Source organism: Trachurus trachurus (assembly GCF_905171665.1).
Source record: "Trachurus trachurus genome assembly, chromosome: 14".
Lineage (NCBI taxonomy): Eukaryota > Metazoa > Chordata > Actinopteri > Carangiformes > Carangidae > Trachurus > Trachurus trachurus.
In genome coordinates, this window is record NC_139903.1 from 28086997 (window position 1) to 28159085 (window position 72089).

A 72089-nucleotide genomic window follows, 5' to 3' on the forward strand; every position below is an offset into this window, starting at 1 on the left:
CAAGTGTGAAAATTACAAAATAGGCATAATATTAGTGCAATTATAGTACATATTTTTCTCAAGAAATCTTAGGTTGTTCATAATGTTTTGTAAAAGTAAAACATGTTAATAATGCATTTGTAGGCTTACTTCTTTGCACTAAAAAAAATTGGAAAAAACGTAAGAGTTGTTGTTATTTATAGGTTATTATGCTGTTATTTCACTGGTCCGCCCACTTCAGATCAAATTGCGCTGTATGTGGCCCGTGAACTAAAATGAGTTTGACACCCCTGACCTTGCAATATTCTTACTGACAAAGCTTGCATCTTGTTTTCCACTTATTCAGCTCACCTATAGACTGTCATACTGCGTTTTGACAATTCACCCCCCACTTCATAGGCTGTTACTGAGGGAAACTGGGGAATGTGGTCTGTGTGTTAACAGGCTGCACTTTGTTGCTCACCTCTTCCACCCCACAGCACACACACACCGTCAGACTGGAAGCTGCTGGTTTTCCTATCTCAGCTCCCAGCTGCTCCCCACCTATAGTCTAAGGCCACAGAGTAAAAAGCCTCCCACACCGTGTCAACTATAAATTACTGTCCGTGTGAGTGATGCTTTCGGTAGCTATGGAAACCCAATATAATGGACACCCCTCCCTCTCTCCCTCGCTCCCCCTCTCTCTCTCCTAGTGTCTGCCTACGTCTCTCTCCCTCTCTCCATCGACACCAAAGCTCTTTAAGCTACTTTGCGCATGTACGGCCAGTCACACCGAGCATTGCATCGACTCCAAGATGGCGAAAGCACGTCTGGCTTGCCTCCTGACTCTCCTCTCAACTCACTGTAAGTACAAAAATCATTTTTAACCGGCTGCTGCTTGCCTGCTCTTTCCCTGAGGTCCGTGGCTATCAAATATTTCTCTCTTTTTTCTACTTCTGTATCGGTCGAGGTTTTACACCAACGTGTGGTGGAAATGAGACTGAGGCTGTGAAGTAGCTCTGTGTGGACGCAACTCACGGTAAACTCCAGACGGACTGACAGTCCGGTCCTCCCGACGTGAAGTAAATACTCTCATTACTTCTCTTAATGAAGTGAAAAACATAGTCGCCATTTTTGACACAAATTGTTGCCAGCGTGACTGGCGGGTCGAGCGATGGATTCAAACAGCGACCGCGGACCAGATTCGTGGCTCCGCTGATGTTTTTAACGATATAATGTTGTTGTATGGAAAACAAACTGCCTCAAATGACCACAGCAAGTTATATTTTCCGCTCCTGCTTCAGTTCAGTCAGCGGCACATTTGTGAATCCACTGGTGAAGCCACCACGTTTTTTGGGGGGGCTCACTTTGGGAAAAAGTTTCAGCCTGTCTAGTTGAGCAAGAGAAACTCTACTTTGTCAGGGTGTATTAAATATAAATAACGGCAGTTTTCAAGCCGCTGCCGTTAACTATTTAACGCGGGTTTGGAGGCGCGGTGGTGGCAGAGATGTTGGAAGTAGTGATGCGAGATAACGGTTTTTTTTTCCTGCGGTGGAACAGAGCAGGCTGCCCGCGGGAGGAGCCAGCAGCCAGGCCAGCGAGAGCGTCCTCTGTCCCCTCCTCCCTCTCCTCCTCCTCCTCCTCCTCCCGCCGCCGCCGCCGCTGCTGCTGCTGCTGCTGGACCCTTTCAAACCGAGCTGATAAACAGAAAACAGCCATTGGAAAATCGATTCGCCTCAGTGCCCCCTCCACTCCACACATACACACACAGATATAGCTACACGCGCGCGTGCACACACAGCACCGCGTGGAAGGACTCGATGTGGTTTCAGGCGGTGGGAGCACACCTGTAAGAGCCAGGCTGTGAAAAACTTAAACATTTATTCACGGGGTGGAAATCCCTCCGCGCACTGTTAATGTCGAGTCAATTTCGTTTACATTTGGCGGAAGGGCAAAGATAAATCAGACTGCGACAATTTGTTTTTATTATAGCCTACTAGTACCTGTTATTAAACCAGTAGAAAACCACACCGCATACTGTAGAGGCTATGTGATGTATTGGTACTTTTATTTTGATAAACATTCTTCAACTGCTCCCAAACTTTATTTAAATATCATCTATTATTAGCTATAAAATGTCAAGTTATAATTTACACACATGAAATTTAGTATTGCTTCAGGTTAAAAAGTAGGTTAATGATATAATGAAGCGATGGTTGCTTAGTATTTTTGTTGTAATGGTCTGAGCCCCAGCTTTATTTCATGAAGTCATTAAAAAAAAACTTGATTTAGTGATTCAAGATTCAAGTTATCTCCACCACAAAGTAGCCTACTTTATAGGCCTGGTAGTTTTTCTGGTTGCATGAATAAGTGAGTTTTGGGTGTAGCAGCTTGACATGATTAGAGGTGGACTGTGTTTTTCTCTCGTTCCCCCTTGGACATAGATTAAGCAAAGGTGTGAGAGGAAAGACATGCAGATCAAAAGGAAGCACATGCATAAGAACCTCGTGTGATCTCTCAGATGTGTGAATTGGCCTTTTTTCTCTCTCTTTGCTTTAATTAGGAATAGCAGTGGAGCTTGTTTGAAATCTGTTGCTGTCTCTCTCAGGATTGTGTTCAGTTTTTTTTTTTTTGCTTTCCCCTTCTGAACGATACATTTCAAAGTCAGTAGCCTATACTCTTTATGATGTCCCCCTGAGTGAATTTGTAGCAGGGCACGATAGAAGCACAATTGACATTTTCAGGAGGGGGCAGTGAAATGGCAAAGATTTAAGAATTTCTTTTGTCTTGGCTGGACAGGGCTTAGCCATGTGGCCGACTGGCTCCCAGCCAGCGCTACCGCCGTCTTTAGAAACAGGACAGATCTGGCCTGACTGAAGCTGGCCACAAGCTGTGTCATGAATTACTAATTTGTGCTGATAGGCTGTGGTTACTAATAGGCACTGACTGTAATTTGAATGTTTCTTGTATTTTGGAATAGGTCTGCTCCCGATTTAGCGTTTGAAGTTTCATGGAGCGGTGTGAGAGGCTCAGAGAGGAGTGAGTGAGTGTGTGAGTGAGTTCTCATTCTGCAGGTCACACTCTTGTGTTATTTCTGTCCGTGAAAGGTGCTTGTTATTTTCAATTCATGGCATTCTTCGGGTGGCTATCATCTTAATGGCCGCGGAGCTCCAGCCATTCCAAGTGAAGGGCTAAACCCAGCGCGACTCAACTTAGCCGCAGATATCAGCCCAGTCATCTGTCAGCAAGGCCAAAGACGAGAGCCATTGTTATTTTAAGTGCACATGCTTACAGCGGGGGCCTTCCAATCTGATCTAATGGAATGCATTGACATTTTTCATTGTTGGCCTCACCTGAGCCATTTCACTTAAAAATATTCCAAAGAAAGCAGTACGGTATACCGTTTTTGTAAGAGGACATCTGCCAGAAGCCTCCTGCCAAGAGCACGGCGAAGATATGCGAGAGCTTGGAAGATGCTCAAAGTGGATTAGTGCTGAGAAAATATAAACGTTGAGATCACGGCTTTGACATTTATAAGAAACACCTGCAGACATCTGCGCATTCCGAGACCTTATTACTGGATTTTTTTTTTTCTTTTTTCAATCACAATTAATCAGCTGTCACGCTTCCTGACATTTTCATGACTTTGACGTCGTCATTGTTTCCTGTCATGGACGTCTAATCCAATTGGAGGCCCCCCGCTTCATCTGAATGGATAAGATAAGGAAGAGATCCGTCCACTGGCTTGTTGTTGAGCCTCCCCTTCTGCTGGTCCCCCCCTAACTCACACATAGTTGCCATGCTCATGCGGAGAGGCCATATTTGTCTAAACTCAAGCCGAGCATCGGGCCCTTTTTCACGTGGTCGGTCGGTGGAGTCAACCCGAGATGACTGCTGGTAATGGCTCCCCCTCGGAAGGTACTGCATGTCGTGGTGGGATGTTTCCCTCTACCCACCCAGTGCTTTGCGAGCAAATGTTTGAAGCACTCTCTGAATGGCATGTACAGCCCCCACGGGCAAATCACATACAGTCTGACTGTGGAGACAGTAAACGGCGGAATGAAACAAGGACAGATGAACACAGGAAGGAGTCTCTCGCCGCTCAGAATTTGTTGTCTAACATGTCAGGACTTCTTCACCCCTCGGTGAGAGGTGTTAGTGGCCAAACACATATCATGGCTGTCATTCTCAGCTCAAATGTGACGGCAGGAAGGAATCCATGCAGCGCTCGCTCATGTTTTGCGGCCTAACGGGGAGTTGTGTAATTACCGGTATACTCCCTATGAAATCAGAATTTTGTAATCATCTTTAAATCCACGTGGATGTCTGTGCGACAACAGTCCCTCCAATGGGATAAAGTCAAAAGCGGCACATGCCCTCCCCTCCACCCCCCCACCCTCGCTGTGGAATGATCCCAAACAGCTGAGCAGGAGTGGGTGGTGGTGTTTTCAGTGGCGTTGCAGCAGGCGTCACCAGAAATATCCGCCCGCGTCCCTCCCCAAAAAAACCTGAGCGAGCACGTCGGCAAATGCGGCATTCCAGATAGAAAACACATGGAGGGAGAATCCTTCTCATCGTATGCGCCTGTGACTCATAACCACCTGTTTTCCTCAAAGATAAAAGGGACCCCTGTTGATGAGTTGGCTGAAGTCAGAGGCGAAAGGGAGGGAGGGGGCGAGGGGAGTAGTGAAGAAAGCTGCAGCAGTGTTGCTATAGTTTAAAAAAAGCTGGGTGTGACGACACATCTCCCCAGACAGAAATCCATTTCAACTCGACACACAGAAGGATTCAGCGCCGGCTTTTTAAAAAAGAATTTCATGGCAGGAACCCACGACGGTGGCTGAGGTTGAAAGGCAAACACTAATATATTCACATTCCAGAAATGGTAACGGCATGTGCGTGCTTCAAATGTCAATAAGAGAGCCATGTGCAGGAGCCGTGAACTGGAGCCGCCATCCAGGCAGTAGGCCTACAGTACACGCCAGCTACAAACTATGTAGGAAAACACCATCATGGCTCTTGTGAGGCCGTGGTTCAACATTTAGACCAGTAGCCAGAGGTCTGGATGGGAGGCTGCACATGAAAATGGGTTAATTGTCATCCTGTTTAAGATACTGTACTTTTGGAAATGATGGCTCCGTCCTCACCAATTGTGGGGCTAAAGTGGTTGTTTGCTTTGACGAGATATTATTATTGTGTGTTTAGACTCCTCTAGATCAACAGGATAAGTCCTAAGAGCCCTCAGTGCAGGGTGCCGTAGCTCAGGGCAGCACATGAATCGTTTCCTGTTTGATGATCTTTATCTGTGGCGGTCACATGGTGCCCAGAGGGAGAGAGAGAGACAGAGAGAGAGAGAACCATAACGCTTTTTTTTCTCCCCCCCTCTCTCTCTCTCCCTGCTTGTGTGTTCACTGGATACTGACGGAGTGGAGCGATAGGTCAAAAGAGACCGCCATCGATCAAACATCGGGATGCTGTCAGCTTAGCAAAATAATTAGGGGGGGTTTCATTAACGGCATGGCACACAGGCAAGGGACTACATGTGGCTGAGCCGCTGTCGGTCAGAGAGGAAAAAGCCGGAGGCTGCGCTCCCACTGAGAGTCATAACCAGATAATCGCTCTGGATTCATCTTTTGTTTACCAGGCTGAAACAAAGGGGCAATTACCGTCTAAAAATAGCCACAAGGCAGAGTCATCGGACAACCTCAGGTGTCTGATCATAGCTCAGTCCGAAGCACGCCCCCCGACCCCGACCCATCCAAAACATACTATGACAACGATTGGGAGCGAAACTTATATAAAGCAGATTAAGTTTGTTCTTTTGAGATTTTTTTTTTTTTTTGGTATCAAATGTGAATTAATATGACAACACCATCACAGTGCAGCCTGTCAGGTCACATAGGGATTTCCTGGACTAATAAATGGCAGGAACCAGACCCAAAGTAAAGCCCTGATATCAAACTAAAATATTAAAATCAACTCCAAATGTGTCTAAAAGCTTCTCAGCGTGGGGACAGCAGCAGACAGGCTTTTAAGTTTCAGTGATGGAGCAGAAATAAAAGCAGCGAGACTGTACAGTAAAGTTCTCACAGGGTAAAAACAACAACATTAAAGATGATTGTTGAAGAGGGTTAGTGACTGTACGATCCGTCTGATCTGTTCTTCTGCAATGAGATGTGGAGTTTGTTGTTTTCCTCTTTAATCTTCGTCTATTCTAAATCTCAGTGCGTGGATTATATTGAAGAAGCAGCGAAGTGGAATTCGACTCATCTGATGACACATCGGCATGATAATAAGAAGATATTAGGGCGAGCTGCACAGCGGTGTTTGTATATGCGTTGCCTAGGAGACAAGACCCCAGATCCAGCACATACGGTGACCATATAGTATAGCCTCTCAAACAGGTAGAGGAAAATAAAGTAAATGCCTTTTGGCTGATGTCAGTATAGATTGTTTTTGGGTTTTTTTTCAGTGTCCTGGTCTGATGATGTTTATGAAAATAGTCATTTCATTTCAGTCAGGAGATAAGAGAACAGCTCACACAGCCTGGATGAGAGCAGATCTTATCTAGACTGGGTGTGAGTGAGTGATCAACAGTGATGCTGCAAATAAGATACAGCTATTATTACCACAAGAACGCCCTCTGTTAATCAGGAGCAGTTGTGCTCGGAGCTGATTTCAGTTTCTTACATCTGGTAGCATGTCATTATGAGGGGGTTTCCACACCTCCTCCTGCCCCCTCCGGGCTCCTGCCAGCCGTGCTACTGTGGAGATAGTAGAGATGTCAGACACAATAAAAAGCACGGAACAGCTGATTTGTTGAAACTAGGGATGCACAGAAATGAAACCGAAAATGAGAGGCCGAAAACCGAAACACCGAAAGAAATGATTATGCTAATTTTTAATACAATTGTGTTTATGGCTTCGACTGTGTACTTACCTCACTATAATTTACATAATTTATAATTTAAATTACAAAATTATGAAAATATTTATTAAGCACTGACATTCCATCAATGCAAAATATAAAATTCTAAATAAAATGTTTTACTTGACTCCAGTCATGAATAACCTATAGGTCTAGAACTGACTGGCCTATTCCTGGCTGCTGAAAGATGTAAAATTAAATGTGTATGTATAAATATATACAAATAATAATTCCTTTAAAGGGACAACGAGGAGTTTTGGAAAAGCGAAGCGTTTTCACACTACATTTATGAGCCTCCGCGCACACCGTGAAATTCTTTGACCGGCGCAAGACAGACTCATGTTTTCATTCATCAAGAATTAAAGTCAGAGGTTCGAAGACGATCACATACCGTCGTAGTTCCGACCATAAACGGCGATTCGGCGGCGTTATTCTCATGACTCGCCATGAAACCGAAAGTAAAGAAAGCTGGTCGGCTCGACCAGCATTTCCGCCACCACTAATAATAACAAAATAACGATAGAGACAAAACGATATATTTATCGAAAATGGGCCCATTAACAAGTGTGGGTAGCGGAGATTCATCCACATTAACGTGAGACCAAATTTAACCAAATAGAAACTCCTCGTTGTCCCTTTAAAAACTAAAGTTTAGGAGCTCATGCTTATTGTTTGGGGGTAAATCCAGACTTCTCTAAGGACGAGGACACTAAATGTGATGTGGGTGCAGCAGAGATGTGACGGGTGGACAGGGCTCGGTCAGTGAGCAAGACCTGGACCTTGATGTTCCCGACTTAAAAAATGAATAAAATGAGGAAATTATTCATTACATGCTGGAGAGCCTGGCGTTTTTTAGACTGCGGAAGGGCCGAGGGCTGCTGAGTATAACTTCTAAAACTACATCTCTAACATGCTTTCAATTGGAAAAAGCCTGATCATTTTCTTTCGAGGTTAAAAGTCCACATCAAAGCCTGGGCCCAGTCTTGGTTTCCATACTTGGCACTAGGAGGGTTTGCAGAGAAGGGATTTCAGAGAGCTCGGGGTAAGACGTGACACAGAAATCTTGGTGCTCATCCAGACGAGTTATTAGTGATGATTAACTCCTCTCTCTCTCTATGTGTGTGTGTAGGAGAGACAGAGCAGCGCTGATGCAGCATGTTTCTTGTTGTTCACATATTGTATGTGTGGGTATAGCTTCAGCACATCACAGGTTTGAATCAAATTAGTTTGGAGATGTGAGTTTGAGCCTGATGTCAGTCAGATGTCACTTTGACTGTTTGTGAGACGACACATCACAGAACAGGAGGCTTTTCCTGTTTCAACTAAAAATATATTTTGTCTTCCCTTGTTCCTTTTATCTGCACAAAAACAAAGCGTTAAAAACAACAATTCTCAGTTGGAGGCTGTTTGGTGGAATATTTCATTGCTACAGCTACAGTTAAATTCCTAGAAAATGTACTTTGACACCTCACCCCGTAGTAAAATGACAAATTGTACAGATTCATCAAACGTGTTAATTAATGAGCCTCAGAGGTGTTGGTATAACCTCATTAGCTTTGACAGTGGTTTCCTGTCTTAATGTTAAAATAATCTGCTGGCATGTGGCTTCATTCGATCTTCTCACCTAACTTATGGAGGACCAGTCACAGAAAATGGAATTCCATAGAGGACTTGGATAAAATAAATTAACTGCAATGATATAACAGTATAATTAACTTTTCATCTGTGAATAAAATAATATAAATGAACTTCTGATCCATTAACACATACCTTAGATTAAATAAAAATAGATGAATGAAAAAAATAGAACACCCATTTAATTCGTTATCATTTAATTGAATAGTCATTTTTTAATATGAAATTGCTGGTTTTCCTGTGACTAACATAAACTAACGAACCATCCATTAACAGCCCAGACCATCATACATGTTGTGTCTATGACCAACAGCTCTGCTGCTGTAGAGACCAGTACCATGAGGCGCTCAGTGTCTATTCATTCAGCTGACTGGACAGATAGAGTCGGCAGATTGTAACCAGACTGCGGCCATATGGTGTGGGGCCTGTCCCTCATGGGCTATTTAGTGGTAAATATGTTGAGATTGAACAGGAATTGGTAGCTCTTTTGGCAGAAAGTCATCCAAACGGCATTGATCCCATCTCAGTGGTATTGATCTCTTAGAAGAGCGGCTTTCCGCCAAAAATAACGAGGTAAAAGTCCAAATAACAAGATGATCATGAAGAGCTACAGCTGAGAGCTCTTCATCTATGTGAGGGTCTACCGTTACACAGAGTTGTCGGATGGAACGGGAATAAATCCTTAAAGAGAGCTGACATTGTTGATAACTGGGAGGCATTAATGGAATTTCCTGATTCTGTCAGAAAAGATCAGGAGTACCTGCACTGTCCGTGCTTTTTAGGCTCTGCTGGTGATCCAGACCAGAGCACAAGCTCCACACACACACACACACACACACAGCTCTGTTGCCACATGTGTGTGAGGGCATACTCCGGATAAGTGAGTGCCTCAGATATTTGTCAGGATGCCAGACATAGGCGACGAGTTTGTAACATGGTGGCTGGCCCCTGTCTGAGCTCCAATTGGGGGCTTTGCATGTGCGCCTGCTCGATTTACAGTACGTGTCATAGAGAGCAACAGAGGGGAAGGAAGGAGGAAGCAATTTGGGTGGATTTCACCGTGACTCAGTGGTTTGTCCAGGCTCCTGCCATCGTTTTAACATAGGTCACTCTAAATGGCCAGGCCAGATCCTCAAAGATGATCACTGACTGCAAGTATTAAGTTGAGGCTGTCCTATAATTTTAGCCACAGACCCTCCGAGGAGAGCTAAATGAACTGTTGACATTACCAAGGCTGTCAGGCACAGTATTTAGATATACAGTATACACAAATACTGACCTGGACTAAATGATGGAAAACAAGAAAGAGGGCAGTAAAGTGAGTCAAAACAGGATGAGCCTGTGAATATTCCACAGCCCAACTGTGTTCAGGGATTTCCTGATTTTATTTTTCCGTTCAGGTTGTAATTGTACTTAATTGTCAGTTTGTCAAAATTAAACCTAACATCCTCTAAGAGAGCAGAGTAATGCCCAAAATGACCCATGTTATCTACTCCACCATTTCCTTTCACAAGACTGGTCCCATTCCACAGTCAGATTAACATATTTCTACAATGGTCACAATCATACCTTAAAAGGTAACCTTAAAAGAACCCGCAGTTTTCAAATGGCTTTATTATGAGGGATTTTCCAGGACATAAATGGCTGTCATTGTAATGAGCCATGAACACTGTTGGAGAGACATTATAATGAAATCCACAGTCAGGCTGCTTTTATTTTATCCCGTGACTTTTCAAAGTGAAGTCACATAAAAGCTCAAATCAGAATTATTTAAAGAACACCTTATTGGAGTCACACTCAATGTGTAAAGCTTCAGTTTCACACTGATCATTTTGAAATGTCTCTACCAGTTTAGCATGACTGCTGTTGATGAACAGAAAAAAAGAAGAAAATCGAGAGAGCAGAGACACCATCTTTCATTCCTGTTTACAAACTAAACCTGATGCCTACATTACCCACAAACCAGTTTGTTCCATTTAAGAGTGGACCTGAGAGATAGTATCAAAGATGCTGGACAATCTTGGCTGAAACTTAAAGGGGAACTATGCAAGTCTGGTGCTTTTCCGCTGTTTTGCTAACCCTCCACCTGGCCATGTGCATTTGTTTATAATGAAGCCGTCTAAAAATCAATACCTGGAGCAGTGCAGAAGTTGTATAACATATACGATGTTACAACGTGTATGTTTGTGTGGTCTTAACTGTCATAAACAAAAGATTGGCAGGGCAGCGGCCAGGTACTACACTGATGTTGTAAGGTTGGTTTTCAGCCGTGAGACGCCAGGTGAAGACAGAGAGCCTCCATTCTCACTGTAACAAATCACAAGTCATGTTAACTATCACAATTACTCCGGACCTTTTTAAATAAGGTAAAAAAAATGTAGCATAGCCACGAGAGAAATCCTGCATAGTGTCTCTTTAAAGGGGAACTATGTAGGTCCGGATGCTTTTTCTCTGTTTTGGTCTCTTTTTTCTCTACGGAGCTACCTACCTACCTACCTACTCACCCCCTACACTTTCGGAGTGCATATTTTCACTGTTAACTCACCACTAACCCTCCTCCCTCCTCCCTCCCCCCTCGGCCACATGCATTTCTTTTTCTGGCGAGACCAGATCTGGGACAGCGGGTCAGAGGCTCTGATCTTGTACGGTTGGTGTTTGACCAAGAGATGCTATAGGTAGAAGACAGAGAGCCTCCATTCTCCCTGTAACAAGTCATTTAACCATCACAATTACTGTGAAGCTGTTAGATTAAGGTAAAAACAAATCTTGCATAGTTCCTTTAAATGAACCTGTTGGAGATGTCTTGCCTTTATACATCAGAAAAACACTTTGCTAAGAGGAAATTGCACCTTCTTCAGGTGTGTGGCTTACTACTTCTTGATTAGTTTGAGTCTGCTGCTTGTCCTCTGGCCCGAGTCTAAAAACAGAGTTATTCTCTTGGACTCAGAGAATACAGAGAGCGCAGATGTGCAGTTCCTAAAATATTCAACATACAAAAGCAAAGAGTCAACAAATAATTTATAGAGAAAATAAAAAACAACAGCAGAAAACACAAGAACAAAAGCCATTTAGTAGGCGGAGTTTATGGTGCACGCACACACACATAGGCCTGGAAATGCGTGTGTGCTTTGGGAGAGGTGAACAAGAAGAAAAACATACAACAGACTAGCAACCCCTACATCCCCACCCTACAGCTGAACCGGCAGCTCCCTCGCAGCCGTTCATTCTGGCACAGTCTGGTCTGAGCTAGAACAATGATCTTATGGTTTTATGAGCTTTCTCCTCCTCACACTTTCAGAGGGACCCTGTATCTCTGAGCAGCCTCCGTCCACCCGCCGCTCAGTGTAACCAACCCCCCACCCCTCCGTCCTCCCCCTCTCTTCCAGAACCACTCATGCAGAACTGAGCGACTGTACAGTTTTATCTCTGATCATCAGCGCTCAAGATCATCAGTGTTCACATCTGTGGGCGGCTTCCTTTGGGGCGATTGTTATAGCGTGGTGATGTTGTGCAGTGAGAAGCTTAGCTCGGCGGTCAGGGATGAGCTCTGCTGTGATGTGCTGGTATTCTAGTTGGAGTCACATCTGAGTCAGATCCAAGTATAACAGTTATTACCAACAGGACAAACCCTTTCAGTGCTGACACTAGGGCTGTCGATCTGCCCCCCAAATCAGATTCCAATTTCTAACGCTTCTTATGATAAATATTCAAATTATATTCAAATTTTTAATGTTTTTCTTTTTTTAGCTCATCATACCAGCTTAATATTACGTCCCACATCCTCTAAAGGGCATTCCAACCAAATCTGTTATGTAACATTTGCAACACACTTAAAGCAGAAGTAAGCGATCCGGTTGTTTTGGCTAATGCTGCGTTCCAGGCAGGCTTTTGAAATCGTAAGTTACAGCTTCAAGTCACGACTTACGACTTTGTAGCGTTCCAGGCAACCCACTCGTGTTTTTCCGACCTGTTGCCTGTGAAAGTGCACTATAACGGCCACTCGTGTTTTTCCGACCCGTGAACTCGTACCAGATCGAACTGGTACGACTTCACAGGTCGGAAAAACACGAGTTACGGGTTGCCTTGAACGCACCATAACGTCTTGTCAGCAGATGGAGTTAGCAACCCCCGTCCTCGTCATGGATCTATTGGTCCTCGTCCCTACGTCACCACATTCACTCGCATCCCTTGGCTGCACACACAGCTCTTCATGCCGTTCTCTCTCCTCATTGGATAAAACTTGTAGGATACGAGAAAAGTTTTCTCCTCGGCTCAGAGCAGAGCAGAGTGACTGAGAGACCTGTGTTTCGGTCCAAACACTCTATGTAAGTGATTTCTGTCGGATGTTATAACTATTTAAGACTTATATTAACACAAAAATATTGCTTACTTAAATGTCCGTTCCCACCTTCAAATGTTCTAATTTTTAGAATAATTTGAATTCTGTCCGAATAGCGAAGTTGGTTCTGACAGCCCATAGCAGACTGAACCTGGTGTGTGTTAATCAGTGGTTTTCTGGGTGGACCAGTTCTAGGTTCTAGCTTGACTCCACTGTTTAGTGTTCAGTCCTGGATATTCCTGGGGCAAAAGCTGACCAGTGAAGGCAGCGTAAGAGATAGAATACCCAGCCTGCACAGGGCGTTAATGTACATCAGTGAACGACTCCGATACTGGACAGATGTTAAACTTTGGTTCTAAATTTAAAAAAATCAGGTTAATGTCAAAAACCAACATTGGCGACTAGACATAATGACATTAAGCAAATGATGGGCTTTATCCGTGGACAGAATGTATTATATTATATGTATTTTTAATGTATCCAGATGGCGTCGGCGTAACACATTTGATGGCGCTTAACAGGATTTAAAAATAACAAACTGTCAACGTCTGACATCACATTCAACCACGTATCAAGAATGTCTGACAAACTGGTGTCCATCAGTTATCAGTGATTTACACTACATGCAGCTTTTAGTAAAGCACATGAAAACATTCCTGCAGTCAAAGCAAACATGTTTACATCCCCCGGTGTCGGTGTGGTGGTGTAATGAACGTGATATTGAACGGTGGAGCACATGCACGCCGGGGCACACAGACGGCCACCGGGCAGCTATGTGTGACGTAAGCAGAGCCAGCAGGTGACCGCGGCTGCCAGCTGTCTGCTATTCTTACCACGAAAGCTCTTTGGATCTCAGCCATTGTTTCCCCGGGACGAGGAGGTTCGCGCTGGAACTCAGCTACACACCTTTACTTCCTGTGCGGCCGTTACTCGTGGCGACCCAGGTTATGTAACAGCCTGGGAAACAAAATGGGTGGCAAACGTCGGTGCCGTCTAAGACCTTTGTCCGGTATTTCCCACGGAAACCCATCAAGGATTCCTGCCCTAAGCAGGTGATGGCAGGGTGGCTTCAGGAGGGAGGGTGGGGGTTGGTGGGGTGGTGGGGGTCTCCTGCTGCTCAGATGGTTTCCCTGCTCCCAGCTGTTGTTGAAGTGACATTCCTGGTTCCACGGTTCAGCCTGCCTGTGCAAACTATTTGAGTCTAGAGTGCCTTTATGCACATTTGTTGTCTGGGGAGGCTGCTTGTTGGCAAATTCCAATTTGAAAACTGCATACTTGGATGTCTCAATATTTGTTTTGGGTATTTCTTTTTTTTTCAAACGGCTGGTTCATCATGTTCATACACAACTGTCTCTTAAATGAGTATAGAGTCATGATTTATTCCCATTTATGTATTTGTTTTCAGTGTGTCTCCACCCTTTTTAATGAGGTTACTGGGTTTATTTTAGAGATTGAAATAAACAAAAACCTTCTTATTAACTGTGTGAAGTCATACAGTTTGCCATTTCAGCTCTTTCCAATACAAACTCATATAAGTTTGCACAGAAACCAGAAAAAGCTTCTAAACAAACGCACAGGAGAAAGTTATGTGTCGTAGTAAACGATGATGTCCTGGTAGCAGCACTTTCTCCATTTAAAGTCCTGTGTTGAAAAGACGGGGGCATCAAGTGACCTCCAACCCCCCCCCCAGGCCCCTCCACCCCTGCAGCCTGTCAAAGCTCAGGTCACCTGTGACCAGTCGTCCCCCACATACCCGACCTCACCCACTCCTCCTCATGTACTCCACAGTTAGTGCTTAGTAAGGAACAATGAGACAGTCAGAATTGCTTTCCACAGCATTATACAACACGCAGGCCAGTTGCCATAGTTTGTGAGGGGCTCGTTTAAAGGAAATCTTTGTCAAAGAGTAAATCTTTTTGCTGCGGCCGTGTTTGACCCTGCACTCTCTGCAGGACCACACACCCACTCGATCAGCTAGACTTCTCTGAAACTCTCCTGTAGATTGTGTTTCCTAAAACAGCATGCGTTTGTTCGCCGAGCGCTGTACTTAAACTACAGACTCCTACTGATCTCTGTGCAGCCTCCAGCTCGTGGAAAACAGTTAACTGGAATGGCATGTGGATGTCAACAGATTTGTTATGAGTCATCAGTTCATAATAATAATGATTAGAACTTGTTTTTATATAGCGCCTTTCAAAATACCCAAGGCGCTTGGTAAACAAAAAGCTGTGTGAAGCGATGTGAAATCCGGAGACTTCTGAAGTTGCTGTCTCCATCAGTGATCAGACACACATCGTGTGTGTCAATATTCAGCTAACTGACCCCTCCCGCCCCAACATGCACAGTATGGGTTTTTGTTCTATAAAACAAAGGCTACTTATTAGCAGGGAACAGCAATAGACGTGGTGCTGGTTTCCGTCCTGGGCCTGCTGTTTGACAGCTGATAGCATCTCCACGTCCACGCTGCTGGAAGCTTCTATCATCAGCACTTTATGAGCTTCCCACTGAGTGGTGCAAACCGGAAGCCACACAGTCCAGGTCCTCAGTGCTTTTGGCCTACACTCTTTTGTGTGTTTAATGCGCGGTTGCATTTGTCTGTTGGCATTCATATTTAGTTGTTTTGTGTAATTTATAAGAAATTATCGATTCGATGCACTGAAATATCGCAATATTTCATTTCACAATACTGTACCAATATTCAAAGCACTATTTACATTGGAGCTGGAATAATTTATCGATTAATCACACAATAATCGATCATTAAAGCAGAAGTAAGCGGAATGTTTGTGTTAATATAAGTCTTAAATAGTTATATCTTCCAACAGCAATCACTTATATAGAGTGTTTGGTCTGAAACACGGGTCTGTCAGTCACTCTGCTCTACTGTAAGCCGAGGAGAAAACTTTCCTTGTATCCTACAACCTTTATCCAATGAGGAGAGAGAACGGCATAAAGGGGCGGTCCTCTCTGTGTGTGCAGCCAAGGGATGCGCGTGAATGTGGTGACGTGGGGACGAGGGCGGGGATTGCTAACTCCATCGGCTGACAGGAAGTTAGCCAAAACCACCGGATCGCTTACTTCTGCTTTAAATTAACTATTTTGATAATCGAATAATCTGTTTGGAACGTTTTTTAAAGAAAAAAGGTCCAAATTCTCTGATTTCAGCTTCTTAAATGTGAATATTTCTGGTTTCTTTGTTCCTTTATGACAATAAACTGAGTCTCTCTTTGGTTTTGGAAACACTGATTTTTTTAACATTTTACTGACCAAACGAATTTGTTCCTAAATCCAATTTACACAGTTTTTACGAAGATTGTGGCAAATTATAATTATACCGTTGCCTGTGTTGTGATACATACCGTATAGCCAGATTCTTGCCCGAGTGATTTCATCACAATAAAGCCAGTGCAGACTCAGAGGCATTATGGCATACTGTAGCTGGGGTTGTTTAATGTGCAGTTGTGTGAGGAGGTCATGCATAGTCATGGATGTATGAGATCTGGATGGCGTCCAGCCAGTTCTAACAGAGTGGCATACGCGCCAAAAACAAGTCTGTGGCTTCCGGGTTACTTCCACGTCACGCGGCCAACTGTGCCGTAGTGTCACTACCATCATGTATCAGCTGCACGTTCATGAATGCTACGCCACAGACTTCATGGAGAGTCATGAGGCTTCTATAAGACTTGAAACATGGAGTTGTAGAAATGGCAACACCAACAAACATGAAGATAATGTTAAAACTAAGATGGTTCTAACCCTGTTCATATTGTGGTTAATTCATGGTGAGAGTTCAGTTAAGAAAATGAGTTCAGTTCAAAGCTCCAGTGCTTCAAATCATTGGATTCCACACAATGCATCATAATCTGGTGGGAATTAAGTTTCTGTCATGTGCATTTTTAATAAGAAATGAATGTTGCATGTGACAGATTAGAACTTGTCAGATAAAATTATCCTGAAGGCTTTATGAGGCCTTTACTTTTTATATTTAAAACTATATTCACACAGCATGTCAGTGAAAAAATACAAATCATGTATTCATTTATGTAGTCACTGTTAAACACTTAATGGTATTTAATATTAAATCAAATTGCCATGAATTAGTGAAAGTGAAATTTTATTTTATTTCAGCCAAACTCAGCCACATGTAGTTTGTCACAGACACACTAACTGGACTGAAGGACACTCACTGTGATGTGTGTTTATCATGGAGCATCCTCACACACATCACAGAGAGCAGAATGACACGTTAAAGGACTTACCATAGTAAGTCCATAAATGCATAGTTATGAAAATTCACCAAGTGTCATATCAGTGAATCCAGACATTATAATAATAAGTACCAAGATACCTCTTGGAGTCAAAACAAAAAATTCCTGAAGTAAAATGTCTCTGTTGTGGGTCTTTTCTGAGCCTTGGGAAACTTTTACAAAGATTAAAACTCCTTGGCTCAAAACAGCACAAACACTAACAATACAAAGATTAACAGCTGGAGGTGTCTGTCACTTTCACAGGCGTCTCTTTCACTGCTGTGCTCGGTGGGGAAAGTTCTTTTTAGGCCACTGGGGATTTTTCATTGCAATACTGCGAGTGGCCACGGGGAGAGAATTCCACTGCGAGGCAGAGCAGAGACATCAATGATTTAAATCAGTGTGCTGCCAGTCAATAGAAGCAGCACAACACAGTACACTAACAGAGCAGTGTGTTGATGTGCATTGGGCCAGCAGAAAAAAAAAATGTTTTAGACTAACAAAAAAAAACCACCCACTGAAACAATCCAATATCTGTTTGAGGGTGTATTATATTCAGATGTGGCTCGTTTGCCGCAGTTGTTCTGAAACAGGGAGCGTTTAACCCCAAAGATCGGTTTGTTTTGTTGTGAACACAGCAATCATGCTCGGATGGTGAATAAAACAAACAGGCTGAGACCGCCAAGAGGGGGCGGTCTTCCATCAACATATGTACGTAATCAGATAAACAAGCTATAGCCACCCACGCTGCTGATGTTCCATGGTTTTCCTCAGGTTAACTTTCTGACCAATGAGAGGACAGCTGGTTGGGATTGTCACCTTGATAACACAAACTATCCAAAGGAAAAATGCAACAATCATATGGTTTTAGCCCCTGACTCAGAACAAAGCAAATGAGCCACAGATCTGAATACATACCATAGAAAACATTTAAAGGGATAGTTCATGTTTTTTTTATGTGGGGTTGTATGAGGTACAAATTGGCACTAAGTATAATATTTCATTCAGAAATTTATTTAATAGGATAAACCCCTTGAGAGGAATCCTCTCGTTTTCGAGGGGGTCCTAATATACATTACAAACCAAAAAGAGACAAGACACAATCAACAATCTACAAACATACAGCAACAAAGACAACAGACATCAACACAGACATAAAAGAAATGAGTACAAAAAATGGACACAACCTCTCAATGGCCGCAAATGGCCATAGCAATAGCCTAAATAAACTAAGAGAAATGTAAAATAATATCATAATGTTCAAATTAAAAATTACAGTGGGAAAAAAAAAAAAGAAAAGAAGAGAAAAAAAAGATATAAATCATCTGAAGCATGTGCAATTTAAAGGGACAACGAGGAGTTTTGGAAAAGCGAAGCGTTTTCACACTACATTTATGAGCCTCCGCGCGCACCGTACATTTCTTTGACCGGGCGCAAGACGGACTCATGTTTTCATTCATCAATAATTAAAGTCAGAGGTTCAAAGAGGTTCACATACAACCGTAGTTCCGACCATAAACGGCGATGCGGCTGCGTTATTCTCATGATTCGCAACGAAGGAAACGCTGGTCGGCTCGACCAGCACTTCCGCCACCACTAATAATAACAAAATAACGATAGAGACAGAACGATATATTTATCGAAAATGGGCCCATTAACAAGTGTGGGTAGCGGAGATTCATCCACATTAACGTGAGACTTTTTTATAACCGAATAGAAACTCCTCGTTGTCCCTTTAACTCAAAATAAGAAGACACAGAATATTTAAACCTATGAAAAGAGGTCAATGAGCGTAAATTTAAAGGAAGATTATTCCAGTCTATATCTGGAGTAGAAAGTTCTCTAGAACTTCTCATAGGTGGCTAAAACACAATGATTCTACTGCAGATATTATACTTAGTGGCCATTTGTACCTCATACAACCCCACTTCAAAAAAAACTGAACTATCCCTTTAAGCACTATTTTCAGTACAACCCAAACTGACATAACCTGAACTATCCCTTCAAAACACATGGAGCTTCTGCCCTATGTGTGCAGGGGGAAGCGTACACCAAACCTAAAAGTTAGCAGAGCAGTGTGTGAGGTGAACGTCCCTAAAGGCTGCGCGCGGTGAAAAGCAGCCTATCAGCGGAGCTCTTTTCAGCTCTGCGGCCCGGCATCCTTGGAGCATGCAGGAAGTGAGGCAGATTAAACATTTTGGACCTGTTGAGTCAACACGTCTGTGCTGTGTGCTGTTGTGTTATTGTTCGGTTGTCAGTTAAGCCTTAGCTCATCGTGGTCAGCTACGCTCACCGTCCACGCACTCAACAATGAGCGCTTATCTCTGCAGGCTGTGGCAGCGTGGCTCAGCTGCACCCCCCAACCCCCCAACCCCCACCCCACCCCATATCTCTCTGTCAGTGCCCCGGCCAAACAGGGCATTATTAGGTAAAGGAAGTGCTGGCTGGTCAAAAAAACACCCACGTCGGTGTCCCAGCAACCAGATTAGCCCCATATCTGAAGATGTGACCATATCCATATCTTTACATGATGTAGAGGCATTATTGGTTAATCCTTTGTGGCATGCTAATGGGAAGACTGATTTTTTCTGCTGAGAATCCAAATGTGTGTGTGTGTGTGAGTGCATTGGGTGGGGGAGGTTTTGGTGTGTGTGGCAGAGGGGACAGGCAGCAGTGTTATCCAGGGATTTACCACCATGCATTATTATGTGACCAGTTCATTGTGGACTGAGGGGGGGATATAGGTTAGAGCACAGTAGCTGTAGTCCTTTATAAACCCCGCTCCAGTGATCACTTTAAGGCGAGACACTACAGGCAAAAACATTGTTTTTTCCTGCACTGATTGATCAATTTTGAGATTTGGGGATATTTTGCTTCCTTAACATGTCTTCCTTCAGAATAGTTGAAAGAAATGGTAGAAAATCCACATTAAAGTGGTTATTTTACTTCATTTTGTCTTCTTTTGTCAAGTGTCATTGTAAAGCTCTCTCTCTCTCTCTTACAATTACAATCTATGGAATTTTAAGACTTTTGACCGTTTTCTCAATGAGTTCTTCCTCAGACTCTGAGCCAGAAATCTCCACTTCAGCAGCACTTACAGACACCAAACCTTCCAGTTTTATATTCTCAAGGTTTTTACAGAGGGGATTGTTGATATATCGTTCACAAACTGATTTATACAACATTTTATCCCTAAAAACATGGTGAAATTAGATTTTTTTTTTTAGGGCTGGGGAGAGTGTTTTCTCATTTACAGAGCGATAAAAAGAGATATCCAAAATCCCCTCTGTAAAAACTTCAGACTCTAATACATCAACAAAATAAAACAAGAATTTTGAAAGTAGCTTTATCCATTGTTCAGATTTCTGTTCAGGAAGTATATGCAAATTAGCGCATATTTCATTAGATATTGCCTCATTTACATATTTAAACATACAATTTGACAAAACTTGTAATACAAGAAATAATTGTCTTAATGTAGGTGATAAACTTGGGATGTTTCATGGTGATATCTGTATTCTTTTCACCTGTAGTGTCTCACCTTAAAACGCTGTCAGGACGGGGGTCAGGTAATAACACTGCCTACAACCCAGAGCCGCACTCACAAAAATGTTTATTTTCATCATGCTTCAAAAATGCCCCGTGTGGAAATTGCATTCCTAATTAGGATTAAGGAAGGGGTCAGGCAGCCTGGACTAGAATGTGAAGCATTTGCAACGAGTGCCGCTGATGCCATCTGTGCAGAGTGTGGCGAGGAGCTAATTCTGGCACTGACTGTGGCGCGATTTAACACAGATTTTTTTTTGCGGTAGCAGCTCCAATCCGAGCATTTGAGTCCCCCCCCAAAAAAAAAGAAAAAAAAAAAAACAGCAGAGTGAGTGAATTAGCCCCCGCTGCCATCCTATTAGAGCTCCTTTAAGCTGACGCCACGGCGCTCGCTCCGATTCATCTGGACATCCAGCATGTGTGGCATGTCAGACAAACAGATAACAGAGATGCTGCGCCAGGGGAGGCCCATGCAGCTCACCCTCTTGGCCTCGTGTTTCCATCTGTTTTGACAAGGCGCCCTCACTGCCTCCCTCAACAGGCCGACCTGGGCTGGAGAAATGAGCAGCCAGTTTCTTTTTCAATGGGCTCTATGCACAGCTCCACTACTTCCTGAACTTAAAGCCCCAGTATGTAACTTATTTGGCTTTTTATTAACAAAAATCAAATATTGCTTTCATAAATACGTATTTCACTGCAGTCGAATCACACCCGCATACAAATGAAAGCTTTCTCGTACCTTAGAATGAGTTGTTACAAGTCGTTACAAATACATAAGGGGTGGGGGGGCGCACCGAACCGAGGCTGCCATGTTGCATCGCCATTCTTTACGTTCAGTGGCAGTGTAACCGTAGGTAACCACAGGAAGTTTTTGAGGTAGCGCCTGTTAAAACTGTCACCACCGTGTAGTGTGAGGAAGGACGGAGGCACTGGTGTTGCATTCAGGTGTAGCCAGGCAGACGGCCGTCGGCAAACCAACCGGATGTCATTTTACTCCACGAGAGAAAGACGGTAAAACGTGGGTCAGGTAAACAATACGACGTCACCATGACAACATATTGTCACGCCTGTATTGTTTTGCCTCGTGCTGGCGGACCACTTGTTTACATAGACGCTTGTTTATCCTGTTACATGCAGCGTCTGTTGTCTGTCTGACGTCTGCCCGATTTCAGGTGAATGCAACATCAAGAATACGTTCCGATATGCAACCGCACCGCTAGATGGGGGCAATTCCTACATATTATACCTTTAATGCTGCTCCTTTGTTTCCTGTCTTACATTATTGGACGAACTGATTAATCCAGGTGTGTCTGAGTCGTCACAATGGTCACACACACCTGGATTAATCAGCTTGTCCAATAATGTAAGACAGGAAACAAAGGAGCAGCATTAAGTTCAGGAAGTAGTGGAGCTGTGCATAGAGCCCATTGCATTCCAGCAGGTGTAGGCAGGGAGAAGAGGCAGCACTGCCTACACCTGTCACCTGGAGGAATTCCTGATCAGCCGATCCCAGCCGGTGCTGACAGCCACTGTAAATAGAAGCTGGGCGTTTGGATGCTAACCTGTTAGCAGGATGTTACATGTGATGGTTGATATCATCACTGAGTGCAGTCTGTCTTGTATCTCCACTTGTAGGTTGATTATTTCACTCCCTGGCGCTTGTTTTAGATGTTGTATTAATGCAGACACAGTCAGCGAGTGTTACAAGCCGCTGTACATTTTAGTGATGCTTAATTTTTTATATTTATACAACAAACTGAACACGGCTGCACGGTTGACAGACGTCGTCATGTTGCTAATAATTCAGGAGGAGGGGCGAGGGCGCAGTCTTTCAGCGGAGAGCGCAATCCTGGAATTACACCGCATCTCAAATATAACTCTGTGATGTATCAAGTTTTCCGTGAGGGGTCCCATGACCAGTCAATAGGCTCAGGTCCGTGCTTTTCACATTGTGCACGATGGCCATTGTGTCCTATTGTATCGCTGCAGTTACCCACAGACTATCAGTCTGTTAAATTAAGCATTCATTCACTCCTACGGCCTAGAGAAACTGTGTCACCAAACAAAGGTCTCCATTGGCATGCACGGCTGCCGGGACCATGTGAAGCTGCAGTGTGATACGGAACAACAGCACTATTTTTACACAGCCAGGATCTGATTATCTGAGGGCCGACATGCATCACATGACTGGATGAATGAGTAATGTTATCGTTGAGGATCATTCAGGGGATATCAGCTCCGTGTTAACGTCTAATTGGGAAGGACAACTCTGACAGCTTGTGAGGACCAACAACACTCCTGTGTGGAGGTGTCTGCACCAAGTGTCCATCTGACATGTTCGCTATAGTCTAACATTAATAACATAGTATAATGTGCAGTCAGACCATGCAGAACGAGACATGATACTAATGGATTAAAAGAATTATCTGTCATAGAGAGGAGGATACTCTGCCGTCATTTGGATTCTATTATCTGACCATACATAGACCCATTAGGCCTGTCAATCTTCCCCCAAATCAGATTCCAATTTCTAATGCTACTTATGGTAAATATTCAAATTATATTAAAATTTGTAATGTTTTTTTTGCTCATTGAGCAATACTGGCTTATTATTACACCCCATGTCCATTAAAGGGCATTCCAACCAAATCTGTTATGTAACATTTGCAAAAAACTTAAAGGTCCAGTGTGTAAAATGGGGGGAAACCGTGATATCCAGGGTTCAGATTCTAGTTTGCAGCGCTCACTCGATCGCACTCACTCCTCCCGTCGGCAAAGTGACGGTGGCCTCCAAGGACAAAAAAACTTGTTTACCGTACAAACATGGCGGCGCAAGATGGAAATACTCTCTAATGCAAGACGATATATAAAAGAATAATTATAAGGCTCTGAAAACCAAACAAATTTTATTTTATAGCAATTATACACCTGGAAAATGAAATATATTCATGGGTAGTATAGTTAGATTTTGCCAATAAACCTTGCCAATTATTACACACTGGACCTTTAATGTAATGATTTTGCAAAAATAGCATAGGAAGATAAAATCATATCAATTTGATATAAAAACAAGTCTTAAAGATGTTGTTGCAGATTACTGTTGTAGCTGACCCAGGAATGGAAGGTCTAAATGAGAAATAGATATATAGAGTATTTTTAGATGTGCATGTTTCCTAAACAGCCGTTTAAGTGAGTGAGGAGGACTCCTGTGATGTGAAGCGAGGGCTGGAAGCAGCGATGGGCATCGCGGCAACCGGAGCTGCGTGTAAGGTGGAAGATTAAAAGTTGCTTTTCCTGCTCTGTGGTCCAGTCCTGTGAGCTAGTCGTACTTAGCTGGAGGTCAGAGTGAGAGCAGGCCAGATGTAGACGCTAACGCTGACATAAAGTGACAGGTTCCCAGGCATTCAGTGACACCATCGGCTCCTCCGCTCCCCTCCGTCCTCCCATTGGCTCAGGCCAAGTCTTTGACCCTGCCCAGATCAGAGGGTTCACCGGCAGTAAGGCGCATGGGTGGCCCCGGCCTGACCGGGCTCACAGATCAGGGGCCTACAGCGGTCGCATATGTAAATGTGGAATAAATGAATACGCAATGAGGCCTCGTGGGGAGAGCTGAACCGTGTTTGAGTACACCTGGAAAAGAGGAATGCATCTGAATGAGCTCCTGATATCAGGATACAACTTTTAGTCAGACAGAATGAGTTTATCTACCAGAGGTAAAAAAAAAACATGTGGAGCTGACGATGAACATAACAGGGCGACTAAGTTCAACTGCTCTTATACACAGCCTTTCAGATGCATGTACATGTCCCCTACCTGCACCTCCTGCTGGGTGTCTTCACCTACAACTCTCCTGTGCTCGTTGATGATATGATTTTATAATGAACATTTTTAGGGATGTCACAATTACTTATTTTCACAATTAATGGAAGTATTACACGTCACAATTAAATAATCGTAAAGATTTCCTAAGTAATGTCACTTTCCGAAAAATATGATGTCGGAGCCACAGAGTGAGTGGTAAAGCTTGAAGACTCGTTCCCTCCACTGGGTTAAATTACTTTAAAGCAGAAGTAAGCAATATTTTTGTGTTAATATAAGTCTTAAATAGTTATATCTTCCGACAGCAATCACTTACATAGAGTGTTTGGTCTGAAACACAGGTCTCTCAGTCCCTCTGCTCTGCTGCAAGCCGAGGAGAAAACTTTTCTCGTATCCTACAAGTTTTATCCAATGAGGAGAGAGAACGGCATGAAGGGCTGTGTGTGCAGCCAAGGGATGCGCCTGAATGTGGTGACGTAGGGACGAGGACCAATAGATCCATGACGAGGGCGGGGGCTGCTAACTCCATCGGCTGCCAAGACGTTATGGTGCGTTCAAGGCAACCTGTAACTCGTATTTTTCCGACCTGTGAAGTGGTACCAGTTCAATCTGGTACGAGTTCACGGGGCGGAAGTTACAAGTGGCCGTTATAGTGACTTTCACAGGTAAAACAGGTCAGAAAAACACGAGTGGGTTGCCTGGAACGCTACAAAGTCGTAAGTTGTGACTTGAAGCTGTAACTTACGGTTTCAAAAGCCTGCCTGGAACGCAGCATTAGCCAAAACGACCGGATCGCTTACTTCTGCTTTAATGTCAGTTTTCCAAACATAACACTGAATTAATTTTTAATGTAATCTTAGATATTCTTATTTATTTTTTATTTGCCTTAACAAAACTGCTGCTGTCTCTTCTTTAGAATTATTGTCGTGTTTTAAATGTGTCTCCTTTTTATCTTTGCAAACAACTTGACAGGAAGAACGGTTTTTCATGAAAGTGACAAATCAACTGAATTTAAATTGGTAGGAATTTAAATGTTAGCGTGTCATTTGTAATTTAAAAAGAAAGGTTAAAATATTGTTTACACATAAAATCGATTAGAATCAGCCTTTATTGTCACTATACAGAAGTAGTACAGCGAAATTACAGCAATCAACCCATCTGTACATATACAGCATACAATAAGACAGACATAACAGGATGACTTATTTTATTATAATAATTGTGATAATCATAACACGTCATTATTTCTCTGACAGAAATCCAAGAAAATCTATGGTGACATCACTAGCTGCTTTACATTGTGAACTCAGGGTCTAAGTTACATGGCCACAGAAGGAGGCACTCTGAGTTAACGCGTCCACCTACGCCTTTAGGTCAAGGAATACTTTTGCTGTGTCGCTGAGAGACAGATACGGCTCTAATGTTAGCCAGCCAGTTAGCTTAGCTCCAGACTATAAACAGGGAAAGAGATGAAGGTGCTAGTAAGCAAAGCCAGGCTAACCGTCCCCCTGTTTAAAGGCTGTAAGTCTGAGCTAAGCTAACCAGCTGCCGGCTGGAGCTTTATATTTAGCATGCGGACATGAGAGGGCCGTCAATCTTCACATCTAACTTTACACTGGAAGGTGAATATGTAGATTTCCCCGAAACTGAAGTTGAACTATTTCTCTGACGTTTTTTTATGTGATAGCTCTATTAAATACAGACAGACCCAGACAGGAATAGGAAGTCTGGGAAGCTGCTCTCCATCCTGCTCTTACAGGAAACACATCAAACTATGACCCACATACCTACATGCTGCTCGTAGCAATACATGAATTTAGTAAGTGGACCGCTCCAGCTGTGATCGGCATGTGTCACATTTATATGTAGGTTTTAATATAGATGCATAGTGTGTGACACACGCTTTGCAGTCTGCTGCTTCCTTCAGCGCCGCGCTCCGGATCCATCAGGATGCGTCTGATGCTGTTTCAACTTCTCCGCATGAGTCTTTTCCTTCAGACACAATTTTGGCAGTTTTCACCGAAACGTGTGATGCTCAGACTGACAGCTCTGCAAAAAGGCTCTTCAGAGTCATGTAACTGATAACGTGAGTGTAGACGTCCAGCGCGTCCACAGCAGGGGAGAAGAAGGGGGGGAAATGTCCCGCGCTTGTGGCTTGAATAAATATGTAGTTCATGTCAAAGCTCAGAGCAACAAAAAAGTCTGTTGTCCAAAGCTTCAGTGTGTAATGAAAAAATGTTTTTCTCCTGCCAGGAGAAGGTGATTTCCCCAGTCGCCCTAAGAGATGAAAGATTACACATCCACAAACATGTTTTATGTTGAACGGGCCCTCCGTGGTAATCTGTCATGTTCTACACAGCCATCACAACACGCAGAGGTAAAAGTAGGTGCGAGCAGGAAGAGGAGGAAAAGTCGACTGTATAGAGCAGACTGGGCACCGAGTGTGACGACCACAGCTGTGACAATACAACCGGTGACCCCCTGTGGCCCTAAAACCTCCCTCCCCCTCATTGTCATCATGTCAAGAGGTTACTATTTTCTGAGATCTGCTTAGTCACTTTCTCCCGAAGACAGGTGGGATCCTGTCTGGCTCTGGTCACCCCCCGGGGAGGGTGGGACGTTAGTAGGAGGGATGGGGGGGCAAATAAGACAGAAAGAGAATCCAGTTACTATGGAAATATCACCAATAATATTGCTATGGGAACTGGAGCGCCAGAGCACGCTTTGTCTCGGAATCAAGCCGTAATCGTCTCTCAGAAAGAAGCTTATGGTAATATGTGATGCTCTTATGAATTAATTTGTCAGGCTTTGTGTCCCGGCTGACATCATAGACTTTTATCAAATGGAAATTAGCATCTCCTCAGGGGTAAAAACATGCAAGACATGAGAGCGCTTCAGCAATACGCCGTTCAACTTTTCACTCGCCTCCAGTGGAACAGCGCAGGGTTTAAAGATCTATAATTAAAGGCCCATTCACTAGGGATTCGCCGCCAGTAGTCGTTTGTTTTGTAACTGGGCTTGACGTGATATTTCACTTAAAGGGATAGTTCAACATCTTGGCAGATTTGCCCATTGCCATAATCCCTATGGTCTGAAGGGTAGGTTCATTTCCTGTAATTGTCAGTGCAAGCTGTTTTTAGATCGGTGGGGCAGAGACGCTCAGCCAACGCAACAGAGGTGAACGGTGCTTTCGCTTTTTCCTTATCAAACTCATCAAATACACAATCCAGCAACTCAAACTGTGTACACTGACCACACTATAAAATAATGTTAAGAGACAGAGTTGTTTTCAAGGCAAATGGATAGCTGGAACTACATGGCTGCTGTGACTTCAAAAGTGCAAGTAGTTCAGAGTATTTGCTTCATGTGTCGTAATGTTACATAATGCTACGTTATTATCTCAAAGCGTGGTGAATGTGCAGGTCACAACTTGTCCACGGGAGCGTTTTGGAGTTGTTGGATTGTGTATTTGATGAGGAAAAAGCGAAAGTACCCATTGTGTTCACTGAGCAGCTCATGTCTCTGCCCCGCCGATCTAAAAACAGCTTGCACCGGCAATTAAAGGTAATGCACCTACTCCTAAAACTGTAGGGATTATGGCAATCTAGGCGAATTTGCCAAAATGTTGAACTATCCCTTTAAACATACTTGATCAGTTTTACACCGAATGACCTGTACTCCCATGCAGATTTTTTTTATGTTTAACTGTGCTCACCATGACATCATTTTAACACAACTCTCTAAATCTCTCACCGCATTTTGTTCTCTCAACACTTTTCCCGTAAACCCCCCACCCCCCCACCACCACCACCACCCGTACTCCCCCTCCCCTCTCTCTCTTTCTCCTGGTTCGACCGGATTCTGCTCAGGGCTCCCGATGAACTTTTGTGCAAGTTAGCTGTCGTGTGTGTAGCTGCCAAAAACAGTAACCTAGTTTGTGCGAGAACATAAACATTTACACCCTTTAAAAGCGCCTCCGTTTGCTCTCAGTAGGGAAAAAAATTCCAACGCGGACTCCTCAAGGAGGTGGTGGTGGTGGGGGGGTGGCACATGTGAAGCCCCCCGCAGGAGAGCTGGCAGCGCCTGAAGACTGCAGGCCCGGGCTGTGAAAGGGCAGGTCTTGAGCCAGATGTCTGGGCTTCCTAAAGAGCCCAGTCACACAGTCATTCATAGAGACTTATTAACAGGACTTATCTATTAATACGAGGTTGTTAAATAAGTGTGTCACACCCAGCCCAGTGTTAGACTTCTCATAAATTATAGAAGTGGGAAATGTTGCAGTTATCTAATTACCCCTAATGATCCTGCTCTTGTTTATTGTCCTTGTGCAGAATGTGGCTGAAAACACTGAAGAGGAGTTGAAACTGTGGAGCCGATCCTCGATCCTGAATGTGATTTGATTTTGGTGGTGACGGACAGGACCTATAGTTGGGACCTGGTCCGTTCTAATCTGGTTCAGTTCTGGTTCATATGAAACCATATAGCGTGTGAAGATCTTCAGACCCAGTCACAACATGACCACGTTTGACATTTGGGACTGACCTCGGTGACTGGCGATGACGGCGAACGGCTTTGAATCACCTCAAGTCATTTTATAAGTTCACTTGGCTCAGTTTCCCCATGGAGGTTCTTCAGCCGTCCACACACCTCTACATCCACCCCCCAAACACTCAGCCCCAACCCTTTCCTCCTTTTTTTTTTGGCCTTTTCAGCACAAATGTCGCTGCGTATAAACAACACAAACTGCTGGCCGCCGTCCATGTTTGTTTTACAGCCATGGCTGCGTGGTGTTTTCATAGGATTTGCAGGGTCATCTACCTCCAGAGATCCAGCGCAGTGCTTAGTCTGTCACACTTTGTTTTTAAATAAAATACCTTTTCATTTATTAGTGACAGTATGTGGTCTGTCCAGGTTCCTCTGAGACGTTATGATTTAGTTTGATCAGCCATCAAAAAATGTTTTTACGATTTACTGATAGGAGATGGAGAGGAGAGGATTCACAGCTTCTCCCTGTTGTAGATCAGAGTGAGCAGGGCCGGCCCCACGATTAAGGTGGCCTTAAACAAGATTTTGTATGTGGCCCCCAAAACACCCATAGGGCAAACACCAAATCACACACACTGCATACAACTGAATGAACACACACACACACACAAACACACACATATATATATATAATAGAGATGGACAAATGAATTGACTATAAATCTCTCAGATTTATTGCTGCAGTAGTAATTGGAGGCGCTTGGTTTCTGCAGCAGCGAAACGCTGCATATCAAAGTGGAGGTGCGCTCGCTGCGCTGCGTTACTACGGCAACACACTGAGTTTTCTACACAGGAGTGAACTTAATATCCTTCATTATTAAGTATATTTGAATTAACTCTTGTAGGGAAAACTGCGTGGGAGATGTTTAGGCCTATTTGTTTAATGAATTGAGCCTGTGGCCCTACACAACCACATAGTGTTTAGTAAGTCCTCAGAATTTGGAAGTAACTTCTTAGGTGATTATTTTGTTTTTCATAAATCAATTAATTGATGAAACAATCGGATTTGATACATTTGTTACTTTAGCCCTATATCAAAGTGAAGCCCCTGCACTGGAGAAGTCTTGGGAACATGTTTGTAAAGACGCAGCACACTGGGTCTAGTTGTCACCTGTACCTTTAACAGAATGAAAATACTCTTTCAGCTGTACATAAGGTTCAGACTCAGCAGAGCACATGTCCAGTCCTGTGTTAAAGGTCAGATGACGTGACAGAACAGCGTCTTGTGTAAACCTGGTTGTGGACTTGTGGTGTCTGTTGTGGTTTTGTGTGAACACTCATCTTCACATCATTGTGAGTCTCACACATTTACATTGCTAATCACCTCTTTGTTTGTTTGCCGGGGTGTTTTTCCTGTTGACTTTGCTCGGCGTTTGATGTGATGATGAACACGTTTCTCATTCAGGGGGCGGAGGAGGGAAAAAGCAGCGCAGGGTGGTGTGTTTATGCACCCGCGGGATAATTGGAGAACGATGAAGGGTCCGACGGAGACACAAGTTTCTCTCGCTCCTCCTCGTTGTCTCAAACTGAGGGGTTTGCTTGTTTTCTGATGTTTAAACCGGGCAGCACGGCGCGTATCGGGGGGGGTATCTAGGCCATGTTATTCATGTAACATTAGCCGTGTGCGTACTGTATGTTCTCATATTCATGCACCAGCCTCTACACGTGTGTTTGGATGCACATGCTCACTCTGCATTGCCTGTGGAAAGGTGTTAAAGCCGTGGCTGCATTTTGATGTCCTTAATGTAGCACAGGAAGCACGTGACGCAGTGTTTTTATAGACGCTTCAGCGTTTGATAGATGGAGATGTTAGTTTCTGAAGTGACAGGCTGGTCAGGGAGCAGCTGGGGGTTGGTTGTTGTTTTTTTAAGATGACCAGAAGGAAATTTCCCATACTTCTTTTTTTTTTTCCTTTTTTTTTGTAAAGACATTTAGATGTTCCTTTTTTATATATACTACATATATGTGTATATTTTATTTTTTTCTAAACAAACATACAGAAGATAGGACCAGACAAAACAACAAAAACCCAAAAGCCTGAACAGAATGACTGGTTCCAGGTAAATGTGACAGGTACATTACGCAGTAGGTAGAGTGAAATACGATGGGAGCTGAATACAATACAATACATATTTATTTATATAGCACATTTAAAAGTACAACCCAAGTTGTCCAAAGTGCTGTACAATAAAACACACAAGCAAAACTAGTAACAATAAAACTAAATGGGATACAGATAATCTACAGTAAAACATGCAATAAAACAATAAAACAAAAGTGAAGACGTATAAACTAACAAACTAAAATGCCAAGGAAAATAGATGAATTAATAAAGAGAAGAAAACAGAAATAAATAATACAGTTTTTTATACAAATGCTATTATCAGTATAGCAGAAATATTTACGGCTTTAGTTTTGGAGTGAAGAAGACAGGTGAGAAAGTCCTGCCATTAATAAAAACACATAATAAGAAACAGTATCTTACAGACCTATGGACGTCCACATCAACTGGCTCTGTGCAGCCCAGATACGTGAAGAGTTTCCAAACAGCAACTGTTTGATAGTTAGTGAAAACTGTGTGTGTGTGAGTGTGTGAGTGTGTACTTTGATGTCTTAGCTTCTAAAAGGGCGTGGGAATATTCTCCACAGGCACCAGGCAGAGATGTTCCACCGGGGAATATCACCGGTTGCTTAATTGAACCTTTCTATTTATGATAGCGGCTTCACCTCTCTGGATTCAAGCGAGCACGCACGCAGAGCGGCACAGGAAACAAGACAGTGCCATGTCCCAGGGGGAACGACGGAAAAAGAGGGAGGGATTCATTACACAGCGCATGCAGGCATCAAGAAATACCCAGCTCCTTCTGTGCTTATTGTGTTATTCCGAGATGTAAAACCTGAGGGGGGGTGGGGGGTTATGAGGGCATTACACCGAGATTACAGAGAAAACCCTGCACCCATCGTGGGGGCAGCAAGGAAGATTAAAAAACAACAACTTTGATGCAGATTTGCAGATTTGCCAGATCTCAACACAGCTGTGTCCAGGCAAGAAGGAAAGAACAGAGAGAAAAGGAAAATGATGGGGTATGTAGGTCACCGAGCACCTTCATCACGCCAAAGCTAATAATCTACATCACACATCCTACATACAGTACATGCTGCTGCTCCCTCACTAATAAAAGAAGCGACGCAAAGTTATCAGGGGGTCAGAGCCGAGGGCGAGACCTGGGAGGCTATTCAAGGAGAGCAGGATGTGTCAGACACACTGGAGGAGAGATGGGGAAACGCCGCTCTAATATCACTCAGTCAGCACTTCCCCAGCTTTCACCCGGCTCAGATGCTTCTCTGGACGGCTCCAGCTGTTTCTTGTTGTTTCCCAGACGCAAAACCCGCGCTGAAAGTAAAACCCAGGAGGAAGCAGCCGTTAAGTGGATCACCCAAGTACGTGGGAAGCCGTCAGATTCATCATCAACGCCCAAACGTTTGGGCTATTGGCTTCGGTCGGTGTTGCTGTGTTCACACTGTCAGAAACACTGCTCAGAAGCAACCAATAAATTGTTTATGTGCATTCATCTGCCAGTTTCTTCTTTAAAAAAAAAAATTGGATACAGGGCTCCATCTGCCCCTAAATGGAGGCATTTTCCCCTCAAATTTGAGACGGTGCAAGTACATTTTTCATGTGCAACCAGTAAATTTGCCATTTTTTAAACACTGGTGAAACGTGGAAGGGGCGACTGGAGTCTGTCATCACAGGTGTCAAGGTCAATGTGTGTGAGGATCATGAATTCAAAGCAAATGTCAATATTTGCTTTGAAAATAGATTAACAGTGTGCGACCCTAAATTTTCTGCTTGCACTTGTAAAATTTTAGATTAGAGGCCACTGTGCTCCGAGAAAAATAAGTTAGTCTGGAGCCCTGGAATGTGTCACAAAATCCTGTAAAGTCACAATCACAGTGAAAGAAAGAAAGAAAGAAAGAAAGAAAGAAAGAAAGAAAGAAAGAAAGAAAGAAAGAAAGAAAGAAAGAAAGAAAGAAAGAAAGAAAGAAAGAAAGAAAGAAAGACTCAGAGAGGGGGATGGATAGATAGGAAGAGGTACATAGATAGCGATAGAGAGGGGTAGAAAGAAAGAAAGCAAGAAGCAAAAAGACACAGAGAGGGTAGAAAGAAAGAAAGAAAGAAAGAAAGAAAGAAAGAAAGAAAGAAAGAAAGAAAGAAAGAAAGAAGCTGTGTTCTTCCTGTTTATTAGCTGGTAGTGAAGCTCAGATGAAGCTTCTTTCTGAACGGGGGGTTTCATGTCTTTTCCTGGACAGCTGTTTCCACGGCAGACCTCTCAAGCTTTTTATCTGCACGTCAAGCTCACTTAGGCGCCTAATCTGCACTAATACTCTGAGAATTAAGATGGAGCGCAGGGACAGGGGGTGAACTCCATCAGCTCCGCCGGACCAAAAGAGATGAAACCGAGCGCCGCGATTAATGGAAAGTCGCAGCAGCAGCAGCGCCGGATCCACCTGGAATGATTCATTGTCGGTTTTAGGATTTGATTTCAGAACAACATATTCTGATACCTTGGACTCTTGGCATACTTGGCCCAGTTAGATTCGGTGTAGAGTTGCACAGTATGTGCAGCGCATCTGAAACCTAAACCCACAAGTAAAGCGCTGACATGCCTCGCATACACAAGCTTTGTTTTTGAGTGAATGAAGGAAGCTTTGAGTGAAGAGCAGGTAGAGGAGAAATTTACCATTCAGTCCCGACTTCCATTTGTACTGAGGTGTGTATCTGCACAACAAGGAGCTGGGAGCTTTTATTCCTGCCACAGCTGTGCTTTTTCTGCACGAGGCACCGCGGAGAGGAGGTTGAATGAGTAGGTGACAGGTTTCCATCTGCTGGTGTTGACTTTCAGTAATGAGTGAGAAGAAGTGAAGAGTCTCCTCCTCACTCCTCTGCTATTCTTTGTATAACTTCTTACTAGAAAACACTGTTTTTCTTTTGTCATGTAGTGCTGTAAAACTAAACCCCTACCCACTTGGGACCAGACTGTGTTGTCTCAGAGCAGAGCGGGAGAGAAGTGACTCGTGGAGATGCCGGGGCTGAGATCGCTTGACATTTGGCTGTCATCCTCAGCTGTTGGACTGCTTAGCTGCTTCCCCGCAAGTAGCTCCAGATATGATGTTACAATACTCCCACAATGATCCCTGCGGAGAAAATACGGTTTATTTATTTGTTTATATAGTTTTCCCTATGGGAGGTCAGGGGTGCACCACAGGGCAGCACCCTGGGCCCGGTCGGGATCCAGAGTCTTGCACCTAGACTTCTGTGGAGACAGTTTCTTGGAGCAGTACTTCTTTTCTTTTTCTTTTTCTTTTTTCTTCATCCACCAATAGTGTGAAAAAAAAGTGCGGTTTCATGCTGGATTATCCATGATGCGGTCTAGCTCTGCAGATGCTCTGCAGTTGTTTTCACATCTCTGTAAATAACCAGATCCAGTCCAAACAAAGCGAGTGTAAACACTAAACTTTTCATGAGGCCGGCTTCTTGTATTGTAATGATGCTGACCTACTTCTGACCCCCGCGCACAGTCGTTAGTGTCGGCGGCGGCGGCTGAAAACAAGCTGCCATCTTGACATGATCTTCAGAAAGACTGTGGGCTAATCAGCTTAGCCTGTCTGCTTTAGCAGGTGACCCCCCCCCCAGACACTGCTGTGGGTCCACATGACAGTTGGTGGAGGTCAGGTTATCCCTCCAACTTTGAATGAGAGGCACCAACTCCTCCACTAATTAGTGTCAGACCACACCCATGTACTGTACAGAGCACTGAGAGGCCGTGTCAGGACCTACTGAACAGAGGAGCAGCGGGGGCAGATTTAAAAGAACAAAGGAGGGGGTGGGGTTTGTTTTTTATCTCTTTGTATTTAATTCATATCTATTTTTAGTGTTTTTCTATTATGGACTTGTGCCTCTTTAATCATTTAATCCACTTTTCAACATAAAGCTTTAGCATTTAGCCTTTAGCATCTCCTCGTACGCAGACTTCAGTCCAGGACCTGAACTATTTAGTTGAGATTCAGTTACAGATCCATGATACTAGTAAGCTACAGTAAATGCCACCCTTTTGTTGTGGTGATGCTACTCGACAAGAATATTTGTGCGGAAATAAGAATCAGGACAACGGTTCATATTATAATCATATGATAATTCCTCACTGCTCCTTTAATGTTCAGTAGCAGAGGTTGTGGACATGGAGGGAGATTTTCAGTGAGTGATTCTGAAACTGTGGACGCGTTCATGAGCCTGTTCCCTCATTAACATTCATGTGGAAGTGACTTTGTGGGGGGATTTGTTTGTGGACCATAGGCTGTCAGGATGATTCAGCAAGTGCCCCCTCCCAAGGCTCTATCCCCCCTCCACCACATACCAACACAGATCTTTCCAGGGTGCTTTTGCACCATTAGTCCCACACGGGCAACAGCATCAGGCTCAGGGAAAGAGAGAAACAGAGGGAGAGAGGGAGGGAGGGAGAGAGAGGGAGGGAGTGAGAGAAGGGCTCGGCAGGCGGTTGAACTACTGGCATGGTGAGCTTGCCCTGAAAAGGGCACATGCCTCCCTGCGCAATTATCCACTGTGCATAGAAACAGCACCCCCACCCTCATCACACACACTCTCTCTCTCACACACACACACACACACACACACACACACACACACACACACACACACACAATGGTTTGACCGACACAACTAAAAATGGACATGAGGGAGAACGGGGAACGGGATGTTAAGATGATCACGCTGATGTGAGATTGATATTTTCGTTCACTTAAAATGTGTTGGTGAAACGAAGATGCAGGAACGGGGTTGGGGGGTCCAAACACGCCGAGGATGTTTAAACAAATGGACGGGCCTGTGTGTGTGTGTGTTTTGCGTGAGATCATCAGTGTATCATTAGAGTTTCTGCTCTGGAGAGTCTCACGTGGCGTCCTCTCTCCCCTTTTCTGTTTTACAGGCTTCTTGAGCGTGTCGGCGGTGGTGCTGAAGACGGACGAAGAAATGCCGTGGACCAATGAGTTTGACAGTAAGAGCACACACACACACGCCCCACACACTTTGTCTTTTATTCTTTTTCCACATCAGTCTGGGATGTACTGTAGGCCTCACCGCTGCTTTCCTCCTTCCCTCCATCCCCGCAGGAATCGAGCTATCGTGTTTGATCGAGTCCATTTCCACGACCAACCCCAGGATCGAGTGGAAGAAGATCACCAACGACGGGCCCAGCTACGTGTACTTCGACAAGAAGGTCTCAGGTACGGCAGAGGGCCGCTCGCAAAACAGATGTCTTTTCCTTCTCCTCCTCCGTTTGGTCACTGAACCCTCGCTGTGTTTCCCCCTCAGGTGACCTGGAGAACAGAGCGGTGATCAGAGAACCCGCCAACCTGCTCATAACCAACGCCACCAGGTCGGACACGGCCAAATACCGCTGCGAGGTCACGGCCGCCGACGACCAGAAGTCCTTCGACGAGATCGTGATCGACCTGGTCGTGAGAGGTAACGTCCGAATCGACCAAAAGATAGACCCAGGATGTAGCTGTGAACAGGGTTCTTCTAAATGCAGGAAACGAGATTGTTATTGTGCCCTTAAAGAGAGCCCTCAGAGATTCACACTTTAGATGCTGTAAGATGAAACCGCGTTGTAGGTCGCACCAACCCTTTGGCATACATGCGAGGATGCGTTATGACCAGACCTGCCCAGCTGCAAAGGCGTGTTCTAGGCTATAAGAGGAAAGCTCTGAAACTGCATCTGCTCCGAATTGCAGTTCTAAAGAAAGCAGGCGCGTGTTTTGGTGGCGTTTTTTGGCACAGGTCAAAAAACGTGTACCCGTCGGGTCTCGTCAACGCAGGCGGTCCAGTCAACCACACGGGGTCAGGGTGACATTGTTTTGTTTTGTTTTTTTTAAAGCGTCTGAGTCGATGACAGTGTCAGTGTTCATCTCAGTGATGCTTGCTGAATATCAAAACAGTGAAAAAGGTCTGCACCGCGCTGACTCGGCTCATATGTTCTGTGTCGATTGCAGTGAAGCCCGTGGTGCCGAAATGCAGCGTCCCCAAATCGGTGCCTTTCGGGAAGTCGGCGGAGCTGAGCTGCGTGGAGGAGGAGGGGTTCCCCAAGTCCGAATACCAGTGGTTCAAGAACAGGGAGGAGATCCCCGACGACCCCAAGACCAGCCTCAAGTTCTTCAACTCCTCGTACACGCTGGACGCGGGGACGGGAACACTGGTGAGCGCGCGCGGAGGGGTGGGGGGGGTGGGGGGGGTGGGGGGGGGGGGGCTGTGTCTTTGGACAAGGACACGCATGAGTGGCAAGGGTGGGGCAAGCAGGGGACGGTGGCCCGACGCCCAAGGGCGGGGAGCGGATATTTTGGGGAGACAGTTGATGGTGCGAGAGGGCTCGAGCCACGAGGGGAATCTGCTGTCCTCGTTTTCACATTCCTCAATTCTGGGATCTGCTCCGCCTGCAGCGCTGCTGCTGCTGCTAAGACGCCACAGCGCTGGGCTTCACGATAAGGTTTTTCTCTCCACTGCTCACTGCTGTTGGAAGTAGACTGATCCCAGATAACAGCTCAAGTATGAGCTGCATTATTTCTGGAAATTTGATTCCAGATTTTTTTTTTATATATGACCTGTTAGTATTTTATGAGCTTTTCTCTCAGATATGCATCATTAAAATGTAGACATTACTGTTTGAACACATATAAAAGAGGGTTAAGACAAACAACAACTTACAGTAATTCCTTTAAATATTTGTTTTACTGTATTATATGATAGTATTCCCTCTTTTAGTCCTAACTTTGGACAAGCTATTCTGAGTTCATCCATAAGTAGAAAGAAAGAAAGAAAGAAAGAAAGAAAGAAAGACTCAGAGAGGGGGGTGGATAGATAGGAAGAGGTACATAGATAGCGATAGAGAGGGGTAGAAAGAAAGAAAGCAAGAAGCAAAAAGACGCAGAGAGGGTAGAAAGAAAGAAAGAAAGAAAGAAAGAAAGAAAGAAAGAAAGAAAGAAAGATGTAAGTAAAAAGACAGAGAGAGGGGTAGAAAGAAGTAAAAAGATGCAGAGAGGGTAGAAAAAAGAAAGAAAGAAGTAAGTAAAAAGACAGAGAGAGGGGTAGAAAGAAAGAAGTAAAAAGACAGAGCAACATGGTAAAGACAGAAATACAGATAGATAGATAGATAGATAGATAGATAGATAGATAGATAGATAGATAGATAGATAGATAGATAGATAGATAGATAGATAGATAGATAGATAGATAGATAGATAGATAGATAGATAGATAGATAGATAGATAGATAGATAGATAGATGACAGTGTGTCCTTGTCTTTCCTCCTCACTGTGGTCAGAGATCTGCTCAGGGTTTAGAGCTGAAGTCCTCTGACATTTGGTGTGTTATCACAATGAATGTGGTATGAATGTCACTCTAGAGTCTCGTTCCCCTCCACGCGGCCTCTGAGACTTCCCACTGCTTTCATCTGTTATCGTATTTGTTGTTCACGTCCATGAACAGCTGCCTATTGAATAAACAGCTTCCGATGTAATCGTCCTGTGATATTTTTTTTTTCACTCGTGCAGAAATTCATCTCAGTCAGAAAAGAAGACGCAGGAGAATACTTCTGTCGAGCGAGGAACGACGCAGGATACTCAGAGTGTCCTCCGCAGAAGATGGAAGTTTGTAAGTGTCAAACAGAACATGAACATGTGATGATGGACTAAATCAGGAGCTCAGTCACTAAATGCGTAAAAAGCAGATGTCAGTGTTGAAATGCTGCTTTTCTCTCCAGACGACATTGACGTGGTGGGGATCATACTGGGAGTGCTGGTGGTGGTGGTGGTGCTCCTCTGTATAACGGTGGGGATCTGCTGTGCGTACAAGCGGGGCTTCTTCTCCAGCCAGAAACAGACGGGGAACAAGTAAGACATTGACTCCCCCCACCCCCCTCCTACCCTACCCCTTCATTCAAATAATCAACATGTACACACACACGTACCCCTCCTTTAACCTGCACCTCTTCACCTTTCGCAGTTACAAAGTCCCGGCCAAAGGAGACGGGGTGGACTACGTCAGGACGGAAGATGAGGTTGGTACACTGGATGTCTGACGGATCTTTAAACCTCTAAATGAGCCTATAAACAAACACGTGTCAGCAGTCAGGCCAAAATAGTTCAGTTACAGTTCGGAGGCTAAAGCTAAACCACCTGTATGCTGCTTTAATGAGCCTCACACAGACTGAACCGTACTGATGATTCACAAGTTGAAAATCTTTATTTCAACAGCAGCTGAGTCAAGTCCAAACCACACCCACCCTCCCACCCTCCCTCATGCGTTTCACACTGTATCCTCTCCCTGTGTGGTTAATCTTTTACACCCCTCAACATAGTTTTACTGAAAAAAAAACCTGTGACTCGTAGTCCTCCTGCGAATGACGGTGCATTTTATGGGATTTCAAAGCAGCTACAGGCTGGACAAAATAAAAGCTTTTTTTTTAATGGAAGGAAAGGGATCCAGTGTAGTTTTTTTAAAACGTTATTGCTTTTAATGCACATTAACAGGCAATTAACATCACAAAAGAAAACAAGAAATCATCTTGATATTGAGTCTCATCACACAGTCACACAGAGATAGCACTGTATAAAGGTAGAGCACGTACCTTATCTAGTCCTGTAACTCCAAAAAGGGATATTCAAGTCAAGTCAAGTCAAGTCACAGTTTATTTATAAAGCACATTTAAAACAACCGCAGTCGACCAAAGTGCTATACAGTTGTAAAAAAAAAATATATATATATATATATATATATAGTTAAAGGGACAACGAGGCGTTTTGGAAAAGCGAAGCGTTTTCACACTACATTTATGAGCCTCCGTGCACCGTGAAATTCTTTGACCGGCGCAAGACAAACTCATGTTTTCATTCATCAAGAATTAAAGTCAGAGGTTGGAAGACGATCACATACCGTCGTAGTTCCGACCATAAACGGCGATTCGGCGGCGTTATTCTCATGACTCGCCACGAAACCGAAAGTAAAGAAACGCTGGTCGGCTCGACCAGCATCTCCGCCACCACTAATAATAACAAAATAACGATAGAGACAAAACGATATATTTATCGAAAATGGGCCCATTAACAAGTGTGGGTAGCGGAGATTCATCCACATTAACGTGAGACTTTTTTATAACCAAATAGAAACTCCTCGTTGTCCCTTTAATCATAAACACTACAACAAATAAAAACAAAACAAGGAATAATAATCACTCAATTTAAAACAATAAATAAAAACAATAAAGGAATAGAAATAAGTCAAATGATAATCCAGTTTAGTTTTTAAATTCAAGAGTTCAGACTGCTGTCAAAATGAAAAGTATGGCTTCTTTTTCTTATGTATCTATCTGTATCTAAGTGCTACTGTGTGTATACAGGTGCATCTCAATAAATTAGAACATCATGGAGAAGCTCATTTATTTCAGTAGCTCAATTCAAATAGTGGAACTATATTATATAGATTAAAAACACACAAACTGAAATATTTCATGTCTTTATTTCTTTTAATTGTAATGATTATGGCTTACATTTAATGAAAATCCCAAATTCAGTATCTGAAAAGAATAGAATATAGTGAAAAAATTCCCTATTGTAACCTAATGATGTCCCACCCTGATCAGCTGATTAACTCCAAAGGTTTCCTGAGCCTTTAAATGCTCTCTCAGTAGCTCCACTATCAGGAGAAGTCTGCTGACCTCCATCATATTCTACTTTATTCAGATGCACCAGTATATATAAGACCATCTTTGCCTTCAGACGCAGCCCTTCAATGCTGAGCAGGTTGTGTAACATGGTGAAGTCTCACCTTGCTCTCCTGTGTGTCCTCTGCAGGGAGATTTCCGACACAAGTCGTCATTCGTGATCTGACGAGGAGGAGGAGGAGGAGGAGGAGGAAGAGGAGCGTGGTGCTGAGCGAGCGGCGTGACGCGTGGGACTGCGCTCCGTGCCGTCTGACCGCGGAGTTGCCACGGTTTCCCCCGCTCTCAGCACAACCCAAATACAACTACTACAAAGTTTTGCCAAAGGTGACAAGATTTCACAGGACGACGTCATGTCAAACGATCACACCCGTAGGGACGGAGGTGAACGGCTCAGCTTTCATCTCCACCGGCTGAATTCTTTTTTTGCTAAAAAAAAAAAAAATATTGCGGAGTTCTTACTTTACAGTTGTTGCATGGTTTTAAATACTAACGGAGGCGGAGAGGGGGAAGGAGAAGGAGTCCGGCTCCCCCGCAGCCTGTCGATCATGAAACATTTCTACTGCAAACTGTCAGCTTCAAACCTTTTGTCATATGTATAACATTTCTTTTCTATACTGTTGAAATTTGTCAGACTATTTTTGATGGAATATATTTTAAAATGCCTATAGATAAAGGTTTACTTTTTTAAATATTTGTAAAATACTAACATGTTGTTTTTTTATTTTTTTTATTTTTTTGGTTGTGGATAAAAAAAAGAGAAAAAAAAAGTAATACTTTAACCATTTAGCATCAAGCTGTAAGCATTTACACCTCTGCAATCAGAAAAAAAAAAAGACGACTCGTGTTAGCATATCAAGATGTGGTCTTACATATTTTATTTCTGCGCTGGGAAAGCCCAGTTTGTGTTGCGAGAGACTTCCATGTTGATGTTTGTAGATAGTCTTAGTAAGAGGCTTTTAAAGAGTGCCAGTCAAATGCTGTGAAACACTGTCCACAATCAGTGCTGCGTTTTCTTCATTTAAGTGTCCTTCTATGCTTGCTGTTGATCTTGTATATATTGAATTTACTTGTCGAGGATAGAGCTTTGCTGTCATACATATGTTCAGTATTACACTAATAATAATATTAATAATAATAATAATAATATTAATAATAACAATTACGCAGGATTTGCAGGTTAACCTTCCAGACACAAACGGAACAAGCTGAACATGCGGAGCCAAACCCAGAGCGGAACACAAAACAAGTCGGACAGCGTGACGCGTTCAAAGCCTGTCATCAGGACCAGGTTATTTCATTACTGACCCGCCTGGTTCTGTCAGTCAGTACGTTTACATGCACAACTTAATCGAGCTATGCTCAAAATTCGATTTTGGCGTCTAATTTGACTTCTGTCCTTGTCCCAGTTTACATGCAACTGAGAAAATGGAATAACTGACGGGAACGTGTCCTCCTCCTCAGCACCAGGTGGCGATATGCGATGTTTCAGCGGGTTAATACAGCCTCTTTTCTGGTTGACCTATGTAATGTTCGCGTTACTTATTGTGCAGATAAGGTTCACGCTATCCCTCCAGCATGGGGGTTGTGGAACCGGCGCACATGCGTTGTCCAGTTAAACTCCGACTAAGGCGTATACATGCCGGAGAAAGTCGAATTCCAATCGCATTATCTGGGAGAGTTGGAGAACTCCGATATTAGTCGGACTAACTCATTTACATACACTCAGTTGTCCAGTTATAGTCGAATTAAGGCAATAATTCGGTTTTCTCAAGTGTCATGTAAACGTACTGACTGAAACACTCCAGCTGATCCACAGTCAGCTGACATTTGCTGAGGTCCAATGTGTTTACAAAATATTTATATGAATAATTAGACCCAGGTTGGACTGAGTACTGAATCTCTGGCTTTTACTCCACTATACTCTGACAAATATTGTACCTTTGACTCTTCTTTTTGGTATAGTACTCTTACTTTGAAGCAGAAGGCTCTTCACCAAACACTCCCTGGATTATATTCTACAAGTTTATTCTCCAGGTTTCACAGTTAGTCAGTCAGTGAGTTGTTTAAGAGTCATACGAAAATCTGTTGAAACTGTTCAACTATTTTAAATCAAGTGCTAAAGCAGAAGGAAGTGACTGTGGAGCTCTGATTAGATCAGACCTCATCTATTATGTCCAAGAGTTACAGTTATGACTAAAAGCTTCAGTTGGAAAGAAGCTGGAGTCAAGCTGAGTCGACCCACAATGCAGTTTGACAGCGACACAGTACAGCTGGGGTCTGGAGGGTTAACACTTGTACTGATTGTATATAGATTTCTCTCTCTCTCGCTCTCTCTGAAGATTATGTAAAGTGGTGGAAAATGTAAAAAAAAAAAAAAAAGATTCCTATTTGAGGCGACATGAAACTCTTTCCATTTGTACGGCTGAGAAAAGGGAACATTTTATCATTTCAATCATGACGTGTAAAGAGGAGCTTCTGAACAGCAGCGTGGGAAAAAAAAATGGTGTCATAATTCGCCCCCCTTTTTAAATAAAAAAAAAAATGTCATGAAACAATCCCAACATGCATCAGTCCCATGCAGCTGTGAAGAATCTCTCCGTTACAACGGAGTCATGGTAAAATGTGAACCGACAATCGGTCATGGTAGAGACGATCTGCCCAACATTTGCACATAGGAAGTTGTCGGCACTGCTCGGTGTTGTGTTGCATTATAAAAGAAAAAAGAAAAGTACCATTGTACTAATAAACCCATTGAAGATGAAAAATGACAAATACACCTGTTGCAGGTACATCACAGTCTACAGTGAGATAGGTGCAGAAGTTCCTTTCCCCTCCCTCATTTCTACAAGTCTCATTCCTCTTAAGTGCCTTGAGCCTTTACAGCAGCGTCGGCCCTCGTGCACACGTCTGCACCGTCACGCTTCACATTCTTCTTTCATTGAACCGCAAACATGGCGTTTGAGAGGAATGATGTCACCACAAACTTCCACCTCGCTACTTTACACATTTGAAAATTTGTAAATAGTTTTTTTTTTCTTTTTCTTTTTTGTTTTTCATAGATTTGAAGATGTAGACATGTTGATGTTGACATAGAAAATATATTAGTGCCTAAATATAGTGGGAATTATTTTTGGTAAAGACACGGCACTATGAGGCAAAGGATACACACACATGTACCGTATATGGGCTCTGGTTTATAACTAGGTTGTGTTTTTTTTTTTTTCTTTTTTTTTTAAGTACAAACACTGAGTGTGCAGTTTTATTTTGAAAGCAACTGCTGTCCCACTTCAGAGACGAACACGCGGTATTCAAAGAAGTGTGATGCAGCTGTAATTATTCAGACGTCATGCACATTTTTTTATAAACCAGAGTCCATGCAGACAGACAGAGTGAGACGTCAGCTGACCCACACACACACACACACACACACACACACACACAGCCCTGATCTGGTTTGTGATAGAGATTATATTAGCATCACACTGAAGGCTCTCTCCACTGATCCAGCACTGTTACATTGTTGTTAACTGACGACTGGCTACATGTAGGAAAAAAATCAGACTCTCACACAGTAGGACGCCCGTTCAGGGCCTGCTGGCTTTCTTTTTGTTTTTTGTTTTCTTTCTTTCTTTTTTTAAGAACCACTCAATTTGTGATTAATAAACTCACTTCTAATATTACCAGAGATGTGTGTGTGTCTTCTCTGCTTCCTCCAATCCTCCACAGAAATCCTCTTCAGTGTGAAAGTCCATCAAATATCCCGCTGACAGCATCTTTGTTGATCTAAAGCCATAATCTATTAGTGGGAGTTAATCCATTTCCATTTCCTACACTGAAAACAACTTTCTTGTTCCTTTGTGGCGACTGTGCCAACTGGCAGCGAGCTCCTGGATAAAGAGCATTATAATCAATGAGCTCGGTGGGGATGATGTATCGCAGTCGGCCGCAGAGCCAACGGACACTTTTATTTAAGTCACAAGGAAATCAAGTAAAGCTTGTGTCACCTATTTGGCTCGGCGAGGACTGGAAGGAAACGTTTCTAAGGCTTTCAGGAAAATGGTGAATCATCTGAGGTTTTCATTAAGTGAAGGACGCTTTCAAACACTGAGTCAGTATTTTAGCAGCTAAACAGAAGAGAGGCTCATTAAAGCTGCACAGACCTCCTCGGGGCCTTATGCATTTTACCACATGTCCTAAATTGCATGAGTTAATGATATAACAGGCAGATCTTCTCAGCACTGAAATGTCTGAAGCAGTTTCTCATACATCAACTATTAGTCTTAGTGCAGCTACAAGGTGACAGAAGATCAACAGGGAGAGCATATTTATATCACTAAGGTAGAACAAGATGAAGGCCACGGCACTGTGGGTGAAACAAATAACAGCCTCGCTGATGAGAATCTCATTAACATCACTGAGTTTTTCTTAATTTCCAGATTACTTCAGCAGCCCAGTTTCAAAATCGTTATTCTAAATATGTTTCTGAGCTTTAGAAACTGTGACCAGAGTTTTTTTTTAAAAATGATGTGATGTGTAAAATGTGGAGTTGAGTCAGTGAAAAGGTCCAGTGACTGAAGAGCAGGCAGTGACAACGTGTCAGGATGGAAAGATGGTAAGACAGCAGAGGTACAGACAGATAGATGAGTAACAGACAGTAGACGAGGTATAGACAGAGGAGTTACAGATAGCAGAGGCACAGACGGAGGAGGTAGAGACGGGAGAGTGACAGACAGCAGACGAGTCACAGAAAGGAGAGACAGCAGATGTACAGACAGCAGAGTTATAGATAGAGTTATAAATGATAGAGTTACAGAGAGCAGAGTTATAGATTATAGATTACAGATAGCAGAGTTACAGAGAGTAGAGTTACAGGCAGCAGAGGTACACACAGCAGAGTTACAGACAGCAGAGTTATATTACAGATAGCAGAGTTACAGGCAGCAGAGGTACACACAGCAGAGTTACAGACAGCAGAGTTATAGATTACAGATAGTAGAGTTACAGATTATAGAGGTACAGACAGCAGAATTATAGATTATAGAGGTACAGCAGAGGTACACACAGCAGAGTTATAGATTATAGAGGTACAGGCAGCAGAGTTATAGATTATAGAGTTATAGACAGCAGAGTAGAGTTACAGACAGCAGAGTTATAGTTTATATAGTTACAGACAGAAGAGTTATATATTATAGAGGTACAGGCAGCAGAGTTATAGATTATAGAGTTACAGACAGAAGAGTTATAGATTATAGAGTTGCAGACAGTAGAGTTACAGAGAGTAGAGTTAAAGATTATAGAGTTACAGACAGAAGAGTTATAGATTATAGAGGTACAGGCAGCAGAGTTATAGATTATAGAGGTACAGACAGCAGAGTTATAGATTATAGAGGGACATAAAAGTTATAGATTATAGAGGTACAGACAGCAGAGTTATAAATTACAGAGTTACAGAGAGCAGAGTTATATATTATAGAGGTACAGACACCAGAGTTATAGATTATAGAGTTATAGATTATAGAGTTACAGACAGCAGAGTTATAGATTATAGAGGTACAGACAGCAGAGTTATAGATTACAGAGTTACAGAGATCAGAGTTGTATATTATAGAGGTACAGACACCAGAGTTATAGATTATAGAGTTATAGATTATAGAGTTACAGACAGCAGAGTTATAGATTATAGAGGTACAGACAGCAGAGTTATAGATTATAGAGTTGCAGACAGTAGAGTAATAGATTATAGAGGTACAGACAGCAGAGTTACAGACAGTAGAGTTATAGATTATAGAGTTACAGACAGAAGAGTTACAGACAGCAGAGTTATAGATTATAGAGTTACAGACAGCAGAGATAGAGGTACAGATAGCAGAATTATAGATTATAGAGGTACAGCAGAGGTACACACAGCAGAGTTATAGATGATAGAGGTACTGTAGGCAGCAGAGTTACAGACAGCAGTAGATGTCAGTGACAGGACACAGCCTGTTATCCAGATAGTCCAGAGTGCGGTGATGAGGTGACATGCTGACTGCACTGTAAGAAATGTCCGTAGAAATTACGGTAAAAAACTGTCAAATAGCAACAGTAAAATACCGTAAAATCAAAAATAGTATATCACTGTAGTAAATACACTGAATTACCGTAAATCAAGATACAGTAAATAACTTTAAATTTTACGGTCTTACTAAGTAGAAAATATGGAATTTTACTGTGAATGTTGTAAAAAGTTCGCAAAATTCACGGTAAAATACCATAATGTCACAAGCGTGTAATTACCGTAAAATTGACGGTATCATTCTGTCTGAATTACAGATTTTGCTGGTGTTTACGTTTAAATTTACGGTACACAACCATTAAATCATACCATCATTTCTATAGAAAGTAGAATGTTAAAAAGTATGGTATCAGGACAGGCTGTGGTCACGTGGGCATTGTTCGGGTCGATGTGAAGCACTTAATGCAATAGAAAAACTACATGTTGTCAAAACAGAATTAAGATAAGATTAAGATACTAAGTCAAAATAACATGTAATAGCCTATATGTAACATATATTTCAGAATAAATGTGCAAAAGAGTTTAGACATAAATATATATTTTTTTTAAATACAAACATCTCTATTGTACAAACATGTAGTCTCCATAACATACCTACACACAGTAAAAAAAAAGAAAGAAAGAAAAAAGGAAAAAAAGAAGAAGCTTGAGTCAGCTCTGGCTTGGGTGACCTACAGGTGACCCAGCAGTAACCATAGTAACCCATTTGTTGGGTCAACGGTTGGTTTGCTGCGCGCCACCAAGATCCGTTATTTTTGGCCGGAGCGCCGTTACAACCTGGTTACAACCAAGCTGCTCTGTGGTCAGCCAAAGACGACATAAGTAAAGTGGATTAATTTTATTTTTGATGGAAATGCCCCAGCTTCAGTCTGCAAAAAAGTCTGACTGCTTCAGCAACGAGTGTCGGTGGATCGGACTGGACTTTCTCAGGTTGGATCGATACCAACTGTCCGTGGAAAAGCTACAGATCAACTGTAAGTATTTAAAAATGAGCATGGTTTGTGTTACTTTGGCCGTTTAGCACATGAGCTAGGCTAACGCTAACGATGGCTAGGCTAACGCTAACGACCGTTATGCTAATACAGCTAACGGTCTATTGTTATGCTAATAACGATAACGGTCGTTATGCTAACGCTAACGGTGGATCGTTAAGCTAATAACGCTGACTACTATAGCATGAGACTAGCGTGAGAGACAGGACCTGAGAGTAACCAGAGTTTTTGTGTTTTCTAATCAGAGTAAAGTATGTGGAAGCTAACGTTAGCACATGGAGATAGACGGTCTGAAGAGGAGCCTTGCTCTCATGGAGGTGCAGAAGTTCCTAAGGGAGGCCAACATCATTACTGTTAAGGTAAAGTTATGTGTTACTGTGTTTGTGTGGAAGAGGGAAAATACACCGGCCTAAAACTGCCTTGTTCAGATATCCATGTAGCTACTTCTGTCCATTATCATTATTACTGAAGTGTTACATGAGTTCATTTTGTGTTCAACATATACTATATTTGTACAGAACCATCCCATCCTTAGTTGTACACATTTTTAACACTACAAAATCATTTTACCTTCTCCTCAGCATGGTGCAGCTGGAGAATGCAAGGCAGCCTACTTTGCAGGAATGTGGCATGGCCAGTACATCTTCAGCGTTATCAACACTCAGCTTCAGTGAGTACATTTAAATTGATAGGCTTCTGAACTGGTGCTGCCCATAGACTGTAAAAAGAATGGACGTAGCGTCCGTGACGTCACCCATTGGTTTTGGGGAGTCGTTTTTGTGACTCAAATATGGCGGCCTGGACAGCGCCATGTTGGATTGGCCGGCCGAGAACCCGCCCACTGGCCTCGAAGCAGCTGTCCACGGAGCTGCTCGGGCCTGTCACTCAACATTTCCGCGCCCTAATTGGCCAGAGTTTTAACCTAATAACAGTAAAACGGTAGAGTTTAAAAAAAATTCACCCCCCTCAGAGTGTGTGCGGGGGTAGAAACTATCGATTGAGAAAAAAAAACGTTATGACACCAGGCTTTTAACATGTTTACTGAGGATGTAAAATCGGCGATTTTAACATGGGGGTCTATGGGGAATGCTCCCTTCTGACACCAGCCCCCAGAGGAAGCCGGGGGGATTGCAGTTTTTTGAACGCGGAAGTGAGCTTCACTTCTCAGACCCACAACTGCCCCCTTGGTGCTGCCATTAGCCTAAATGTTTTTGTTTCTTCATACCTGTCAAATATTTACATGGCCACATCAATAATTATGTCTCCCATTTATGTCTACTACCCTATTATCTGGAGTTCCTTAAGGATAAATCCTCGGAACTATCCTTAAAAAAAAACATCAAAATCACTGATTTAATGTCAAATCCAAAGGATTGTGTGTTTTCAGCTGTAGCCTCCACAGTTTCTCCCTCAATCTCTCTCAATCTATTAGATCTGCTAAATCTGTTAACTGTTTTAAGCGCCTCCTGAAATCATATTTATTGGTTGGCCTTTCTATTAGATTTTTTAAACCTACTCTTCATTCACCATTTTTTTTTTCTGTTCCAACTTCTTTTATTAATGTTTTGTTTGTTGTTGTTGTTGCTGCAGGAAGCACTTTGCAACAGTGTGCTATATAATAATAATTATCATTATCATTAACAATGTTTTCTTTGTTGTCTTTCTTTGTCTGGTTGCAGAGAGGTTCATGCCAGTCCACAGTAAACACCTGATTGAAGACTGCTGGTGAATTTTCAAGCAGGAATGATGACAACACCTGCCCAAAGTTTCTTCAACATTGTACCATGTCTGTATGAGACTCTGTCCCACCTGTCTTCAGTCAAGTCTGGACCCAATGACTCAAACACCAGTCTTGTCAAGGCTAATTAGAGGTAAGCAATGGTTTATGTCAGTGTAGCAAATGAGTAGATGCAAGCACAACTCAAACTTCACTCAATCGATCTCCCACAAATGCACGGTGCCAACAGCTTCATACAAACATACAGTAGAAAAAAAATCAGTATTACGGACAGGATTCAGGATTTTGGCTGCAATTCGACAAGGGTGAAACAAATACTGATGATCATTTAGTCCTGAAAAGTGACAGTTTCTACCTTTTACACTAATACAATAAAATAAATGAAATACTCCTGATGACCTGCAAAACTATATTCCAGAGTGCTGGTTTCATTCTATGTATAGCTCATTGGAGCTCAGTTTAACAACAGAAGGCTGAATTTATCTCTGTAGGCACCATGCTCAGGCACTGCATCAATCTAACCTTTGCTTTGTTTCTGTTTTCTGGCTGCAGAGAGGATCATGCCAGTCTACAGTGGACACCAAATGGACAATATATGAGTCTTCAAGCAGAACTGGTGACTGCTGGATGCTTTAAGTTCCAGTTTCTTGAACACCATGTATATGTTAAGAGCCCTCTTCAGCCAAGTCTGGACTCAGTGACTCATTAGTGTTGATCAACACAGGGCAAGTGGCTCCTTTTTTCATTATGTTTATTTCTTCTATCATGGACTATCCTTCTTCATATGTATGGACACACACTGTCTTTTCAAGATGTCAACACTGCCTTGTGAGTAGGGTTGCACGGTATACCGGTACTAGATTGGTACCGGGGTACTAACGCATTTAAAACGGTACCATACTGCGCTTAGATGGGACCGGTACTTTCATTTTGCGCCGCCGGCAGCGGTGACGTCGCCGCGTGAAGTCGCCGCATTGTAATTTGAGCCGCGAGGAGCGAGAGAGCGAGTCACAAACGAAGCAAGGTGCTTTTTATCATTACCGTTACAGCGCCACCTGTCCATGTGCCTGTGTTTGTGTGTGTGTGTGTGTGTGTGTCTGTGTGTGTGCGCCGCGCGCAAGAGAGAGACGGCCGCCAAAGCCTCGTTAATAAGTTTTGTTTTTACCGCGGATCACCACTGGCTGCATGCTCTCTCTGTCTCTGTCTCTCTCTCTCTCTCTCTCTCTCTCTCTCTCTCTCTCTCTCTCTCTCTCTCTCTCTGTCTCTCTCTCTGAGTGAGTGAGCACGGCGAAGCAGCGCTACGGAGAGATGAATTAACGGAACGATATTGCGTTGATGGGGGTGGGGGGAACAGAATCAATTTGGTCTACATATGGGAAACAATAGGTGTATGTTTGAGTAACATGAACATTTGTGTTTCATTCTATAAACTACTGATAACAATTTCTCCCAAAAATTACAACTGGTCAAAATAACAAAAAAAGATGCAGTGTTTTCAGACCTCAAATAATGCAAAGAAAACAAGTTGATGTTCATTTTTAAACAGACATTTTTTAATTTAGGAAGAGTTCAGATTAATATAGATGGAATGTTAATCCTGCAGCAGCAGTAACTGTTTACTGATTTCCTGTTTTATGGTCTTAAATTTTTCTATTAAAATAAAGCCAATAATGACATTTTTTGTGTTCTCTTTTTATGTGGAAAAGTACCGAAAAGTATCGAAAAACATGTTGGTACCGATACCGGTACCAAAATGTTGGTATCGTGACAACACTACTTGTGAGTATACTGGACAAGTTCTGTTTTTCACAGAGAATGTGTATATGCAAAGAGAGGTTCTTAAAGTTTATCAATTATAGTCTGTACTTTGGTTTACAATGGGCTTAAAGGACAATTCCAGGCGAATTCAACTCGGGGGTGTATTTTCCTATCATTTTAGGTCTAGAAGAAGGAATCTGAAGATTTTCAGTTTAATCGCTCCCGTTTTGCAGTAGTTGCGTCTGTTCCCGCATCGCCACGGCAGCGATGAATGGGAGTGGATGTAAGTTCCGCTGTTTAGGCTGTTTCCAGCCCTCAAAGCCGCAAATTTTTCCCACAGACAGCGTCAGATGGCTACTCAAACATGCACCGAGAAGTTTATTTAAGCAAGCAAGCCGACATGTTTGTAAAACTAGATCTAATTCAAAGTCTCCCGGAGTCTCGCGCGAGACCCAGTTGCCGTGCTCGGTGTGTTCAGGTGCAGTAGGAAAGCTACAGTTTGTGTCATAAACACAGGAATATCAACTCTTTACTTGCTTCAAGTAAAAAAAAACTTCTCAGCGCATGTTTGAGTAGCCACCTGACGCTGTCTGTGGAAAAAAATGTACACTTGAAGCAAGTCAAGAGTTGGTATTCCTGTGTTTATGACACAAACGATAGCTCCAACTGCACCTGAATACACCAGCACTGCAACTTCGGGCTCGCGCAAGACTCTGGGAGACTTTGAATTAGATCTAGTTTTACAAACATGTCGGCTTGCTTGAAGTAAATAAACTTCTCGGTGCATGTTTGAGTCTCCATCTTACGCTGTCTGTGGAAAAAAATTGCGGCTTTGAGGGATGGAAACAGCCTAAACAGCGGAACTTACATCCACTCCCATTCATTGCTGCCGTGGCGATGCGGGGACAGACGCAACTACCGCAAAACAGGAGCGATTAAACTGAAAATCTTAAGATTCCTTCTTTTAGACCTAAAATGATAGGAAAATACACCCCCGAGTTGAATTCGCCTGGAATTGTCCTTTAATTGGTTATTTCCTTAATAATTTACCATTTGCATTTTCTGACTGTAAAATCTACGCCAACAAACTGTAATTCCATTATGTGTTGTACCGTATTTTTTACGGTGAAATTCTGGCAACCACAGCTGCCAGTATTTTACCGTGAATTTTGCAATAAAATACCGTACTATATCTTACAGTTTTACCGTGTTTTTTCACTGATGGACTGTAATTAGGTTTACAGTATATCCGTTATTTTTAAAAGAATTTACCGTAAACAGGTTTATATTATAACTGTTATTTTTACAGCAAATTACCGTAAACAAATAACAGTTCTCTACTGTGAAATTTACGGTTGCCAAAACAGCATACCGTAATGTGTAATACATTGTGACCGTATTTTCTACGGTAAAATTCTGGCAACCACAGCTGCCAGTATTTTACCGTAAATTCTACGGAATTTTTTTTACAGTGTGTGATCAGCTGCTGCTGGCTCACTGACAGTGTCAGTCCAGACGCAGCAGCTCTGAACCCTCATGTGTCCACATGTGAGGAGCAGCACGCTGCTCTGTGTCTGGATGAGTCAGTGTTGTGAAGGAGCATCACTGCTCCACTCTGACTCCAGAGAGAAGCCTGAGGGGAGTCATTTAACTGTTGTCAGCTCTGATCACAAGCCGCTCTCAAAAGGAGTCGTCATTACTTTATTTCCTCTCAAGTCACAGGAACTAATTACACAGTTAAAGAACCCGCTCTCAGAGGAACAGCATAGGCTAATGATTACACACACACACTTTGTGGGGAGCGTTCCCCCCTCATGAGGTATAATGTAGATTAATTACTGTAGATGGTATATCAGATGAATTTGTTTGACATGTCAGCTCATTGTCATACATGACTGATATTTACAGGTTAAAAACATAATTTGGAGACATTTGTATAAAAGAAACAAACCTTTTTGAACAGTTTCTGAAGCTTTCTGTCCAGTGGGTGGAATTAAGAATTACAATGCGTACATGCGGTAAAAAAGGAAAGGAAACGTTCAGCGGCCGTAATGTGGATGAGGATTTATTCCGACACTCCTGTAAAATGTAATAAAAAAAATAATAATAATAATAATAATAATAAAACACTATGACACAAAAAGCGTCTGTAGTGATCCAGTTGTGCCCTCTGGTGGATCAGCAGTGTCATCACAACTGTCAGTGAAACTCCAGCTCATTGACAATAAATAAACATTAAACAGCTACTGTGATGTGACAGTTCCAGTTGAGCTCGGCTGGTGTAATGCATACTGTATATATACAACTAGTCAAACAGGCAGTGACCATTTTATTTGTGGCACATTCAGTTCAGTTCAGTTCAGTAGGCTACTCATCCTGCTGGTCAGATGTGACTCAAAGTGAAAGTTGTTCAGTCCTAAGGTGACTTGAGATGAAACACTGGATTATTTGATTTATTCAAAAGTACATTTTCCATGACAGCACACTGTTGTATCAACATCTACAAAACCTTAAAAGTCCCATTATCACATTGCATTTGTTTCACTGAAGAACGCTGGGAGTCGACGGACGCTTCATGGAGGAACGGGCAAGGAAAAGGCTCTAAAACTCTCAAAGTATTCTTTTTTTCTTTCAATGTTAACTGGGTCATTTATTTAATTTATTCATGGACATTATGAGGCATAAAGTTTGCTCCGCTAAACGTAATCCATGACCTAGGTAGTTTTATTGGTGTGTGCAGTGATGTGATCCATGTAAATGCACTGTTAAAAATATTAAAGTTAGAATAATGCATTAAAATAGATTATTAGTTAATTATATGGTAGCCTAAGTCTTTGAATAAAAGTGTAAAATATCAGTGAGACTGTGAACTATAAAAACTGTTAAACTGTGCGCTGTAAAACGTGTTGAAACATGTTAAACATTTAATTCATTTAAAAAGTTTGAAATAGGAATGAGTCTAAATTGAGTGTCATTTCATTTGAAGCCACTACTAAAGTTCTTTTCATTGAAAATTGTGAAAGTTAAAGTTGCATGTGAAGTCCAGCATCTAGTTTTAAAGAGTGTGGGGCCCTTCCCTTTCAAGTGTGGGAAAGCTTGCACCGACAGAACATACAATTGTTGTTTTTGGTTATGTTTAACTTTTAAATCCCATTCATACAGGTGTTGTGTACACTTTATCTTATCTTCTTTAACTCACCAGAGTTATATTTAGAAAAATGAGTAAAGGGCCATTGCAACGCATATATTGCAGTCTTACTGTTGAATCACAGATCTACAGAACCTATTGTTTTTGGTTGTGTTTAACTTTTAAATCCCATTCATACAGGTGTTGTGTACACTTCATTTTATAATATATCATATTATTAATGACCCTGGGGGAAAAACCTGTTGTTTGAGCTTGAATCTGAATAATGTGACTTTGAGATGACAGTCAAAAACTCATATCCTGAGGACTCACAATGTGTGGTTGTGCTATTTTCTGTTTGGAAAGTTCACCAGCAGGAGGCGGTAAAGTCTACAACAGCACTACACACTGAGCATGAAGGTTGAAAGCAGTTACAATAGGCTAACACTATTATCATCACACTATTGCTCTTTGCTTTGTCCACTGCCTGACAGATTGACCTGAAACGCTGGTTGCACACTCTGTTACTGCAGACATTTTGAACTGCCATAGAGAAGAAAAGCATCAACTATTTACTGGTTGCATTAGAGTGAACCAGGGAGCAGAAAGTTACTCACTTGAGTCTATTTTGGTCCAAATATAAGAAGCTTGCATTTAGCAGAGCACCGCCTTCATTTTGTGCTTCACTTCATTTTTCAAGGGAAAATATCTGACTCTGCTTCTTCGTTTAAATCGATTTTCTTTCTTCTTTTTTTTCAGGTTCACATTGCCAACAAGGTAAATACTGCAAAATCAATTCAACATGAAAAATATGATTGTAAAATGAAGTCATGAATACTTCAGGACATTCATCATTCATCATTCAGTTCATTAGGGGTTTAAAAAAGAGCATATAATTGAACGTTTTTATTCTGCAATTTTGATGCCCCAGATGAGGCAGATTGCAGCAAGGGGCAAGACTTCCCAGATAACAGGGGTGGAACTACTTGCCCCTTGGCACAAATTACCCCACCCTCCCCGACTCACCACAGGAAGAAGTGGCTTGAACGGGAATGTTTTTTTTAGAGAAGATGAAGATGTTTGTGGTGTTTGTGACGCTGCTGTACGGTGAGAAAAACTTAATCTAACTCCATTTAAATAAACTACACACAGACTCTGAATTTGTGAACCATGTTAGAGGACAGCTGACCTGATACTGTAGCCTACGGAAGCAAAGTGCATTACTGTATTAAAAAAACACCTTATCTCGTATAGATATCAGGATCTTGTAATTATGAAAAAAGAAAAACTTCCGGGATCAATACATCTTGTTCAAACACAAATGATGCCTTTGTCCCATCGTAATAGCATAGACTACGAGCTACAAGACCAAAAACCCTTTTTTTTTTTTTTTACCAAAACAAGCCTTCCTCCTGGCTGGACAGATAACATTTATCTCTATGTGCAGCCGGCAGCCGGACGAGTCTGCAGCAACCGTCTGCAAATTGCAATACAAGAGCAAGACGCTGCAAACAAACATCAATAATTTCACTGTTGTACAGTGCACTGCCTACAGAGACTTTAAAATCACGTAAATATTCTCATTTGTCCAGGTCATAGTTATCTCAAAGAAATTTAAATCGAACGCAAATGGACTTGGTTATTTGTCTAGGAAGACGTTTCACCTTCATCCAAGAGGCTTCATCAGTTCATGTACGCATCTGACCAGGCTGGGACTGGTCCAACTTTCTGCTGTGGAGATCCAGGCATTTAAAAGAATAGTTCACCCAAAATTCAAATTTCACTCATTATCTACTCACCCTCATGTCGACTAAGGGCTGGGAGAAGTTTCAGAGTTATCCGTGGCTTCTCTGAGTTACAGGGGGTCTCGGCGCACAGTAGCAAATGGATACCACTTTTCTTCGTAACAAAAAGACACACCAAAAAACATCCAAATACCTCCATGCTGCTCGTATGCGCGCAAGATTTGGACGGACCAGGAAGAGGAGCTTCCGCTGCTTGAAATATAGACTTATTTAATTTTTTCAGGACACTTTCACATTTCGGGGCTTCAATACAAGACAGACATTACATACCAGCAGCATGGAGGTATTTGGATGTTTTTTGGTGTGTCTTTTTGTTACGAAGAAAAGTGGTATCCATTTATATGGTGCTGCACGGAGCCCCGCTGTAACTCAGAGAAGCCACGGAGGACTCTGAAACTTCTCCCAGCCCTTAGTCGACATGAGGGTGAGTAGATAATGAGTGAAATTTCAATTTTGAGTGAACTATACTTTTAACCTCTTGTGATGGCGTTCACAAGGCTGATGATGTCACTGGAACCCTTTGTGTTCCAAGTGCCAATGACAGTCGTTGGAGTGACAGTCGTTAGTGGGAAGTTGGTTTCGACTTCATTAGTGCTCTACTGTGTTATAACGACAGTCGTTGGAGTCACAGGAGGCCATTTGTGAATGTGAACAGTTCTTTGAGGTTAGATTGTTGAATCTCCTGGGAAGGGATGAAAGGGCAGCATTGTAAATTGAAGATAGGTGGTGTCTGAGACCACCTCCCCTGTTGAGGGATGGTTTCTCTACTTTTACATAGATGGCTTCTTTTACTCCTCTTTCAAACCATCTGTCCTCTCTGTCTAGGATGTGAACATTGTTGTCCTCAAAGGAGTGGGCTTTCTCCTTGAGATGTAAGTGGACAGCAGAGTCCAGGCCTGAGGAGTTGGCTCTCCTGTGTTGGGCCATGCGTTTGTGCAGTGGTTGTGGTTGTAGAAAGAGAAGGCAGATAGCAAAAATAGTGTCCACAGTTCTGTCCTAATTGATACTGTATGTGTTTTACAGTATTCACAAACCGTCAGATATCTGCATGCCCTGCGTTTGAAGAAGCAGGCAGATGCAAAGATTCAATGTGAGAAGCACATGAGTAGGCCTAATTATATAAAAAAAAGTCTAATAAATATTGTAAATATTTCATGTTTTTTGATTAAAATAAATGCATTTTGTTTGTTTAGAAATCAGGCCAATATGTACATGGAATAACAATGAAACACATAGATTTCTGATCAGAGTTACTGCTGACTTCACAGATAAAGACAACAGAATCAACTAAGCCTGGCTGTTAGCCTGGTCTGGAGCAGGCTAGCTGCAGAGAATAAATCACCATAGTAACTTAGTAACCAGGATAAAATTAACCAGCTTTTGAACAACTGACTTGAGGCTAAATTAAGCCAGGATAACCAACACATCCCAGCTTAATCCCTTATCTAGGTTTCGAATAACAGGCCCCTGGACATTTTCCTACACCATGCTTTTGTTTGTACGGCTTCTAAAAAACGTAATTGTTTACATTGAACTCAAACATTTACAGCTATGAAATCATTATATTTTTGTGTTGTTATATTAATTTTTCACTTTTCCAACTACGGCATTTATAAGAAACAAACCTTTGGTTCCTCGGGTCTGTGTTGATGAGACTGTCGGTGGTTCACTGCAGCTCCAGGTCAAACACTGGATCTTCATCAGAGGGTTCTGGTTTCTGGCTCACCTCTGTTTGTGTCCTCAGTTTCCCAGCATGCCTCAGCTGTGGAGACACATGAGGGGGAGGAGTCTGTCCTGCTGCCCTGTAACTTTCCTGCGTTTGACCTGGACCAGCCTTCAGTGGTGTGGAGCCGCTCCGACCTCCGTCCTTCAACCGTCCACCAGCGTCAGCCGGACGGAGACGAACTCAAAGACCAGAACCAGGACTACAGAGGACGGACGTCCATGAGGACTGACGCTCTAAGGACCGGAGACCTCAGCCTCACTCTGAGGAGACCCACCACCAGAGACAGTGGCAGCTACACCTGCATCCTCAGAGAGAGGGGGGGAGAGGAGAGGCAGAGTCAAGTACCACTGAAGGTCAAAGGTCAGAGGACATGGACTCATCAGAAATGTGTTTTAATGTTTCACATTATTGTTTATAGTGATATTTTAATCTCATGTTGTTGTTTGTGTCGACTGCAGGACGTCCTGAAGATTCGGTCCACATTGTCTTTGGTGTCTGTTGTCTCCTGGTCTCACTGACTGCTGCTCTTTACACTGGCATACTGTGTAAAATGAAAAAGGAAGTAGGTAAGTTATCTAAGTGGTATGAATTGCTCAGAAATGTTGTGTTAATGTTTATAAATGTTCTGATCTCATGTTGTTGTTTGTGTCGACTACAGGATCTCGACCAGTCAGGATCAAGGTTCTCCAGGTTCTCCTGGTTTTCATGGTTCTCCTGTTTGCTTGTGGTGTTGGTCTATGCATTGTCTTTCTTCATAAAGGGACTGAGAACAAAGATGGTATGTAGTGTGTGTGTATGTATGGGGGGTGGGTGAAGTCACTTCTCAGTTGACTGACGACACTAACGTCCCATGTTGTTTGTCTCAGTTACAGAACCTCCTCCAGACTGGATCGCTGGTCTACTGGGTCTAATGTTCATCCTGCTTCTCCTGACTCTCCTGGTTTATTGTGTCTGGGTCAGAACACATTTAGAAAATATATTGGGTATATTTGGTTATTTCTCAGGTAAGAGGTCACAGTGGAACTGAGCAAAGTGGGTTTTTGTGTTTTATTGTTTATTAATATTTGAATCTTATATTGTTGTTGATTGTGTCAACTACAGGACGTCATCGAGGCTGGGTCAACGTTCGCCAGGTCCTGCCGGTTCTCCTGGTTCTCCTGTTTGCTGTTGTTCCTTGCTGTGTCATTCTTCATAAAGGGATTGAGAACACAGATGGTGTGTATGTGTGTGTAGATTAGTCAGTATAAATTGTCTCTTTGTGTCCTGCCCCCCCAACACACACACAACTCAAACACTCATTGGGTCTCATTCATGAAACGTGAGTAACAGCCATAAATTTACGTGTTTTTCCACATTCATCAAAGCCGATCTTTTCGTAACTTCTCACAAAATCTACACCTGCTCCTGACTGCGTGTAGTGCTTGTATAAATTTAAATATGCACATAAATATTGCTTGTCACTGTTGGAAATTACAATTTTAATTCGTATTGCTCTCTGTTATGTAGGAGAATACACAACTGCCTTTGAATTTAAACATGACAAACGTGTAGAAATATTTGGAAAGGGACAGATTTTAGGGGTCAAGGCTCTATGGGGCATGGGGCAAGCGCACTGAGCACTGGCCCCTACAGCTATTTCTTCCATAATATTTTTATTCTTCATCTTCCGGACAAATTTCGATTCGCTACTAGTCCTCCCAAATTATATACCAAAATGTGTGGTTTGATCGGGATCAGTGTGCTATTACTTTTCTCAACAGTTTACGCGAAAAACTGCACAAAATTTTGCATTGAAGTCAATGGGACAGGCGAAAAAAAAGAGCGAAAAAGAACAATCATTGGAGTTTTACAAACGTCTGCTGCTCAAGCGTACTTTCACCTAGAGACTTTATTTGAACTTTAAACAGTAGACACAAGTCTTGTGTATTAGTGTATTAATCCACGTTTTGATAGGTCATATAGTTTTTGATCAATCCCTGATCAATGACCATGATCATTTTTGGAGAAATTTTGAGATTATAATGGCACACCCATTATAATCTCAAAATTTCATATTGCACGGAATGTTCATGTCAGAGTGCATGACATCATCGGTTAGAGTGGGAGAGAGCCCAGAAAAATTCTAAATTTTTTCTCTTTCCACACTCCTCCTGGACACAATTTACACTCTACACACACGATTTTTTCCAGATTTGTAGACAAACTTGTTCTGTCTCTCACAATGTGCTCAAAATATCAGAGAGACTTACAGAATTTGAATTGTCAGCCTCTAAGTGCGGCCACGTCTGTCTCTGCTCCACATTGACTCCAATACAAAGATTTTCAGAGAGAAGCAGAATGGACCTCTGTTTTAAAATTGCACGTTTCTGCAAAAATATTTACTGTAGAAACACCAAATCGTACAGAATTGTTCAGGAAGTCCTTGTACACGCTCACGGTCTGGGTTTTTTCTGATAGGAGCTACCGTTTTGTCACAGTAAGCCTAAATACGAGACCAGTGCAGAGGTAGAAAATCGCTATTTTTCTCTACGTTTCTGTCTGTCTCAGCCTGGGGGGCCCCTATCGTCATTGGCAACCACCTCAAGTTGTCGTGGTAACCTCTGAGCCTCAGGCCAGAGCTCCTTAACTTCATAAACAATCCACCTGGCGCTCGTTTAAATGTTTATAAACACACACACACGCTGAATCAGATACAGGATGCAGCTCATAACGTGTCAAGTCAGTCACACATACACAAAGACTCTAGACCCAGCTCAGATCAGATTGAGCCCCATTTACACAAACAGGTTTCATACAGCATACAAATGAAAGCTTTCTCGTAGTTTAGAATGAGTTGTTTATAGGTGGCGTTGCACCCAACCGAGACTCCATCGCCATCTTTGAATACGGTAGCCGAAAGGGGACAAACTTGGTTCAAACGCTCTATTGAGTGTCTGTGTCTAGGATTGTCCTCTATCGGAGGATGATCGACGATGTTTTTCTTTACATTTTTTATTGGCGTTATAAAACATACACTCTGTGCTACAGCTGAGCAGCATTGGCAGCTAGATCTTCCAGTGTTGAACTGTTTTTATATAAAGTGCAGCCAAACACCAGCACTTGTTCAGTCAGAGTCAGTTGGTACCAAGTGGTGTCACCCACTGGTTTGTGAACTGTTGTTCTGAAGTCAGGAGTTTGTGATTTGGCCATCGCTATCTTGGTTTTTGTAACTGTGACAGTTGAGGGTCCTGTCACTATGAGGGGTAGATCTGACCCAAGCTCTATACACCCACCTACACCGGCTACAAGACGGATTAAAATGAACACATTCATCATTGTGTTAACATTGTTAGTGCCATGAAGAGGAGAGCCTGCGCTTGACAAGTGTCACTGTGTCAATCAAGTGGCAGCCACGTCCACAGACCCACTCTGCTTTATCATCTATTTAGTTTTAAATGGCATAATTTGAAAAATGAACATTATTTATCCATCCATCCATCCATTTTCATCCGCTTATCCGGAGTCGGGTCGCGGGGGCAGCAGTCGGAGCAGGGATCCCCAGACTTCCCTCTCCCCGGACACTTCCTCCAGCTCTTCCGGGGGGACCCCAAGGCGTTCCCAGGCCAGCCGAGTGACGTAGTCACTCCAGCGTGTCCTGGGTCTTCCTTGGGGCCTCCTCCCGGTGGGACATGCCCGGAACACCTCACGAGGGAGGCGTCCAGGGGGCATCCTATACAGGTGCCCGAGCCACCTCAGCTGGCTCCTCTCGATGTGGAGGAGCAGCGGCTCTACTCCGAGCTCCTCCCGGGTGACAGAGCTCCTCACCCTATCTCTAAGGGAGCGCCCCGCCACCCTGCGGAGGAAACTCATTTTGGCCGCTTGTATCCGGGATCCCGCTCTTTCGGTCATGACCCAGAGTTCATGACCATAGGTGAGGGTGGGAACGTAGATCGACCGGTAAATCGAGAGCTTTGCCTTTCGGCTCAGCTACTTCTTCACCACGACGGACCGATACGATGACCGCATTACTGCGGCCGCAGCACCGATCCGCCTGTCGATCTCGCGCTCCATTCTCCCCTCACTCGTGAACAAGACCCCAAGATACCTAAACTCCTCCACCTGAGGCAGGAACTCTCCCCCGACCTGGAGGGTGCAAGCCACCTTTTTCCGGTCGAGAACCATGGCCTCGGACTTAGAGGTGCTGATTCTCATCCCAGCTGCTTCACACTTGACTGCAAACCGCCCCAGTGCATGCTGAAGGTCCTGGCTCGAGGGAGCCAACAAGACCACATCATCTGCAAAAAGGCAGAGATGAAATCAAGTGGCTCCCGAACCGTACCCCCTCCAGCCCTTGGCTGCACCTAGAAATTCTGCCCATAAAAATAATGAACAGAACCGGTGACAATGGGCAGCCCTGCCGGAGTCCAACACGCACCGGGAACAGGTCTGACTTACTGCCGGCAATGCGAACCAAGCTCCTGCTCCGGTCATACAGGGACCCCATACTCTCGGAGCACCCCCCACAGGATGCCACGTGGGACACAATCGAAAGCCTTCTCCAAGTCCACAAAACACATGTGGACTGGTTGGGCAAACTCCCATGCACCCTCAAGCACCCTGCGGAGGGTGTAGAGCTGGTCCAGTGTTCCACGGCCAGGACGAAAACCGCATTGTTGCCACCCAAAACACACGGCACCAGCCCCTCATGGTCCTTCCTACGGGTGGTGGGCCTACTGGAAGGCGGGCCCACGTCGCTCCTTCGGGCTGGGCCCGTCCGGGTCCCGTGGGCAGAGACCCGGCCACCAGGCGCTCGCCTGCGAGCCCCAACCCCAGGCCTGGCTCCAGGGTGGGGCCCCGGTGACATCGATCCGGGCGACGTGAACTTCCTCGGTATAAATCCACTCATGAGGGGTTTTGGAACCGCTCTTAATCTGACCCGTCACCTAGGACCTGTTTGCCTTGGGAGACCCTACCAGGGGCATTAAGCCCTGGACCACATAGCTCCCAGGATCATTCGGGTGCTCAAACCCCTCCACCACGGTAAGGTGGCGGTTCAAGGAGGGGTGAACATTATTTAGTATTGAGAAAAACTTGGCCGCATTGCCTGCTCCCTCCTCGTCGTGACTTGCAAAAGTGAAAGTGAAACTTGAGTGAGAGGGGGAGCATACATCAGTCCAACTGCCCAAAAGTCCAACGGCTCATTTCTCCGACTACCCATTCTACAGTGTTAAGGTTAGGTTTAGGGTAAGGTTAAGGGTTAGGGCTACTTAAATCGGAGAAATGGGAGGCCTGACTAATGGACGCAAAAATAAAGAAATGTATGGTCGGAGAAATGGGTAGTCGGACAGACGTCATGCGCCCAAGTGAGAGCCAGTTTCCTACCATGCTCCTCAAAGTTGCTTGGGGGGCGACCGCCATTCCGAAGCACCGCCATTCCGACGGTCTGCCAGTCCGAAAATTCCCGAAGGTCCGTCATTTCGAACTTCCCGAGGGGCCGCCGTTCCGAATGTGTTTTATTTTGAAAATTGACCGGATTCTCTCGTGGTTTGACTTCCTGCCCGGCTTGACACGACGCGCCGCGGGGACAGCGCCCGACCGGCCCCTCCCCCTCCCCCTCCGCCTCCAAAGTTTCACCCAGGTGCGAGTCTGATGCATTACATCCATGGTCTGATGCAGCCGCGGCACTCCTGCTGAAAATAAATGTCCTTGCTCTGTGCTTTGGTTAGGTTTAGGCAATGTAGAAAGGAGTTGGTTAAGTTTAGTAAAAAGGTTAGGTAGAGGCCAATAAAATCGCAGTTAATATGTATCTCCCCCGGGAGTCAAACCCGGATCCACCGCGTCAAAAGCAGATGCTCTGACCACTACGCTACCAACTCAATTAAGCTTGTTCACTCCGTGCCGTAAGCGATTCAAGATTTTTTCAGGTTCGGAATGGCACCCTTTCTTTCAGGTTCGTAATGGCACCCTTTTCCCATAAATAATTAAGGGTCGGCATTCCGACAAATTAAAGTAAACGTTCGGAGTGGCGGCCCTTCGGAATGGCACCCTGGAACCAAGTTGCTTAGTGCCAGTGAAGGCGATACAGACCCCCTCAGGCCATGACAGAGGTGTCATTCAACCTGTTGTAAGTCATGTACCATCACAAAAGTTATGAAAATATTATATGAAGGTTGAAAAGTTCCTTAGTGTTGGTTTAAGACCATATTCTGTGTTCCTGTCTCTGTCCTCAGAGTCCTGGCATGAAGACACCGTGGAGCTCTACAGTGGGAGGTCTGTCCTGCTCCCCTGTGAGGACTATCCTTTACCCAGAAACCCCACAGTGATGTGGAGCCGCCACGACCTCCGTCCTCCAACCGTCCACCAGAGACACCAGCTGGGTGACGACCTCAGAGACCAGAACCAGGTTTACAGCAGCAGAACGTCCATGAAGACTGACGCTCTGACCACTGGAGACCTCAGTCTCACTCTGAGGAACCTTCACCTCTCTGACAGCGGAAACTACACCTGCATCATCTTAGCGTTTGGAAATAAACGAACACTGAGAGACATACAGCTGAAGGTCAAAGGTCAGCAACACACACTAACACCTACAGGATACAGATCAAAGGTCAAAGCTATAGAGGGATTATCAGTCTACGTCACTGACGTTCTACTGCGCATGTCGCCTGCAGAAAGAGCCGCGATCATGTCTTTTTGTGCTGTTGGTTGCACTAATACTGTAAGTTTTATAATACCATCAACTCGCACCCCTTTCAAGGCAAAAAAGAGAGAAAATAGTACATTAAAGGAGAATTCCGGTCATTTTTGACCCCTGAATCGTTTTCCTGATGGTCACTCGGTGTTGGGGGGGAGCAAAAAACGCGACTAAAATTGATGCAGGCAAACCGGAGTTACACCATGGCTAGACAATTACTCAAAAAACAATCAAATATCTATGGTACATGACTCGAATCCTTACGAGACACCACTGAGCTCATATAGTGTACAGTATAAAACTTTGTGTTTTTGCATGTAATAACTCACCTCAGATAGCCGAACTCTGAAATATCCTGGAAAGACATTACTAAGCGATCACAGAGCGCCTGCTCTCCCCGCCACAGAAACAAACACTTTTTCCTTGTTGTGATGATTTCTTTAGAAAAATAAACAAAGAATTCCTCTATAGATACACGTCTGAGGTCAGATGGTTGGAGTTTGAACCAGGGTCACAGAGGTCAGGTTGTTGTTTATGTTCATCTCATCCACAGAGAAGTTCTCTGTCATCGTTGAAGCCTCCCTTGTGTGTGGTCTCCTGGTTCTACTCATTCTACTGGGTGATTCTCTTGTCGTCGCCTGGTGGCTTTTAGTTCATAAAAGGCGATTTATCAAAAAAGGTAGGAATGTGTGTGTGTGTGTGTGTGTGTGTGTGTGTGTGTGTGTGTGTGTGTGTGTGTGTGTGTGTGTGTGTGTGTGTGTGTGTGTGTGTGTGTGTGTGTGTGTGTGTGTGTGTGTGTGTGTGTGTGTGTGTGTGTGTGTGTGTGTGTGTGTGTGAGACACTACAGAGTTTTTATTGTGAAAATCCTCCATTACGTGTTGAGAGGACAGAGACTAGGAACGGCTGCACACACATTTATTCACATCTACACGTCAGACACACTTCTACACCTCAGCCCCAGGGTGGGAGATTTTGTATGTGTGCGTGCATGTGTGTGTGTGCAAACCAACAAACAAAACTCTGATCATGTCCAACACCTTCAGTAAAGATGATGTGGTTGTTGTCTCTCAGTCCAACAGGTGGAGGTGGAGGAGGGGGCGGAGTCTGTCCAGCTGCCCTTCAAGACCACAGCTAACCTGTCTGAAGACGTCAGAGTGGAGTGGACGGCTAGAATCAGAGTGGAATGGATGGATGAAGACAACATGAAGGTCCATGTGTATGGGAACGGTTCTAAAGAACAGCACCGGCTTTATGAAGGCCGAACAGAGATGAATAAAGACCCACTGAGGACTGGAGACCTCAGTCTCACCCTGAAACACCTCAAAGGGAGAGACACAGGAGACTACACCTGCAGAGTCCGCAACAAGGACGGAGACTTAATGAGAGAGAAAACTGTGACTCTCAAGGTCAAAGGTCAGAGTTGTTTGTCTGTCTCTGGTTTTGTCTCCTCTGCAGAGAATTCATGTCAAAGATGAAACAGTAGAAATCAGAGCTGTAGATTCAGGTCAGAGATTAAAACCTGAGGCCTGTACCACGAAGCAGGATCAGCGTCTTAGCGAGGTAACTTAAGGGTTAACCCTGGCTTTCTGGTACCACAAAGCTGGATTCATTCCTACCGAGGTGAGTTACCATGGTAACTTACTCTGAACGGCTAACCTGCTCCGGGTCGCCGTAGCTTTCAGGACTAAAAGGCTCCACCCATCAGCCAATCAGGAAAAATTACGTGCCCTCTCACCGGTATTACTGTTACCAAGGAGACGGAAATAAAAGTAGCGAAGCTCCGGACAGAGTTGCGGTGATTGTCACAACAACGGATGAAAGGATTTTCTGGGATCGATCAAATCCGTTAGATTTTCACCATGATTATCCATACGATGCCAATTGTTTTTTGTTTTTTTTAAATTGTGTGTGTGTAGAGAGACACGCGTCTATATGGGACAGGCTTTTATTTAATTTAGAACAAATCTTATACTCAGCAGAGATGAAAAATATATAATATAATAAAACGGTTCTGTTGTTTGGCCACTGTTTAAAAGAGTCAGAACAGAAGGAAAGAATCAGATCCAGAGCAGCATCACTTACAAGTTTAATCAGCACCCATTCAACAACTAATAAATAAACGTAGGTAATCATTTAATAACTTGGGTCGGGTCGGGACACGGGCTTCTTTTTTTTTTTTCTTCCTCGCAGGAGAAATAAGGTGTTCGCTCACCTCTTCTCTGAGGCGTTGGTGCTCATGGTTGTGATTGGTCTGCTGCCTCACCCTTTATACGTGTGCGTTCATCTCACAATAAGACAAACCGGGGTTGAGTTACCGAGTTGATAACCAGTGTCGTGGTACCGCTGATCCAGAGTGACAGTGTTGTGTTGGTTCAGCTGGATAGGCTGAGAGGAACCCTCGCTTCATGGTACACATAGATATATATAAGAACTAGATGACTCACCCGCAGCTGTTTCCCAATGACAAAGCGTAGCCAGTACGGCGGCCATCTTGGGACGGGCAACTCTCTCCCTCAGAGCATTAAGCCTATGGTGCATGTTCTGCTATGACCAGAACTTGCTCAGTTTTTGTCCGATTTCAAAACGGTTTGATTTTTATGAACGTTTATGCAGTTATGATGCAGCATATTTAGAATCACGGATAATTTTAATAATGTTTTTTTTTGTAAAAGTAACATTATAGTGACATTATGCAAATAGTTAAAGTAATAGCTACATACTGATTTATTTTTCACAGAGTTATGAATCGTTTTTGTCTGATGACATCATCATGTGGTTTGTTGTCTCTCAGTCCAACAGGTGGAGGTGGAGGTGGAGGTGGAGCAGGGGGCGGAGTCTGTCCAGCTGCCCTTCAAGACCACAGCTGGTCTGTCTGAAGACGTCAGAGTGGAATGGACGGACAGAGGTGACAGGAAGGTCCATGTGTATGAGAACGGTCCTAAAGGACAGGACCAGGTTTACAGAGGACGGACAGAGATGAATGAAGACCTGCTGAGGACTGGAGACCTCAGTCTGACCCTGAAACACCTCACATGGAGAGATAGAGGAGGATACACCTGCAGACTCTACAACAAGGACGGAGACTTACTGAGAAGGACAGTAGTGATTCTCAAGGTCAAAGGTCAGAGTTGTTTGTTTGTCTCTGGTTTTGTCTCCTCTGCAGATAATTCATGTCCAGTGTTGGGGGACTCGTTACAAAATTAACAAGTTATACTAAAGTTACAGTATATAACTTCTAGGCAGTAACAGATACGTGTTACCAAAGCCCTTCTAGGCAAGTCAGGCCACTCGGCGGCCATATTGGCGACGCTTCGAAAAGCCCAAGAAGACCAGACCCCTATCTAAATGAATGGAGGGGTGGTCAAATCCACCCTTTAACGTGATAGCAGGACGGAAAAAACATACAGACGTGCTAGCCAATGAAATAAGATACAAATAAAAACCAAAAAAACATAGACTTTACCGCAGAATTACGTTTAAATCGCTATTTTTCCACAGGGAGTACTCAACTGCGCATGCGCGCGGATTTACAACACCGCCGTCACTGTACGGCTGTAACGGCTAAATCCGTGATCTAGCAGCAGCCCGAGCATACCTACACCGTGACCGGTCTGCCCTGCTCTACCTGGAGACATATCGGCTTGAGTCTGGAGATTTTTGCCCAAACATAAACGCTAGACTTACATGAAATCTGTCTTAATCATCACCTATGGGCTCCTAGTTCTGTGTGTGGTGACTGTGTCTGCTCCCCCCCCCACCCGCTCCCCCGATCCCCACTAACGTTAGCTGTCTCGGATGCTATCGAATGCTAGCATGGATTTATTAGTGCTAGCATGTCGTCTCAGCAGCAGCAGTCAGTTGAAAATAAATAAATACAGTCCGAGTGAACCGCTGGAGCCACGGACTGATTACCGACCATCACTAACAACTAAAGCCTCGACCGGTAACAAGTATGAGGGGCGTTGTGCTGCGCTAGCTCGATGCTAACTTCGACTAGCAGTAGCGGTTAGCATTCGCCGCTAGCTTCGGTTAGCATCCGCCGCTAACAGCCGCTTCTCAGCTCACAACAAGCCTCTCGTACTCGGTACAATAAAACAATAGAGGCTCTCGTTAATGGTGATGGTGTCTATCGGTCCACGGCTCCAGTGCTTCACCCGGACTGTGTGGGGTTTTTTTTGGAGTGGACTGCTGCTGCTGCTGCTGCTGCTGCTGCTATCATGGACAGGAGGCTAACGCCCCAGGGGAGGGGGCCCAGTATGTTTAGGTTAAAAAATGAAACTAACAAAACTATACATTCAAAAATTAAATTAAAGAAAATGTGGACTGATCGGTTCACTGTAAAACGCTTATTGATGTGAATGTGGTGAATTCTGTATACGTAGCCCCGAGGTAGCTCTTTCGTTCATTTCGTTTTCGTTGTTGTTGCCACCAGATAGGTTTGTCTGTCGTAAATCTACTTGTGCGCATGCGCTGGTGCAACAACATGATTGGCCTAGTTCAGCTCTGGCAAAGCAGGTGATTGGCTGCTGGTGAAAAGGGGCGGGACATGCGCCATCTTTGGCGTCGCAGCTTTCCCCATTCAAAACGGGCAGAGTGGTCTGTCTCCTCATATTAGAACGTCTCTGGTGTTACTTATTATATTTATTGTAATATTATTACAGTTACTCTGTCCGGTAATGCGTTACAATCAGAAATAGGTTGAACTACCACCTCAGGCACCACAGCTGTAAATAGAGAAGCCAGTTTGCAGCAACTCTTGACTCCCAGGATGCATTGCTGGCTACTGTCTCTCTGCCCAAGTTTAAAGGGATAGTTCACCCAAAATTGAAATTTCACTCATTATCTACTCACCCTCATGTCAACTAAGGGCTGGGAGAAGTTTCAGAGTTATCCGTGGCTTCTCTGAGTTACAGGGGGTCTCGGCGTAGCAGTGCATGTCAATATAACGGTTGCAAATGGATACCACCTTTCTTCGTAACAAAAAGACACACCAAAAATTTGGACGGACCAGGGTCCGTCCTCTTCCTGGTTCGTCCAAATTGAGTAGATAATGAGTGCAATTTGAATTTTGGGTGAACTATCCCTTTAAGCTTCACTGGATGAGTAAGAAAACCAGAAGACAACATCAAGTTCCTGCTCACTAGAGTGCAGCTCCTTGTCAGAGGAGCCTGCAGCCCAGATGCCAGATCCTCATCCAGTTGATGACAGATTATTGTGTGCCTCCATATTGTAATGTCTTGTCCTCAGTGTTTATTTTGGTGAAAGTAACTAAAAAGTAATCTGTAACTTATTACTCTCTAAGGCCTTGTTTATACGTACGGTATGTGGTTATTTTTGAAAACGGAGAGATTAACCATCATTTGTACCCTTCCGAGGCAGCGCTCTTCTGTCCAATACTCCCATGAAGCTTCACTTTTCATTCAAACAAATTAATGCTACTGCCACAATTGTTAGACATGTGTAAAAATAGTCTAAGAGATATTGCAAAGAAACATATTACTTACAAACTACTGTTATGTAATATATTACATTTTGGATGTAACTCAGGTCAGAGATTGGTGATAACATCATCATGTGGTTTGTTGTCTCTCAGTCCAACAGGTGGACGTGGAGCAGGGGGCGGAGTCTGTCCAGCTGCCCTTCAAGACCACAGCTGGTCTGTCTGAAGACGTCAGAGTGGAGTGGACGGACAGATTCGACTGGAAGGTCCATGTGTATGAGAACGGTCCTAAAGGACAGCACCAGGTTTACAGAGAAAGAACAGAGATGAATGAAGACCTGCTGAGGACTGGAGACCTCAGTCTGACCATGAAACACCTCACATGGAGAGATGAAGGAGTATACAGATGCAGAGTCTACAACAAGGACGGAGACTTACTGAGAAGGACAGTAGTGATTCTCAAGGTCAAAGGTCAGAGTTGTTTGTTTGTCTCTGGTTGTTTGTTTGTCTCTGGTTGTTTGTCTCCATCTCACTGTCTTCTGTCTCGTCTACAGAGAGAACTCAGGTCGGAGCTGAAACTCCTCTGATGGCTGATCACTCAGTCTGATTGGTCTGTTGGTTAGTTTGTGATTATTGAAAGGATCTGACTTTGGACCAGAGAGAAGATGGAGGTGAAGCAGCTGATGGACGATGGATGAAGACAGGAGGACGCTACTGAATCACAGTCTGTTGACTCACTATTGATGAGTATTCATCAGACCACCTGATAATGTTAAAGGGGAACTATGTCAGTGCGGTCGCGTTTCCTCTGTTTTGCTAAGGGACTTCAGCCATAAAGTTTTATTGATTTCAAGTTTACTCAGTAAAACTTTATTTAGCATCACAAAGGTCTTTAGGTTGATCAAATTTGAGGTCAATCTGTTTAAATCTTGAACATACGACAAATGTTGATATATTTAAAAAAAAAAAAAAAAAAAAAAAAACAACATCTGAGTAAATTAAGAAAAGGACATTTTCAAATTTCAAATGTCAAACTAGTTGAGTTTACACGTCTCTGTCAACTGTCATACATCTAGATGCTCTGTTTTGTCAGTTACTTTGTACATATTTTTTGTCATATTTTACCTCTATTGTTTTTTTTATTGTTTCTGTATTTTTAACTTATTGCTCTGAATTACTGATGTTTTTCTAGCTACAATTCTGCAAATTACCTAATCGAACGACTAATAAATGAATGTCATACCTGATCTTATCTTGATTTTTTCCTAGGGGGCGGCCTCGAGTCATTCAGTCTGACCCAGGTTGAGCCATTTCTGATGCATGTGCCAAGTGTGGTTAGTTTTAACCCCCTTGTTGGTTATAAATAAATTGTTATTCATAACCCCTATGGAAATCAAACATAAGTTCTTATTGACACATCTTAAACAACATTGAGTGTAAAGTGGATTAAAGTAAAAAGACTCAGGTTGGGTTGAAGCTTTAGGATTACTACAAACTGTGGTCCTCTAATTACTGTAATGTTCCTCTGAGGAAGGATCACTACCAGTCAGCCACATCAACAGGCTGCTACTGCCATCTACTGGCGGAAGTATCACCACTACACTAAATCAAACTAAAATCAGTTGAGTCCATACAGTTCATAGGCTACAAGCATTCAAACAACAACAAGAGGCAAAATGAGGGGAGGCCCAATTAATAACAGAAACAAAACAAAAAAATCAATTATGGGAATGTGTGTGTGCGTGCACGGCTGGTCTCTTGACACTCAGCTGACACAGCCATTGGCTGGCTGTCTCACTGACCTTTGACCCCTGTTGTTTGAAGAGTAGCCTAACATTTAAAAGATTTAACCTAACCAGTCCTTTTACCACTTGAAAAATTAGTAAAGGGCCATTGCAATACAAAAATAATATCTGACAACTTCAATCATGTTTCTCTGATGGATTCACTGGAGGAGGTGGTGGA

The 72089-nt window shown here is 43.3% G+C and overlaps 2 protein-coding genes across 3 annotated transcripts; both read left to right on the forward strand.

The window, feature by feature from the left end:
• Positions 1-756: 756 nt before the first annotated feature.
• jam3b (junctional adhesion molecule 3b) lies at positions 757-40983 on the forward strand. 2 transcript variants are annotated; one of them, XM_083987170.1, is made up of 9 exons: positions 757-822; positions 36022-36090; positions 36206-36319; positions 36408-36560; positions 37088-37290; positions 38643-38742; positions 38852-38981; positions 39094-39148; positions 40941-40983. In XM_083987170.1, exons 1-9 carry the CDS (start codon positions 774-776, stop codon positions 40974-40976), a joined length of 909 nt encoding a protein of 302 aa, XP_083843296.1. In that variant the 5' UTR covers positions 757-773; the 3' UTR covers positions 40977-40983. The 2 variants fall into 2 exon arrangements, with proteins under 2 accessions (XP_083843296.1, XP_083843297.1); XM_083987171.1 differs by lacking the exon at positions 757-822 and adding an exon at positions 35744-35812.
• A 23431-nt stretch (positions 40984-64414) lies between these two features.
• Positions 64415-70814, forward strand: LOC310996566 (matrix remodeling-associated protein 8-like; the record flags this gene model as incomplete). The annotated part of the gene is made up of 4 exons (XM_083985988.1): positions 64415-64556; positions 67563-67805; positions 70278-70595; positions 70679-70814. 4 exons carry the CDS (start codon positions 64415-64417, stop codon positions 70729-70731), a joined length of 756 nt encoding a protein of 251 aa, XP_083842114.1. The 3' UTR covers positions 70732-70814.
• Between the last annotated feature and the right edge of the window lie 1275 nt (positions 70815-72089).

Bases quoted from the DNA above. Each gene is read 5' to 3' on its own strand.
- jam3b (XM_083987170.1), top strand. From the start codon at position 774: ATGGCGAAAGCACGTCTGGCTTGCCTCCTGACTCTCCTCTCAACTCAC. The intron at 36,091-36,205 runs GTAAGAGCACAC...CCATCCCCGCAG, and splicing joins GTGGACCAATGAGTTTGACA to GAATCGAGCTATCGTGTTTG. The intron at 36,561-37,087 runs GTAACGTCCGAA...TGTCGATTGCAG, and splicing joins GATCGACCTGGTCGTGAGAG to TGAAGCCCGTGGTGCCGAAA.